At 40.0% G+C, this 72,089-nt stretch overlaps 3 protein-coding genes across 5 annotated transcripts; 2 read left to right on the top strand and 1 right to left on the bottom strand.

Annotated features, from left to right (window-relative positions):
* Positions 1 to 13,277: 13,277 nt before the first annotated feature.
* Positions 13,278 to 23,489, top strand: TMEM220 (transmembrane protein 220; the record flags this gene model as incomplete). Of its 3 annotated transcripts, XM_084236557.1 has the most annotated exons (6): positions 13,278 to 13,548; positions 14,243 to 14,272; positions 16,228 to 16,288; positions 17,999 to 18,122; positions 19,977 to 20,036; positions 23,354 to 23,489. In XM_084236557.1, exons 1-6 carry the CDS (start codon positions 13,456 to 13,458, stop codon positions 23,487 to 23,489), a joined length of 504 nt encoding a protein of 167 aa, XP_084092683.1. In that variant the 5' UTR covers positions 13,278 to 13,455. The 3 variants fall into 3 exon arrangements, with proteins under 3 accessions (XP_084092683.1, XP_084092684.1, XP_084092685.1); XM_084236558.1 differs by lacking the exon at positions 14,243 to 14,272; XM_084236559.1 differs by lacking the exons at positions 14,243 to 14,272; positions 19,977 to 20,036.
* A 3,483-nt stretch (positions 23,490 to 26,972) lies between these two features.
* Positions 26,973 to 31,745, bottom strand: ADPRM (ADP-ribose/CDP-alcohol diphosphatase, manganese dependent; the record flags this gene model as incomplete). The annotated part of the gene is made up of 3 exons (XM_084236556.1): positions 26,973 to 27,283; positions 30,304 to 30,420; positions 31,145 to 31,745. 3 exons carry the CDS (start codon positions 31,743 to 31,745, stop codon positions 26,973 to 26,975), a joined length of 1,029 nt encoding a protein of 342 aa, XP_084092682.1.
* Positions 31,746 to 36,578: 4,833 nt separating this feature from the next.
* On the top strand, positions 36,579 to 50,916 carry SCO1 (synthesis of cytochrome C oxidase 1; the record flags this gene model as incomplete). The annotated part of the gene is made up of 7 exons (XM_084237922.1): positions 36,579 to 36,735; positions 36,818 to 37,317; positions 38,157 to 38,247; positions 40,743 to 40,940; positions 41,600 to 41,692; positions 44,804 to 44,919; positions 50,782 to 50,916. 7 exons carry the CDS (start codon positions 36,579 to 36,581, stop codon positions 50,914 to 50,916), a joined length of 1,290 nt encoding a protein of 429 aa, XP_084094048.1.
* Positions 50,917 to 72,089: the final 21,173 nt, after the last annotated feature.

Raw genomic sequence — 72,089 nt, 5'->3', positions numbered from 1 at the left:
AGTCATAATGTAACCCTGATATCAATACTTTCAGCTAAATATTATTGTCTCTATTTTACAAATAAGGACACTGAAGGTAGGAGAGGTTCTGTGGTCCCGCAGGGCCACATCACCAGTGAGTGGCAGGGACAGGATCAGAACTTGATGTATCAGGTGTCATCCTACTTCTCATACTCCAGTCATTCAGGCTTCTCACTCCCTCGGCCCGTGAGTAAGACTTGAACTGACTGCCAAATGATTAATGTCAATATGCAGTTCTAGAAAACAGCTTGATCCAGTTCAAAATACAAGGTGGTGTTTCATTTTCATTGTAATTTCTCCAAAAACACATTAGGCTGCCTCTGAGCTTACTTCTTACGAAAAGTGTCATTGTTTCCAGGTGGACCGGAGATGAACAAGTTATGAGGGCTACCGCTGCCATTCAGACTGGGGAGAATCCCACCAGCTGTCTCTTCTTCCAGGTGCTGGCGAGATTCACCCCCACCTGGTTCACAACTTCCCCAGCCCTTGACTATATGCTCCTCACCTATCATGCCCTTGAAACTGATGTAAAATGAGTCATTTTTTATTCCTACATCTTTGGATTGGCATATGACTAAGATCAACATTACCTAGTTTCTATATACCTTTTCTCAGCTTACATTTTATTTTTTCAATATCTTACAATGACAAGTATCAAACATAGAGTCAAGCAGGAAGTATTGCACAGGGAACACCCCTACTCTATCAGCTAGAGTCTAGAGTTAACATTTTTTTCTACTTGCTTTATCTCGTGTCCATCCATCTATGCATCTCTCTCTCCATCCTCAACCCATCTTTTTTTTTGATACATTTTGAAGGAAGATGCAGACATGACTACGCTTCGCCACTGAACATTTCAGCATGTGTACCATTAACTAGACTTCAATATTTGCTTAAGCGTTTCCTCTTTTTGAGGTAAAGTTTGCAGACAGCAAAGTTTACAAAAAATAATCAAATCTCATACATATTCTAAGACAAATACACACACAACTGGGTCACGAAACCTCCATCAAGATACAGAATGTTGCCATCACCCCAGAGAGTCCCCTCATGCCCCTCCCCAGTCAGTTCCCACCTCCACCTCAGAAGCAATCATTCATTTAATGTTCATGCTTTCCATCTAGTCTAGAATTTCACATAAGTAGACTCCTACAGCACACGGTCCTCTGCATTTGTCTTGACTCCACATAATGGTTTTGCAATTCATCAATGCAATGATTCCTTTTTTTGATTCATTTCCATTTTATGATTATACCACAGATCATTTATTCATTCTTCTGTTGATTGCAATATTTTTTTAATAAAGGAAATTATTCTTTAATGAATTTCTACTTAGGATGCTTCTGCCTTTCTGTTAAGAATTCTCTCCCACCATTTAAGCAATCATGGCTGTTAAGAGTCTCATCTCTGAAATCAGGAAGCTCTGGATTCCTATTTCAGTACCAACTCTCCCTAACTGGGGGATCTCAGGCCAGTGATCTAGCCACAGTGCACCTTACTTTTCACATCTGTAAACTGGAAATAAGAATCTCTACAGGAGGTAAGATGCTCATCATAATGAGAGCTGTCTGTTGTTCCTCAGCTCACTCCTGTAACACTGGTTAACAGGAGCCTGCTATGCCCCCACCGTGCTGAGCCTTGGGAAAGCAATGGGAAACATAACCAGGCATAGACCTCCCGGGACTTTCAGTCTGCTGAGTGCCGCGGACCAGCGCAGCGGTAGACTTGCAGGACTGTCTCAGGATTTGAGAAACTGTGAGGATGGTCAAGGAATCGGCGCATAAATGACAGACAGACACACAAATGACAAACAGACACACTTCAAGAGTGAAGATCTGAATGTAATTTGTTCAAAATCATCATACACTTTTATACCATTTCAAACAATAGATGATTTCATACAATTTTAATTCTTTTCTCAGCATAAAATACTTTGTAAGGCATAAGACATTTACTTTATTATTCACGTGCATGTGATCGCTGTTCCATGACATGACACAGTAAACAATCTCCAGGTACTGAATCTACACAATCACTTTTGCCTACACTGAACAGCATTCTTTAAGCTAGCTTTTCTTGATTCGTATCCCAAAACCACAATGATCAAAAAGCATTAATATTTACCTACTGACACCTCCTACTTTTAGTGATCACGAGCAATATATTTTCTACATAAGCATTTTGATTTTTATGGTGTTGTCTCATGTGAGAAGTATTATGATTATTATAAAACTACCATTGCCACACACTATTTTCTTTATCATGCATTTCCTGAAACTGATTGTACACATATAAGGAAAAAGCAAAGTAAGTGAAAAAGTAGTATGATTATAGACAGGTTGCTAGGTTGCTACTTATTCTGAAACAATGGCTATTTGATTAATGGTAAAACTGCTTTGTAGGTAATTCCATCAGGCTTGTTTGCAGGTGACGTTCTTAGCAGCCTTGTTTCCATCAAAGGAGGGGTTAATTACTGCGGGCTTGTTGCCTAAATTAGGCTTATAGGCATGTGGACCTTGTTTGATCTGAACGCCAAAGTTTATCATAATAAAGCCCCTCGGGGACTGCGCCTGTCTTAGGTCGTCAGGAGTCACAGACATGAGGCTGGCCAGTGCCTTCTTTAGTCTGCCCCCGATCTTACCCGTCATTGACTGTCCAGTCCAGCGCACAGGGGAAGGGGGTCTTACTCACTCTGATGTGTCTGAGTGAAAGCCTCCCTCTTTCCAGTAAGTTCACTGGCGTTCAGCGGCAGAGGCTGCCGCAGTTCCCCCTTTATTTTTAAGTTTAAGCTGCATGGCGTACATGTCACGTTTTATTCCAAAAATCGTCTTCACCAAAAGGCGAGAAATGATAGGAAGACAGGCACAAAGAACAAGAACCATTAGGGCAAGAATGCCAAAAGAAATCAGAAAGTGAAGCCAGTGAGACGGAGTAAGAGATTGCAGGGACTCAGCAAACGATTGAGCAAAAGAAGAAGTCGAAGGTTCAGAGAGATGAGAATGACTGATAGCAGAAATCTCAGATTGCAAAGTGGAAATATCATGAGAAAGATCATTGTCCTGCCAAATGCCTAATAAATGATTTTTGGTAAGATTCCAATTAAGGGAAGAATTGTAGACCTTAGGGGTCACACAGATAAAACGAAACTGAGCATGGCAACGGGTAGACATCTGTCTCTTAATAAGTTGAATTTCCTCACCAAGAGTCAAGACCGTTTCTTCCAAGGCATTTAATTTTTGTTCTATTTTCTGATCCATATCCCGTTGAGTGGCCAAAGCCAGAGACACATTTCTAGTGAGATCATTAACATGATGGGCAGTATGAACTTCCTGAACCAAAGCTACTGAAGAAACAGTAAGAGAAGTTACAATTGCAATTAAAGCTAAAATACCTAGAAAAAGAGCAGCAACAAAACGTTTAGGACGGATCAAGGCATTGACTTCCTGAATAATTTGCAAAGCAGAATTGTCAAACCATGGGGTATCTTGTAAATCAACAGGTAACATAACATAAGAAGGTCTTTTTAACATAACCATAGTAGAAAAATTATGAACAATATCAGGAGTCAGACAATTAGACAATACACAATGAGAACAGGTAACAGAATAGGAATTCCCGTGACGGGAAATGTTCATTGTGTCAGCAGATCCAAAAAGCAATGCATAGGGGTACCCAACGCAGGCACGAAGATTGTCTTTCCATTCGGCATAGATATCTTGTCTGGTGCTAAAAAGCTCGATAGTGTTCACAGCAGCAAAAAGACGAAAAAGTTCAAGTAAGCACGAGTCCCATTGGAAGTGGTGAAGAAGTGGGTGATTTGTGACTTTTCAGGTTTCAGTCAGTGAAGAGGAGGAACCAAGGTGTTGGTTTAATTTATCAGGAACCGGATGGGTGAATTAGCGTTATTAAACAAGCATTAGACAAATTAATAAAAGGAAACAAAAAAATTAGAGCTTTGTACCTTTTTTACATACAGGTGACTTAATAAGAAAGACAAAAATACCTTTTATACCAGACTTTTGAAATAAACACATCTAAACAAAGCAAATTATTAATACTTAACATAATTTTAAGGCATATATGCTTTGAATTATAAAATTTGAACTAGTTTTTGTTTACCAAAAATGATTGTGATTATAAGATTTGTTTTTATGAAAATTTATATAGGCGCCATTTATAATTAGTTCTCTAGAGATAAAAAACAAAACAACACAAAACAAAACAAAACACAAAGACAAACAAACAGATACAGAGATCTCTTGATATACATTTAAAATTTTGGCCATATGTATATATTTTAAGAGAAAGAGTTATTTTATTAATTTTTGTGACGTCACTGAGGTTTTTTAATGAGTTAAAAACTGTGTAAAGAATAAGTATTTAATATTAATTATTATCAAAGACGTTGGGCTTAAGACCACAACCATCAGGCAGTTTTTACTAACTTTTTTAGATAAGAGAATATTTTTTGAGTTTATATTTTTAAGAAGTGATTTTTTTTTTTTTTTTTGGCTTTAGGTTGTCAATGCTTTATTATACTGAGAGCAAGTATATATTATAACAAAAAAGAACACTGTTATTTTGATAACAGGAGAAGAGGGAAATTTTTACAGTTTGCATGTTTTTAGGCTTTTATTAAAATTTGAGTTTTGAATTTAGCTCAAATATGTTTGTATTATTACTTTAAATTAATTTTAATAAGGAACTGAATTTTTTACAGGTCCAATAAGTAGATTTAAAAACTTTTATTTAACCAATAAGCATTTTGTATAGTTTGTTAGTAAATCCAAAATAACTTAGCAGTTTTTACCTTAGACAGTTTAGACTTTAAAATTCAGAAAAAACATAGGGAAATAAAACTTTTTTCCTAGAATGAACCAAAACAGTTCAGTCCTCCACAGCAGGAAGGCAGTAGAGACTTGCCAGTGATTCCCAACACTGGAGAAAAAGTCCAGGCAGCTGCTTGTTGAGACCAGGGGCAGCCCCCACCCATTTGCTGCAGTGGGTTTATAATATTTTTATAAAAACCTTTAGTTATATTATATAGTTATATTTAACCATTTTTATTACCTTAGTAATAGTAAATGAACTTTAAATATTATTATTTAGAAATAAATTATTTATTTATTTTAAAAGAATAAATGGCAAAACTTTGGAAGGGGAAACCATAAAAAGACTACATACTTAGAATCAGAAAACAAAGTTAAAGGCTGAGCAAAATGCTCAAGTGCCATAATGACTGTAATTATTTCAGCCTGCTGAGCAGAAACATTTTCAGTAATTTTTTGTAAAGGTTCATCTCCAGGACTGTAAACTGCGGAGACACCAGACGAAGAGCCATCAGTGAAAATAATCTTTGCATTGGGTACTGGTTCAAAACTAATAATTTTTGGAAAGATAAGTTCCGTTTCTTCTGCAAATTTTAATAATGGATGTTGAGGCAAATGAAATTTAATTTGTCCTGTAAAATTTAATAGAGCAATCCCCCAATCATCATCATTTTGTAGTAAATAATCAAACTGAGTCCTGTTATAAAGAATAACAATATTTGAAGGACTTTTGGCAAATAATTCTTTTGATCTACTGAGACCTTTCATTATAAGAAAAGCACACATGGTTGCATAAGCAGTAACCACGCAAGTCTGTGAATGTGCTAGATACACCCATTCAATTATGCCCTCTTGCCATAAGCAGGCTGTAGGAGTGTAGACAGTTTTGAGAATTAATAAATCCCATGGTAACTCATAATTCACTTGAACAACTTTAGCCTCCGATATTTTTTGCTCAACCCGATTTAATTTCAGCAATGCTTCAGGAGTTAAGCTTCTAGGAGATCGTGGGTTAGGATCTCCCTGTAAGACTTCAAATAAAGGATGTAAATCTCCAGTAGTAATTTTTAAATAAGGCCGAATCCAATTTATATTTCCCAACAAATTTTGGAAGTCATTTAAGGTTGTGAGTTTGTCTACTCGAATCTGAATATTCTGAGTCATGATAAAATCATCATGAATAATTTTACCCAAATAATTCAGAGGTTTGTTTCTTTGAATCTTATCTGGAGCTATAACAAGGCCAAAAGCCGTCAAATCTTGAATTAAATGTTGTAAAATTTGTTCAAGTAAGTCTTTAGACTTATGACTTAGTAAAATGTCATCCATATAATGAATAATATATGCCTCCGGAAACTGAGTTCTTGTAGCTTGCAAAGCCTGATCCACAAATTTTTGACACAAAGTGGGTGAATTTTTCATCCCTTGTGGTAAAACTTTCCATTGATATCTCTGCCAGGGTTTCTGAAAATTACTAGATGGGACGCTAAATGCAAATTTTGGGCAATCATTTGGATGCAATTTTATAGTAAAGAAACAGTCCTGTAAATCAATAATAATAATGTGATTTTCTCTAGGAACAGCCACAGGGGAAGGCAAGCCAGGTTGCAAAGCACCCATATCTTGCATAGTAGCATTTACTGCTCTTAAATTCTGAAGCAGTCTCCACTTTCCAGATTTTTTCTTTATAACAAAAACTGGAGTGTTCCATGGACTAGTGGACGATTCTAAATGTCCTTTTTGCATCTGTTCTTGTACTATAGTTTGTATAGCCTGGATCTTTTCCGTTGTCAGGGGCCACTGATCGATCCAGACAGGATCCTCTGTTTTCCAAGCAATTTTATCAGCATGTAAATGTTCTTCAATGGCCCCTATGAAAAAGCCTGTTCATCTATTGAATCAGGGGTAATCAACAGTACTTCCATTGATTCCATAATATCACGACCCCATAAAGAGAACGGCAGAGCAGCAATCACATATGGTTGAAAGCTGCCTGATTTATCGCCCATTTGCCAATTAAGCAGTTGAGAGCTCTGTGCCACATTGTTAGCCATACCCAAGCCAATCAATGTGGAAGAAGTTTTAGTAACGGGCCATGTTGAAGGCCAATCTTTTCCTGCAATGCAGGAGCGGTCAGCCCCAGTATCCAACAGGCCCATAATAGGGCGGCCATTTATAAAAATTTTTTGTAGAGGTCTATCTTTGGTAATTGATTGAGCCCATGCTATTACATTAGTGGAGCCAAATCCACCTTCACCTCGGTTGTTCTTTAGGACTGGATCGGGTAAATTTACATAATTTAGAACAAGAATTTGAGCAATACGCTGATCTTTGTGAATTTGAATTGTTTCTTTTAATGATCTAATCATAACTTTTACTTGACCCATTAAAGTCAGCATCAATTATTCCTGGTAACACTTCAAAATTTTTATTATAATTTGAAGTACGTCCAATTATCAGTCCGACAGTGCCTTGTGGTAAGGGTCCTTTTAAGTAGGTGTCCACTAATTGAACACCATCCATAGAAAAAAGTATTACATTTTTAGTAGCAGCCAAATCTAAGCCAGCACTACCAGGGGTAGTTCGAGGCAGGGCATGAGTATTCACTTGAAGCTCTAATTTTGTGTTTGTCTGTGTATTATTATTATTATTATTATTATTATTGATTACTAATGTCCCTCATTTTTTTTTTTTTTTTTTTTTTACGGGGCTGAGGGCTCGTCCCTGAATTTTAATTTACACTAATCACAGGGAAGGAAAAAGAAAAATCCCCATTCTTTCTGTCTTCATCTGCTGCTCCAAGGAAGCCCCCTGGAGGAAGAGGCCCTAATACTTTCTTAGGCTGTTGCTTAGGCTTTCTAGCAATGGGAAAAATTCCTTTACTAGGATGGTGATCCCAGAACTCATCTAACTGATATCTAGCTGCTTGTTCTTCTAAATCAGTCTGATCCTTTTGATCTAAAATTTCCTCATAATCTGAATTAGCAGAAAAATCCTTATCATTAAGAGGAGCACAATGAGGGGGGACCTCCGTGGGCCCCTGCTGGTCATAAAATTTTCTTATTTCTTTGCACACTTTTTTCCAATTTTCTAGAGATAAACTCCCTTCCTCTGGAAACCATGGACTAACTTTTAAAATAAACTCATATAGTTCCACAAGTGATTTTTTACTTACCTTCAATCCTCTCCCCTCAAGCATATGGCTTAAGATAGAGAGAAAGAGGTCTCTATTCTTTGTTTGAGATTGTCCCATGATTCTGGGAATAAATGCACTGGGCCACTCACTGGCGCTGTCCGACTCGCGTCCCTCGCGGGAACTTAGGGACGTCTTAGCTAAGGTCTGTCCGTATAAACCCCGGACCAGGCTGTTCCAAGGAACAGATGACCGTTATGCCGTACGACGCCCCGCGAGAATCCGGGTGCAGCTCACTCAGACTCCGTAGCTAAGGCCGTGGAGCCAACAATTACAAGCACTCACACATACACACGTACACACTTACATAAATATTATTTTCCTGGCCATTCTTTACTGATCACCCTTTATCAGTGAGCCCGCGGCGCTCCGGCGAGGATCCGATCCTTGATTTTTTAATAAGTAAATTGAAGGAAACAAAAAGGAGAGAGATAGCTTATCCAAACAGTTTCTTCTTTACTCACCTTCTCTCAGGCGCAATTTTCTCTTCTTAAATTTTCTTAAATTCTTAACTGAGCTCGAGCCCCACGTTTGGGCGCCACCTGCCGCGGACCAGCGCAGCGGTAGACTTGCAGGACTGTCTCAGGATTTGAGAAACTGTGAGGATGGTCAAGGAATCGGCGCATAAATGACAGACAGACACACAAATGACAAACAGACACACTTCAAGAGTGAAGATCTGAATGTAATTTGTTCAAAATCATCATACACTTTTATACCATTTCAAACAATAGATGATTTCATACAATTTTAATTCTTTTCTCAGCATAAAATACTTTGTAAGGCATAAGACATTTACTTTATTATTCACGTGCATGTGATCGCTGTTCCATGACATGACACAGTAAACAATCTCCAGGTACTGAATCTACACAATCACTTTTGCCTACACTGAACAGCATTCTTTAAGCTAGCTTTTCTTGATTCGTATCCCAAAACCACAATGATCAAAAAGCATTAATATTTACCTACTGACACCTCCTACTTTTAGTGATCACGAGCAATATATTTTCTACATAAGCATTTTGATTTTTATGGTGTTGTCTCATGTGAGAAGTATTATGATTATTATAAAACTACCATTGCCACACACTATTTTCTTTATCATGCATTTCCTGAAACTGATTGTACACATATAAGGAAAAAGCAAAGTAAGTGAAAAAGTAGTATGATTATAGACAGGTTGCTAGGTTGCTACTTATTCTGAAACAATGGCTATTTGATTAATGGTAAAACTGCTTTGTAGGTAATTCCATCAGGCTTGTTTGCAGGTGACGTTCTTAGCAGCCTTGTTTCCATCAAAGGAGGGGTTAATTACTGCGGGCTTGTTGCCTAAATTAGGCTTATAGGCATGTGGACCTTGTTTGATCTGAACGCCAAAGTTTATCATAATAAAGCCCCTCGGGGACTGCGCCTGTCTTAGGTCGTCAGGAGTCACAGACATGAGGCTGGCCAGTGCCTTCTTTAGTCTGCCCCCGATCTTACCCGTCATTGACTGTCCAGTCCAGCGCACAGGGGAAGGGGGTCTTACTCACTCTGATGTGTCTGAGTGAAAGCCTCCCTCTTTCCAGTAAGTTCACTGGCGTTCAGCGGCAGAGGCTGCCGCAGCTGAGCTACACGGACACCGAGTAACAAATTGCATGATTCATTGTTGAATTGCCATTGTTATCAGTGCTGCCAGGGAGACTTGTCAGCTGCTGGGAGCATGGAGCCAGGTTGCTCGAGGAAGCTGAGCATGGAAAGATGAGCCAGGCAGGCAAAGGGGGAGTCTGTAAAGCCAAAGGGCCAAGGTGCTCCAGGCTTTTTACAAGGACAGAGAGCCATGTTTTGGGAGAAGGAAGAAGGCTATATAACTGCAGGTGCAGGTGCTGTGGATAGGAAGAGGTGGGGAAGGAAGGTGAGCAGGGAATAAGTGGAATGGGCTTTATGAAGAGGGGGGAGGAAGCAAGAGGTGTCAAGGACACACAGGTTTCTACAGTGAGTATAGTGGGTTTAATGGTGGCTCCTGAAAAAAAAAAAATTCATCATGCTAGCCACTAAAACCTAAATGTGACTTTATTTAAGAAAAAAGTCTTTGCAGATATTATTAAGTGGAGGATCTTGAAACGGTATCATCTGGATTATCCAGACAGGCAGTGGGTTCAATAACAAAGAGAAGACACATACACAATAGAGATGATGAGATGATGTGAATGGACAGATGGGATTGGAGTGATGTGGCCCCAAAGAGCCAGCAAAAATTGGAACAGGCAAGGATTCTCCCCAGAGCCTTTGGAAGGAAGTATGTCCATTCTGACAACTTGATTTTGGATATCTGGTCTCCAGAACTGTCAAATAAATTTCTGTTGCTTTAAGTAACCAATTTTGTGATAATTTACTAAAGCAGCCCTTGGCTACTAATCCAAAGAGTACTTGAAAAGATGATGTTGCCCCTTGTGGAGGAAGAGGACTTCTGGGGGGGGAGGAGAAAAGAGAGGGGGTTACCCCAAGTCTTGTGTGATGGGAATAGTATGTTTAGATTCAGATATGTAGAATATGTGCTGACTTAAAGATATCAATGAAGTGAATGGATAACAGCTGGACTCATGGCAAATATTCAATTATTGATAGCTATTATCATAATTATTTAATTTGGAACACTCCTGTATTGTTTTGGATTGCCCTTCTCATGCACATCTGATTTTCCTGGACTCTTGGGACCACACCCAGAATGGCATCCTGCTGGTATCACAGCAAAATTCAATTCTTTTCACACAACACCCATATGGATGCAAATATTTCCGGGTACGAAGTTCTGTTTGTACCCCTTGCCTTCAGGCTGAGACCAACTGTGCAACCACCCAGAAATTTTACCTTACAACCATCCGGACTCAGCCAAGGAAAATCCCCTTTCCTTCCCTCTCCTTTTCCCTTCCACTGAGCCTCTGAGCCGCCCGGTTCCTTCGGTAGAGAAGTCCGCCATCTTGTGGTCATCCACAATTCTGACAGCCTTGTCCTAAATCCGAGGGGATTAGAGAGATGACTTGAAAGTCACTTAACATACCTTCCTAACGCTACATAGGACTTCATTTAATTAGGCTCTAAAGCCAGAGCTTAGAAAATCCTCTGGTCTTTAAAATAGCTAAGAGGTAAACGCTGAAGGAAAGTCTGTTCAGACTCTGTCTACATTTGACCTCAGAAACCTTCTCCAGTACCAGGAGCTATTTAGTGAAATAGATCCTCACAGGACAGGGAAATAAGGGAAATCCAACCGAGGCCTGTAAACTACCCGCAAGCCCTGACTCAGAGAGCCTATATGGAGCAAAGAGAACACGAGGAAGAGATCACAACATGGGTAACTGCCAAGTTCGCCCACCTCCTGTGGCCAGTCTTTAGTCATGCAGGCCCAAATGCTCACAATTCATCAACACATGGAGAGTAGATTCATCCATTATTCTGTGCACACAACCCTGCCAATTCTATCTGCTCAGTGTTGCTCAATGGCTCACCTTTCTTGCCATGGCCACTACTATCCCCTAATTCTGGTCAGCACCATGCCTATCCCCCCTCTACTACAAGCCTCTCAAAGCCAATCCCTGCTTCTTCTCTGGCTCTCCCAGAGGTAGCTCAAGCACACCTCCCATCTTTCCCCTAAGCACAGTGCTCCGGGGCTCTTTGTTGTACTGGGGATAAAACAAAACTCCTGACCTGCATGTTTCCAGTTTTATCATTCCCTGCTCACACCCTGCCCTGGGAGCTTCAGGAATTCAGGGTTTTCTCTATGCCTTAGCCACTGGCCCAGGCTTCTTCACCCACATGTACCCTTCATCTTTTGGAGCACACCCAAAAGTTACCTGTTCAGGAAGTTTCTCCAAGGCCTGTGGCAGAGCTCTGATTTCCTTTGTTTTGTACATCCCCCCAGCTGTCCTCACTTTCCCTCACAGCACCAGCAGCAATTACTGTTGTGATCATCTGCCTGTTTGTGTGGGACTTTAAGCTCCACAGCAAAAGCCAGTCTCTTCCGTTCAGTCAGATCCTGGCCTGTAGCTGGCACAGCCCTTTCCCTGACCACAGTGATTAGGTCTCCAGTGTTTCAGGACACAAACGGTCTAGATTCATACACTCTGTGAGGACCCAAATACAGTCACATTCTGAGGTGCTGGGCATTAAGGCTTCAACATATGAATTAGAGGCACGGGAGATACAATTCAGTACATAGTGGTCTCCATTATTTTTGCTTGTTTCAGATAAGGAGGACAGTGCAGTTGGTCGAGACTTGTCCCCAATCCCAGGGCTGGGACTTGGTAAGGGACCTTGTCCATTTCCAAGTAGTGGCAGCCTCTGCTGTGCCTGCCCAACCTCTGCACAACTCCACCCTCTTGTGCAGCCACTTTATATGCTGCTCACCTGCAAGCGCCCTTCCTGGAGAACACACAGCAACTCCCCCTTGGCGGTCCCTGTGCCAACCTCAGGGCCAGGCATCCAAGCAGAGGGTGTTCTTGAAATAAGCATTTCTTGAAAGGAATGAAATTCAGCAAACAAACAAACAAACAAAACCAACAACAACACACACACCCTGAAGAGTTTTAGGAGATTTAGCTAGAAGGGAAGAAGGACAGGCACACATGCTCCTGATTTGAAGTGATAAAGACTCTTCAGAAGTGGGAAAATGATGAGGCCTATGGATGTGTAAATGAGTCTGGGGAAGAACTAATCAGAAGGGTAAATTACAAACAGAAAAAGACTGTAAAACAAGGGAGGGGAGAACAGAGCATATCTCAGTGTCTTCATAAGAAATTCATGAGCAACGTGTTTGGAAAGTTTGTTGGTTTTGGTGGCGGGAATGAATTGTAAATATGTATAATATGTAAATACCTTTGATAATAAAAGCCCATGAAGATAAATGAGCCTGTCTGCAGAAAAGCTGTGCGCTGTATAGGATGCTAATATAACTGTCCTCACTCTAAGAAATTAGCATAATGCTTACAGGCTTTGAAAGTTCTGAGCTTTGGAAAGAGACGCAGAACTACTAAGAGGTGCGCGCGCGCACACACACCCCCCACATAAATACTAAGAACACACACACACGCACACACACGTACACACAGAGCTTTCCCTTCCTATTTTCCTCTCCTTCCCCTTTGCTTTTCTTTGTTGTGCAATCTGGTCGAGATTCAGACTCACTTTCCCCATCTGCGAAACGGGGACACCGATACCTACACCTTGCCACGTTTAGGGCACGATCTACTGGAGCAGTAAGGCTCAGGCGGGCTTCTTCCCGTCCCGGTGCGCTGGCCAGAGGCCACTGGATGACCTAGGATCTATGACCGAGGCTCGGACCGACTCAGGGGTTGGCTGGGGCGGGGCGTGTCGGGTCGGGCGGCAGCGGAAGGAAGGGCCGGTTGGGGGTGGACTCGCGCTCCGCCCGAGCCGATGGCGCCTATGGCCGGGCGCGGGGCGGCAGCCCTCTGGAGGGGCTGCAACTTGCTCATGGCCGCCTTCTTCGCGCTGGCCGCGGTGGTGCAGGTCAGGCCCTGGGCGCGGATGCGGTGGGCGGGGAGAGGGCCCAGAAGTTCTGCCGGGTGACGGCTCCCAGCTCCGCCCCCAGGCTCGGCGTGCTGTGCAGCCCGGCTAGCCAGCAGGGTCTTAAAGCGGGCAGTTAACGCGCACGGCCAGATTCGCTTCGGGAACCCCTACACATTTCCTGACCTAAGACACGGTTCACATGTCCACATCAACCCCTCTCTTTTGCTCAGATTGTGGACGGAGCTGATGCAGGGCCTACCACTTTGAGAGGGACCTGAGCAGAAGCACCCTGTCACCTTTCTTATATAATTCAGCCAGCGAAAGAGTAATTTAGGGCTTCACAATTGAGGGCTTCACAAGACAGCCCCCTTGACAGCACACTCATGCTTTGGGAACACCCGCAAATAGCTTTCCTCATTACGGGCCCTTAAAATAGCCATTCAGCGTTTGGCCCACACTTTCAGAGTTCCTGTGTAGTTCTTTACAAATAGGGATTGTATGTTCAATTCACCTGTTGCGTTCAGCCAGAAACCTCAATCATCGCGATCTGCTGGACTCTGCCTTATTCCTTTAGACTTCGTCTCCTGGGTGCTTTGCAGCACCTGGCCCTTAACAAATGAACGAAATGAAGGGCAGACCAAATACAGGAATGGAACATGACAGTTTGCTAATCACTTGATGTTTGGTACTGCAGGTAAATGATCCAGATGCAGAACTGTGGATGGTGAGTAGGAGCTGCTTTTCTCCATTTTAGAGAAACGTGAAGCTGTCCGAAACACAGTTTATTCTATTTGCCCCTCCTCCTTGCTAATGCACTTGAAAACTTAGAAATCAAATCCTCAGTAAGTTTTTTCCCCACTTCTCCTCCTAGTCACCCATTTCTACAGTCAACAGAATCATTATCTGAATCTCTTGCTGAAAACCTGTCATCTCTAACATCTCTTGGCTCCTTACCTTTGAGAGCTCCCTAAAAACAAACAAACAAAAAGAATCCATCCTCCCACCCCCCAATCCTAATCTGGGACTCATTGTTTTAAATTCCTGTACATTTTACCTTTTACTTCATGTTTAGATGGCATGATATGAATAATAAACATCATGTCCCCACAGACATCCTCCCTCATTCCCAGCAGTCCTCCTGGTTTCCCCCAAAGGGACCCTAATAATAGTGTCCTCCCTCTTCTAGCTCCCTCTGATCTCTGTGGCACCAGGAACACTTCCTATATATTGTTTCCTGTTTGCAAAATGTGTCATTTCCCAAGATCTCTAAATTGAAAGTCCCCAACTTGGCATTCAGAGCTCACCACAATATGGCATTCCTAGCTTGGTTTGGAAGCTACCTTCCTAGGTTGATCCTGGATACTCTATTAGTTACTGTGCTTTGCCCCTCGAAATTCCTGTGCCTTCCTAATCTACTTAATCAACCTTTCCCAGTCACCATGGGAAACCATTATTTAGTATTGTTTTGTTCATATATTTACAATACATTGAAATATGATTTTAGATTCCTTAATCTGTCAATGACAGACATTGGATATATATGAGTGCACATTTTAAAAATCTCTGCCAATTTTTATAGAGATAATTAAATACTATGTTCTTTCTCTGTTTAACCACCTCCCCAACCTGAGTAAGTCATGTCATTTTTCACTAGAGGAAAAAAAAAACCCTTACTACTCTAAGTATGTTCCTTAGAACTAAGCACCCCCTGTGAGTTTACTGAAAAAGCACAAATTTCAGACCTCTAGAATCAGATCTGCATTTTAACAATAACTCCAAGTGATTCACATGCCCTAAAATGTGGGAAATGTGGTATAACCCCCAGTGGCATGACTGCCCACCTGGGAGAGGTGGCCAGATCTACCAATGTCAATATTGGCCCAATGCAGTAATCACTAGGGATGGAAGGGGAAAATAACAGAGGTGGTCATCCAGACACTCTCTCTTCTCAGGGCCAGGACATGTTTTACAGTGAGAACAAATCACTTAAGCTGTAAGGCTTGGATAGCTTCCAAGTAAACTTAAGGTTTCTGACTAGTCAGGGCAACTGATGTGGCTAAAGTCTGTGCTTATTATAACATTGGTCCCCTACTTGCCCTCTGCCCATAACACACATGCAATAGCAAGTTTGGCCAGAGGCCACTTGCTATGGAGGAAGGTGACAAATAGAACTTTTTCAGGACCAGACTTCTAAACTCCAAACCATTTATCAACAATTCCCAAAATGAAGAGGCTGGCCTTATTGGGCGCATGTGATCTATACATATTAGCAAACTTTTCTATGGTCTCACTTGGAGAGGTGGAATATTGGGATGGATGGTCCATGAGGCCATGCCCAGCAGGGCCTGCTAGCTAGTCATGGCTCCCCTTGCACTACTTTTCAAAGACCATTTTCTTTCATGAAAGTAGGGAGAGGCCATTTGGCCATGGATGTTGCTTGAGACTCAGAGGTTAGTGTGTCTAGAGCTTCCTGGAATAGCCTACAGTCTAGGAGGAAGGCAGCAAAAATCACAGTCTGCCATGGTAAGTGCCATAAAATTAGAGATTATCACCTCCTCAATTGTTATTGAAGTCTAGAGGTAAATCATGGAGTGTGACAGCCACTGAGTTATCTTCCTTCCTTCCTAGATGCACTGGGTATACTGCTGCACTCACATTAACTATCTCTCTTGCTAACAGGCAGTATATACCATACCTGCAGTGATGACCTTGCTTGTTGGCCTTAACCCTCTTGTCACAGGTATGAATTTTGGATTCTAAAGGCAGATAAATCAGTTTTCCTTATAGTCTATCTACCCAACTATTAGGGAAAGAATTGGTCTCATCTCATATCTGATAAGAGAGCACTATTTCTAATGCAGATTATCCTCATCCATCTTCAGGAAAACTTCACAGGGACTTGCCACACTATGTCTGTCTTTGTCAACTTGGAATCCAAGATCTCTTATGCTGAGATGTAGAATAGTCATTATGCAGTTTACCCACAAGAGGATTTCAGTCATTGCATTGATCCCTTAAGTCAAAAGTTAATAGAAAACCAGCAGCAGCCAAAGTGCTAACCTTGTGTCCCCATCCTCAGTGGCAATCAATGTCTATTATATATTGACTCTTCACAAATTCTTTCTAGACCAATAGCATTCCCATTAATCATTTTACTTTGAATTCATTCTACATTTATGTATATGAACTGCTACTTATAGAAATTGTTTATGTCTGTAAAAAATTTTCAATTTTTCAATACATGCTGTTCTCTCTAATCTCCCTACTCTCTAATGTGCTACTACAGAACCCATGGCAGATTACTGCATGCTTTTATATATGCCTCCCCCAGGGCTGTAAGCCCTTTAAAAGCCCCTTAAAAGCAGGTGCAAAGCCCATCTTTGCACAAGCCTAGCTTAAATAAGGCAAGACATATAGTATGAGTAATACTTGGTGTATGAATGGGTGGCTGTAAATCACACGTGTTACCATGTATATGTTTTATAACCTGCTCCTTGGACTCCTTACATAAACATCGCAGGTGGGTAGATATGTCACAAGTTAACTTACAACAGTTGGTGTGTATTGCCCACAGGCTACCTACCTCAATGCTAAGCAAAATGTAGCTGCTCCACCTTTCGTGGCCCTAAAAATCCTCAACAAATCTTATATTGGACAGTTTTATATACACAACAGTGTCTTATAACAGAAAAAAAATATATTTTACATTGTTTACTCGCATTTTCTTTATCAATGGAGACTATTAGTCTTGACAGGTTACTCTTCATTTTCTTTGAAACAGTTTTACTAATGGAGCATGGAAGTTCTCAGACCTTAATGACTAATGCTTCCCACCCATGGGAGGGAACTTCGTGCCAAGATGCACAGGCTCCTCATCGAAGTTCCTAGAATTCTTTCTACATATTTAAGGTGTGGTTTCAAGCAAGAACAAATTCAACCCAAATAGAATAAAAGCTAAAAAGATGATGTACGGGAAGTTTATTGAGAAGGCAAGAGGCAGTGCTGGCTTCGGCTCTGGTGGAAGCTCAAAACTGAGACTTAACTTACCATCTACTCCCCTGACTTCAGCCCAGGGCTCCATGGAGTAGCCCTGCAGCTCGAAGTTCACATCCTCATGACACTAAGTCCAAAAGAACAGAGTGCCACCAAACTCTCAGGATTGTGTTGTTGGCCCTGACTTGTCATCTGTTCAGCCATATCACTGTTAAGTCCAGCTGTCTGGGACACCGGGACGAGGGGTGTAGGAAGGGTAGTTATCATAGAAAGAGGAGATGCTGAAGAACCAAAACAACAAATGTCCACTTGAGTTTAAAATTACTGTTTAACTTCTATATGATGTCCTTCAATAAGCTTTTTAAAAATACTTTTATTTGAAAACAGAATCAAAGAGATCAATTTCCCCCCTGGGATGTGGCTTCATGATTAACAGCATCTAAATATCTATTTTTAGGTAACTGTATCTGGAAGAGTGTCTCTGCAATACACATATTCTTTTGTGTCATCTGGGCTATCAGCTTGGCGTACCACCTCTTCCTTCACATACAACAGAACATCTTACATGAGGAAGAAGGCAGGTGAGCAGTGACTCTCGCTCTTTGGAGGGATGGGTAAGACTACAAAATCTGTCACCTTACAACATCATCTTAACTGTGCACAATGACTTAATACCCCCTCAGCTACACTGGGAAGATATTTCCTTTATAAGCTGCAGAAATGGAGGAAAATGATGGGGCAAGGACTCAAAGCCAGCCCTAACCCACTCCATGATGTCCACTATGGGCGGACATTACCATCAGGCTCTTGGACCTTGGCCCCTGTAGACTAAGCAAGGACACAGTAATACCCAGTACAGTCTAATGGGTGAAATTGTCAGCATTCTGATTCAGTTCAGGTTCAAGCCAAAATTTTATTTGCAAGTGTGATGGGCTACCTCAAAGGTCAGTATTTTATGCCAATGTGGTCATCTTTGCTCATATGTATCCCATTCCTGTTGTGACCATTTGTTCCTCTTTTAGTTCCTCTTCCTTTGCTTCTTCCCACCCTTCCTCCCTGACCTCACTAATAACCCCTTTCCTGTATTTTCTAAATCACTGCTAACATCTGCCAATACCAAGATTCAGAGACCTGTAAGTTAAGCAGCATTGATGAGGTGCTATATATTATAGGCCCTAATCCTTGGAAAACTGGGTCTGATTTGGTCAGTTGAAGGGAATGTAAACCAAGTGGATTGAATCTTTTCTACCAACTTGAAGCCCATAGCTATGGTGAACTCAAAGTGGGGTTTCCAGTGGTAGTAAAAAATATTTTTCCCCCAGTCTATGTACAAAATTATGTGCTTTTAACATGTATTTCTAGAAGCATAGCTCCATCACAAAATCATTAGTCTGACACACAGCACAAATCACTAGCATGTGACCAAATCTCCTGTACTATGGTGCTCAAATTATTTATTGATTAGAGTTCATATTTGAGTTCATTCTGCCTATCATTAAACCCTCTAAAACAATGTAAAAGAATTGCTTAAACCTGGGATCATTTTCTTGGTTGAACTGTTCCTCCTGGTGATGTGCAATGATTATCTGTGTTTCTATTTTGATTTGATCACTTACAAGTTGGGGGACAGCTGTGGAGCTCATGTCTGTTCCATAAGATGGACTTTTTTTTCCATAAAAGTTTTAAATATGGTGGGAGTGCAAACTGGTCCAACCACTATGGAGAGCTGTGTGGAGATTTCTGGACCTACTAAACATAGAGCTTCCACAGGATCCAGCAATTCCACTCCTAGGTATTTACCCAAAGAACACAGAAACATCAATTCCAAAGAGCACCTGCACCCCTATGTTTATAGCAGCACTATTTACAATAGCTAAGCTTTGGAAACAGCCCAAATGCCCAAAAATAGATGACTGGATCAAGAAGATGTGGTACATATATACCATGGAATATTACTCAGCATTCAAAAAAGATAAACACATGCAATTTGCAGCAACATGGATGGCGCTGGAAGGGATCATGCTCAGTGAAATAAGCCAAAAAGAAAAAGAAAAATACCGGATGGTCTCACTCATAGCAGGAATCTAGAATACTTAAATAAGGGACCAGGAAAATGAATAACTATAAGAAAGTGAAAATCAAAATCAACAAAAACTATGAACCAGAGACACTTTTTGGGGGGTGGGGGGGCGGGAGGGGAGGGATTGGGGTCAGAATGGGGGGATTGCCATTGTAAAAAAAAAAAAAAGTTTTAAATAGTTTGAAAACAGTAACTTGTCAATGTTGGCCAGACTTGGATGGCTGTATGTGTAGATGCTGTATATCTTGGGGGAAGTCATCCAACAATCAGCAGAATCAAATGTCATGGAGAGAAGGGGATGATAGGTATTTCCCTTGCAGCTACTTCAAAATATGAAATGTATGCTATTTTATAGGGAGCTGTGTGGTTTGGTGATTATCACAGTATGGATGAGCCTGTGCCACAGTTCATCAAAGTAAGTTTTCAATTCATTAAGTCAAATCAGATGTCTTCAAGGTTGGTCAGATCAAGGAGGTAAGGGAGAAAACTGACACACAGAGGAAAACAGGTATCTTCTGAAAGAATCCTTTCCTTTTCCTAAGGAAAACTAGTAATAGTTGACTCAAAGTTTCATGATCACTCATACTTAATGAACACCCTAGTTTCCTATGTGGCCCAGTGTAATCATGGGGACTTGCCAATCTCACGGGGACTCCTTGGGGAGAATGAAAATAGTCTCAGAAGGAAGCTGGGAGATTTAAGAAAGAATGAAAAGAGCAAAGACTCTATAAAACAATAATAATAAGGTTTGTGGGGTTTAAGCATAGAAAGAGTAAACACTAGTTACAACTGTAGTGTCTGTTTGTAGGGATCAATGATGGTAGTTTTCTAAGGTCTCTGAATTGTCTGTGAAGAGGTAATAAGAGTAACTACTTATATTAGACTTTGATAAGTTTATAATAAAACGGGAAATAAGAATAGGAGAGGAAAAAGAGAAGGGAGAAAAATAAAGAACAAATGGGAAACATAGGAAGCAGATGTTAAAATAGAAACTTAAATCCAAATTTATGAGAAATTACATTAAGTGTGACTGTTCCAATATTTCAATTAAAAGTGAAAGATTTTCAACATGGATAAGAAACCCAACTAAACACTGCTTACAAAAGACAACCTCTAACTATACAGATAAAGAGTGAAATTCAAAAGGTAGGAAAAGTACTATTCAAACACCAACAAAAGCCAGCATAGAACTTTAAGAAAGCAGAAGCAAAAGCCAACATTACAGAAAAAGGAAGACTGTTTCTTAGTGATTTGGGGGTTTTTCTTTTGTTCTATCAATAATTTATTTTGAAATATCCAAACATATAAATAAGCAGATACTAATATAATGAAAGTGATGTACCCACGACTAGCTTCAACAACGACCAATACATTCCTTTCTTGATTCACCTTTCTCACTGTCCTCTTCATACTTGTTATTTTAACATAAATCAAGACACATTGTTTTATCTGTAAATATTTCAGTATGTATCTTACTTACAGCTACTCTATCATCAGCACACACAAAAAATACAATACTTTCCCAGCACTGTAAGTCTTCCAGTCAATATTACATTCCCCCAAATGTCTTATAAATGCTTGTCCCTCAGTGCTCTATATTTCCTATAAATTGGTGGTTAGACGATGATGATGATTAGGCAAGACTATTTCATAGTTAGTGTTAAGTACGTCCATCATAATATACACCTAGCTGTTTCTCTATCATGTTGCTAGTCTTTGATGATCATTACTTAAATCCATTCACTCATTTCAGTTATCTAATGGCACTATTTTATCACTATTTATTTGACTTGTTTATTAACTGGAAAATTCTATAAAGAAAAACTCACTTATCAAGTCTTTGCCTACTCTGAGGTACAGAGGAAATTGAAAGGTCAAGAACTTGATTCTTTTAATTCACTACTTTTCAAAACAAGTTGAATTGTTTCTTGCCTGGGGATCTTTCAAAAGTAAGTTTTGTTTATTTGCTGTTTTAGTAGTACCATTAATCATAAAGTCATGGGTTTTATCGTATTTTATATTATTCAGTCATGGTAGTTAATACTTTTTTGATACTTAAACTTTCCCATTTAGACCAGTAATACTATGCAAGCTGGCTCTGAATTATTTTTGACATAGTCTTGGTAGTCTTTGATTGCTTCTTTATTTTCTGGTATAACAAGATGTTTCAAAGAAATAAGATGTTCTAAGCTAATGTGTATTTTATGCCTCAGACCTACAAATCAACCATTTTCCCAAAAAGTCCTGGTTACTTCTGGTAGGTAATGACATTTAGAGGTCACAATCTGGGCACAAGAGTGCTCGCTGCTGCTACAGGGTGGCTCATTGGCTCTTTTTAGTGGACAGAAAGAACTAAGAGTTCCATATATGTGCAAATATAAATATGCATTGATATAAACACTTATGTGTTTGTCTGTATACACAATTAAAGATAAAACACCATGAAGCCCTGGCAAGACTAAAAAGGGCAAACAGTAAAAGTGAGGAAGAGGGAAAAAACAAGAGCAAGAAAGAGGAGATACAACCAACTAATGGCAGGAATGAAAAAGAGAACATTACTATATAACCTGTAGATATTATAAAAATTGTAAGAGGATATTACAAAAAACTTTTTGCCATAAATTTGAAAATGTAGGTTAAAATGGACTATTTATCAAAATGACAGAAGAAATACTCAGCATAGGCTCGTAACTATTAAAGAAATTGCATCCATAATTTAAATTTTTCTAAAAGAACACTCCAGACCAAATGGCATAACAGGGTAATTCTACCTAATATTTAAGGAAGAAATATATAATTCTAGCCTTCAACAAGTTCTTCCAGAAAATAGAAAAAGAAGAAACCTTTTCCAGTTCTTTTTATAAGAGCAGAATGATCTTGATACCAAAACTTAACAAGAACATTATCAACAAAAAGGGAATTACAACAATCTCATTCAGCATTGATAGAAAATCATTCACAAAACATTGCCAGACAAAAATCCTACAATATATAAGCCAGCCACCAAGTTGGATTTATTCTAGCAATGGGTAGTTCAACATTTGAAAACTAATGTTTTCCACTACCTTAATAGAATAAAAAAAGTTAAACTTTTCTCAATCTATACAGAAAGTATTTGTAAATTTCCATTTATGATAAAAGCTCTTAGACAATAAATATATACTGGCCAAAGGATAAACAAATAAAACAAAGTAGAACCTAGAAACAGATACAGAGACCTTTGATTTATGGCAATGGTAGCACTCAAGATAGCAAAGAAAGGCAATCTTTACAAGCACTGGATCAATAGACTATACAGATGGAAAAAGTGAAAATGAAGACAACCCCTTCACCAATTTACTTTTGTAAAAATCAATCCAGGTAGATTACATATTTAACGTGAAAAGCAAACCAATAATGTAGCTTAATATCTTCAAGACTTCAGAAGGGGAGTTTTCTTAAACAGGACATAAAAATCACTAGAGAAAATTCAATTTTAACATAGCTTAATTGATCAGTAACTCTGTTCCTCAAAAGACATCATGGAGTAGGAACAACTATTTGAAACACATACAAACAAGGATTTGCATTAAGAATATATAAAGAACTGCAATTGAGTTATATTCCAGTTTAAAAATTAATAAAATCATAAAAAGTAATGTTTTACCAAATTCAATGTTTATACTTATTTTCAAAGCAATCTATAATTTTTATTTTATTTTTACTTATAATTTTTTGTGTGTGTCTTTATAGGAATCCAGTTGGTGGAAGAACTCAGTTGGTTATTGCCACTGCAATTGCTCTTTTCCCTCTTATCTCATGGGTCTACATATATGTAAACAAGGAGATGCGGTCTTCCTGGCCAACTCACTGCAAGACAGTCATTTAAATGAAGTCAAGAATCTTGTTCTTAAAATGAATATTTTCAATTTTTTCAGCATTCTTGTAGTCAGTCAGTTTCCAAGGTGTTTATGTCAGTAACTTGAGCTAATATTAGAGGTGATTTTTTTTTTTTAATTCTAAGAATTTTTTAAGGTCACCTACGACATAATGGGATGAGTAAAGATGGGGTCTGACATTTTATTCTACCATAGTATAGCAGAAATATGAATTCTAACTAAGCTTCATCCTTATCGATGAGACTTGGACAGATACATAAACCTCCTGGTGGGTATTCATCTAAAAAACAGGGTTAATTATAGATCACCTAATTACTTAAATAGTTGTAAGAATTAAACTAGATAGTATGAGAAAACTCTGAAAATATAAAGTGGTTACAAAGGCCGGCACAGGATTAAAACAGAGTGAAGCAGGGTTTGAGTAACATGATAGAAATAAAGGTCAAGAGGACATTATACCCATGCACTAACCTCATTACATCAACTGGTACACTGCTATGAACTGTACATTAAGACTCCGGAGGAATCAACTATATAAGCCATGTCTTGAAAAGAAAGTTGGATAGAAAAAAGAAAGTTGGGACCAAAAAGAAAACAAAAAAGGGGATAATATTTACATTCTAAATTTAAAATGAGGTTAAAAAAAAACTGTACTTTTTTAATGAATGTCAAGATAACCTTAAAACAATCGTTTTAGAGTTTTATTCTCAATTCTCCCACACAGTAGCCATAGCCAATGTCGCTATGAAATGTGGTGTGCTGACTGAGAAAGTAGTTTTAACTTTTAGAATTTCCACTTAATTTAAAAACTAATGGTCAATTCAGATATTAGAAAACTGGTATATTTGCAACAACTTGATATATTTGTAACAACTTGAGTATGTGACACTATTTCTTCAACTGCAAATTTTATGACAGTTAAGTACAGATCAGGTATTTCCAATGAAAACTTAATGTCCAAATGGGTGGACGGTTCAAGTATAAAATACACGATAGGTTTTATGACATAGTATAAAAATAATGTAAGAAAATATATTAATGTTGAAAAAATATTTTAGCATGTGTTAAAATATATTAAAATTAATTTAATGTTTCATTTGATCTTTCTACTTTATTTTTTTAACAGAGGTAATATTGCTGTATCACACTATATGATTCAGAGGTGTAGGATCACACATCTTAATGTATTTACTCTTCTAAATATGACTGGTAGCATATTTTACGTATGTGGCTCACATTATATTTCTGTTGGTCAGTGCTGTTTTAGAGCATATGCAAATTTTTAATTCACGCTAGCAGCAAAGTCCCTAGTCAAGACACTGTTTCATGAAACCTAAGAAAAAAATCCATTCAAAAAGAATTAGTAACTCCCATATGTCATCATATGAACTGTCCTACTGGACATTCATGGACAATGCTGCTGACTAATTGTTGCTTCTCTTACACACATTGTAACCCTGAAAAAAGACTGTCTCCTAAGACTCTACCCTGAGATCTGTGCCACCATAGATATGGTGGAATAAAAATTAAAAGGGGGGATTGTAACAGGGTCGTCCCCAGGAAAGAGGGAGGTTCCAGGTTCCCTGCCCCACCCAAGGGAGGGTGGAGCTGAGCAGGGAAAGAAGAATCTGCAGAGGAGACTGAGGAAGGAAGGAAGCAGGATGGAGAGCCAGGAGGAGACCTGGAGGAGGCACATGGAATGGAGAGACATGTGAAGAAACTGTGTTTGCCTATTGGTCGTGGACTGGGTGACACAGATGTGGGTGAGACCCGTGGGGAGGTGTCAATGGCAGCTTTTATCTTGATGTTGATTTTGCTCTTTTCCTTCCGGGCTTGTCTGGTTGTTTCTGACCCTTTTCTGTGGATCCCCCCTGGAAGATGCCGTACACTTGTGGCAGGCTTTGGGGCCTTGCTCTGGGCCAATCCCATTTGGATGGAGTTTTACCCACGAGGGGACGGGTAACTTTGGGTGCTTGATTTAGAAACTAGATTCTTTGCCTTTCCTGTATTGTTTCCTAGTTGTATTGAAGTTCCTTCCCATTAAAGTCTCATATGTTTTGTGTTGATGCAGTGGATGGCAGAACCCATTTAGAATAGGCAGGTTTGCAGGGTTTGGGCTGCCCCTCTCCCTGCCCTGTAACAAAATGAGTCTGGTAGTTTGTCTCTATATTTTCATAGTTTTTAAAAACAGTATTAAGTATTCTACAAATACTTCTGGACAGTCAGAAGTTTTCTATCAAGATTAGGACAAAGGAGAAAAAAACCTGGTTGCTACTGAAGCAACTATATATTATCAACACAAATATATAGATCAACATAAATGTATAGAAAGGATTTGAGTGTTCTAGTGTACATTTAGCTTATATGATACTTATGGCTTTTATACCCTCTTTTAGTATAACTATTAAAGTGACACACAAAGACTTATGTACAAATTCTACATAACACCTACCCGGTCTGTTCTATTTAAAAAAAAAAAAAAGAGAGAGAGAGTAAGATTCAATATACATTTTTACTCTATCTGCATCTCCCCCCATATAAGGTAATGAATGCTGTGAATACACATAGTTCCTTTTGTATCTCAATAAATATATAAAAAACACTACCTTTTGGGGCCTGCGTACTCAGCAGGCACACTTACATTGTGTAGTGGCATTGGATTTTTATCTCTTACTGTTTTCTAGGCCCTGAATCAAACTTTATCTACACTTGAACAATCCCATTTCCACCTAGGAAGCATTTCTACAAGTAAGCCTTAGCACATATGACAATGGAGTTAAGCATGTCCTATTTGTAAAGGGTAAATTCATTTACCTACTGTCATCTCACACAGACCAGGCGAGCAGACACAGTGGTTCTGGGAATCCTAAGAAGATCCTCTGACTTCTCTACAGGATCTTCTTACTTACATCCTCTCAAGGGAAGCCACACATTCACCTGTGTGATGGGAACACCATTCATTCACCTGTGAAATAACTATTCATGTTTCTGGTTTACAAAATAGAAATATATGCCTATAAAAGTACAAACTTGATGGATATTCTGAGAAAAATACGTCCACAAAGTTCATTCACACATTACGGTAAAAAGAGAAAATTCACCTGAGCTTATTTTTATTTCTTTCTTATGAATTTGAAGTACATAGTTAACATATGAATAGATTCTCCTTGTAAAAAGTAAAAATGTTCATATAAGGCTTTATAAACGCTGTTTTGAGGACTACATTTTTCCACCCTCAGTCTCTTCCTGGTTTATTTATGCCACTTGCATTCATTTTGTTTCTAATTTTCAGCATTGGATATATTATTCAAAAATGACAGAATATCGTATGCACTAATGCACATTGAAGCCATGAATAAATTTTCTTATTCAAATAGAATAAACAATGAGGCTGAGGATTTAGTGGGGAGAGGGGAACAAAAACACAAATGTAAGTCATTCTCTTTCTGTAACGGTAAACAAAAGAAATCAGATTAAAAATGGAGAGCTTTATCCTTCTTGTAATTCATAATTCTGTCTGGAACTCTGCCTCTCCCTTTCAACAACATTTTGTCAGGATAGACATAAACTGTGCCAAAAGCCTGACTGTCCGGAGCTGTTTCAATAACCCCTTCTAGGTTGACGTGGTGCACACCAGAAGGATCCTCACAGTAGCCACCGTCATGAGTGTGACCAGCCAAGAAACACACCACACACTTGTGAGCCCAAATGACTGCCAAGGCGTCATTAAAATTCCAAGCCAGGCACACACTGTCAGAAGCCTCTGGGTAAATGGGAAGATGGCCTGTTATTAAAAGAAAAGAAGAATTAGAAGCCAATTAAGAAATATCAATTTCCCAAAACAAATGGCTAAAACTAGTGTTCAGGAAAAAAAAAGTGTATTATGACCCTGTTATCCAAATGGACTGAAACCAGAAAGAATCCACATACCAGAAAAACGAGATAATCTACAGTCATGTCTGTGGAGCAAAGACAGAAGAGTAAGGCAAGGGAAGAGATCACTGGAGAGAGAAACCCTGAGATTTCTACAAAATGTGCAAACACCAAGGAGTTCAAGGGCTTCCTGTTCAGGAGCTCTGTGATGGTGGCCAGAAATCAGGCCAATACTGGCCCAGAATCTCATTGATTTCCTTAAATATGAGCATTACTTACACAAAAAGATGTACTCCTAATTAAAAACACATTTTAGGGATGGGCTGTGGGTTATATGTCATTTATATAAACACTCAATGCTTCGGAATTGATTTGTGCCACTTTAAACACTTCCATGAGATCAAGGTAGCTATAGTCATTTTACAGATTAAAAAACTGGTCAAAGAAGGGAACGTTTATGTGGAAGTAGAGCCAGGAGAATCTTGAATTCCTGATGCCACATCATGTATCAGGCCACAGTTTCACTCTGAAGTGCAGGTATAATACACTGGTCCTTGCTTCTTCCCATTAAATCATTTTCTTTTTTCCTCTCTAATGCTATTTATTTTTATCCTGATTTTGAACATGTTTCTCCTTATTATCTGCTAGTCTCAACACCAGCTTTTAAAGAAAGGAGGGGAGACTGTTAATTTATGTGTCTGTACACAAGAACATGCATGCGCGCGCACACACACACACACACACACACACACACACACACACTGATGACCACTTTTCAAGCTGTGATGAGGTGTATGAGTCCAAAGAGGCTGGGACTTTCCAGCTCTAGATACCATACTGGACTCATCTATCAAGTCCCTGTAGCAAATGATACAGTTAGTCATTCCGGTCTGCTTCAAACACTTGGCCTCTAGGATATCACTAATTTTTTTACTGGTGTCTCCTAGTTTTCCTCCGAACTCAATGGCCACTAATTCTCACTCTCCTTTGTGGTTCCTTATTTCCCACTGTCTTATTAGGAGTGCCTGGATGCTTGGTCCTTGAGTTTCACTTCTCTATTTGCACCAATTGGCTTGGCAACCTCTTAGTAATTTACATAGTTTTAAACATATCACATTATTTCAATTTCTATATCTATGTATCTAACTTAAACTTCTATTTTGAATTTCAGACTCACATGTCCATCCACCCTGATGTCTAACAGGTATCTGACATCTAACTTGATATTTCCAAACTTGAACTCCTGAACTCCCTTCTGCATTTTTCCATCTCAGCTAATTGCAATTCTATCCTTCCAGCTCCATGGCCAAAATTCAAGATGTAGCAAAATGACCTCTGAGTAGCCAAAATGAAAGTGGAAAAGCAAATAAAGATGAAAGAAAATGTCTATCAGTCACTTTTAAACTTTGCTAAAGAAATCTGAGGCACTCGGTTGTTAAAGGTTTACTCATTCAGTTTCTAAGCTTATAGCATGGAACAAATTTAAGAGATTGCTAATGTAGAGAGGTGCAATGACATAACTAAAAACAAATGGGAAACATGAAGAATACAGGATAGCATAGCATAGGAAAGGTGACAGGAATATAAAACATGGACTCAAGTCTGGATTCTGTCTGTAGCTGTATGATTTTAGCTATGGAGTTGAATCTTCCTGGATTCAGTTTCCTTGTCTTTAAAATGGAAAAATTTGACTATATGAATCTATAGATCCCTTTTAGCTCCAATCAAGAAAAACCCCAGTTTTTGAGACCACTTATTTTAATAGTGTCACATCATGCCCTGACCCATGAGGGGATTTTATATTTTCCAATGACACTTTGAATGACACTTGATATTCCAATGGGAGCAGATTTATTCCTCCTTCTGCATGTTTTTATCACATCAGTGGAAGATTAATAAGCAAAAACTACATTTGTAGATAATAATATAATTTTATATTTATACAATAGCCTATTATTTTGAAAGGGTTTTCATCTTTATAGCTTCATTTGATACAATAGTGAGCAACTGCAGTTTGTCAGTTGTACATTTGTTCAACACAGCTTATAGAAACAAGAGCTAGAACAGCATCCCATCCTTGTGACCTCAATCCAGTCCCCTCATGCATTATGCCGCATCAAACAGATCCCTAAAACATGGGCTCTCACCTCAGCCTCCCAACCAAGTACACCAATCACACTGCAAATCCAAATTCAGTTCTCTGCACATGTGCACTCATGTACACACACTAATCTAAGTGTAATTTAAGCACCTTCAGGTCCTATAAACTCAGCTAGCAGTAGGTCTGTCAAAAGTGATTCTAAATGAAAATAACATAAATTGGATTTCAGTATAACCACGTGGCAGGATACAGAACTGAAATGCTCACTGCCAATTTATTGGCCTCCATCACTTGGTCCCTGGCTTCATCTACACAGCAGAAGTCTCAGGTGGCTACTGCACTGACAAGTAGGCTCTGAAGGAGTAAGACCTGGACTGAATCTCTCACTTAAATATTGCTATATGAATTGATCCCATTTGGGTAAATTCTACTTTGAAACCTAAAAGGTCAACTTATAGGATCTAACATTTATCAAGATATATTTGTTATTTTATAATACTTTGCTTACTCAACCTTCGATATTAATCTTATACTCAGCTTGTTTCTCAATAAAAAATTTTTATCATTCATTATGTCTATGTGGACAGCATATACACATATGTATAAAACACCTAATGCTAGAATCCTCTTTTATAATTTGATATGATTTACAAAAACAGGACAGCAAAATAACTTAGGTCACTAATGCTGTATAAAAATAAAACAATTAAAAAAATTTAAACTCATCCTATAGAAAGAGCATAGCATAATACATTGTTAGTAGTCTTTCAAAAATCTAATTGTTGTCATCCTCTAAAATGCTGAAACAACCAAATCATACAAATACTTACTGACAATTACCACCTTTTCTTGGTTTGTGTCAGAGAATGTAAGAATTTTATTCAACCAGTTCAGCTGCTCTTGGCTAAATCCACCATTAAACTGGACAAACTGGGGCTCAGAAAGTCCTGAAATGAATTCAGTGAGTTAGACCCATCAAGTGTTATTTTTTCCTTGATTTTAAACAGGAAACCACAAGAATTTAGAGCAACATACAAGTCACACTGTATCTTACTCTTAACATTCCTCTACTTATTACACTAGATTCCCTTTACATTAGAAATAAAATACAGATATTTGAATATGTTCACCAAGCCATTATAAAATCGTCCTGTCCCACTGGCTCTTTTCTGCACTCAAGACTGGCAAAATCTTACTTTCCTTAGCCCCTCTCAGCTGTATCCCCTCTGTCTTGAATACTGTCCCTGTGCCTTCCCAAGGGCATTTAGGTTTCGGTGTAAATATTTTTTCTCCTTGGAGAGGCTATCGCCTACCACCTAAAATAAAACAGTCCCCCATTCCTGTTCTGTATTATTATTCTGTATTTTCTTGGTAACATTATGACTGTGAATATAATCTTGTTTCTTAGATTAGTTGACCTGATTTTTGTCAGTATTGCCTACAGCTTCTGCATAGGTAGTCAAGGTCTAGAATAGGCATTTAGGTATCTGTTAACTTCTCAATCAACAGCAGCCAATCAATCTACTTGCCATGAGGCTTGTGAGAAATCCTGACCCTGAACAACAATGACAGCATAGTTTTACCTTAATCGTTCATCTTTCAGCTGAACAAAAGGTAGCTGAAGTATTTAAAGACTATGTATTAGGTTTTCAGCTCAAAGGAATAATTCACCTTGAGGACTATTCAATTCTGTATTTGGATTATGCTCCATTAGTATCTTCAGACACTCCTGGTATTTTGGAGAAGATTGATCCAAGCCCAAGACACTCAAGTCATAAGCATCCAGCAAAATGAACCGGAATTTAGGAAATGGTGTGAAATGGTAAGCATAGTAGTTCTCGGAAGGCATGGTCTCAGGATGTTGTACAATCTGGTCTTCTAGAAACTTTGTGTTGAGTTTAGAGTTTGTTAAATAATCTCTGCTAAAATTATAGAATTCATGATTTCCCCAAGTATGATGAACAGGGATTTTGAGTGTTTGGAATGTGTTCATAACAACTTCCAGTGACTTTTCTGATGTATTATGCTGTGCATTAAATCCATCAATGATATCTCCAAGCTGAAGCACACAACAAGGTGGGCTGCTTTCTTGATTCCAGTCTTCAATAGCACCCTGCAAATGAAGAAGACTATGTCTGTAGTATCTCCGTCTGGTTCCTTGGAAATTGTATCCATCTTCTAAATCAGCGTATTGAATATCTGCTATGACTCCAAAGGAGAAAAGAAGGTCTGAGTTCTCATTTTTGATTCCAGGATTGGTTTTATCATCCATAACCTCCAAATTGGTTTCCAGATAAACTGAAATTAAAAGACAACTAAGTTATAAACAAGTTAGTTATCATTATGAACTGAAAAGAAAACATAAAATGAAGGTTAAGCTTAAAAGTTAATTTCCGAGGTCGTGTGGTATAAAGAAAAGTACATGGGCTTAAGTGTCTGATGGTCTTAGATCAGAATTACTGAATTCTCTGAAGACTTCAGTTTTTGCACCAGAAAAATAGATGACAATTCCTATCTTTCAGAAGAGCAACAACTTACAAAAGGATATCATCCTGTGAATGAACAGGCATTCTAAATTTAGTAAACTCGAATTTGAATCTGGTAAAACTTTTAAATTTAAGAAACAAGCAGTAGTTTTAAACATACACATACACGCACTTTCTTCCATAAACATCAAAATAATTTTATCAAAACTTCAGAAACTTTTTTTGACAGTTGTATGCTACATTCATCCATTGCACCTTATATACTAAGATTCCCATTATGCCTTATTTTGTATCAGGGTGGATTATTTCTCATTGTTGGTGAGTAGATTACTTGTGATAAAGTTTCTCATACATTACATCTGGAATAAGAAGGGAAAATGGTAAAGATAAGAGGATAACTTTAAACAAACAAACAAAAATCCACCACAAAAACTGTCAATATTTTCTTTTCTCTGAGTAGTAGTGACTGTCTTCAATAGTTGCATTTGAATTTAAACCAGCATTTTTTACACTTTTAAAGATTTTTTTATATTCCCCATATAACTGCACCCCCCTTATTTTGACCCCAATCCCTCCTCTCCCTACCGCCCCCCACATAGTGTGTCTCTGGTTTATAGTTGCTTGTTGATTTTGATTTTTTCTTTATTATAGTTATTCTTGAATCAGCATTTTTAAACCTACAACCAAAATAGAAAATATGTAATCTTTTCTTCTTACACATGATCTGTGCCCTGCTATTCTTTAGGGAAGTAACAATTTACAAAAGGGTAATTTATCCCATGAATGAACAAGCATTAAGTGGCCAAGAAGAGCAACTACTATTTTACTAGATTGTTTACAATCTAAATTTATAAATCTTTTCATTCATTTGGAATTGCTAAAATTACTTTCAGACTACTGGTCTTCAATCATTGTCTAATAAACCTACAGATTTCTTTTCAAGCCCCTGCAGATACATGAAATCCCGTCAAGGCACTCCCATCAGAGGTGGAGGTGCCAAGTCCATAACTAGCAGTAAGGATGAGACTTCAGTTTGACTTTATGAGAATTAGGAGCCTCTTTTCATTCTAAAACTTGGCTCTAATATCAGACCTTCTGTCTGATCCCCACAGTTATGAGCTTCAGCTACTTTCTTTTCTCCCTTAATCTGGATACAATTAGCCCTAAAACAGATAAAACAGTAGCAAGAAGAGGTAGAAATCCTGAAAAAAGCTTGGTGTTCTTATACTTTTCCTTTTCCTTTTCATTTCTTCATTTCTTCCTGTAGTCCCCATCTGAAAATCCCCCTAGATATCAATCAAGGCTGTTGATGTGAATGAGGGGTGGTACAGAAAAGATAATCTGATTTGAAAGGTGAAGAACTCAGACACAATAAATGCAAAATTCACCTAAATCAGCTGAAACTCTCTAATTTTAATAGGCTTCTAATATTTGCAATTACAGTATTTAACTTCATATTTAATAAGAGAATCAAACCAGGAGCTTCTGTTTGGGGAATGCTTTTATCTCCTGCCAATCAAGCTTTTATCTTTAAACTCAGAGCCTGTACAGTGATAATAAGTACTGTGGATAAAATGCACTAAAATAGGTCCCAATTAATTTGATCCTGTCTAGTAGACAGCTATTATTTTTGCTTACTCAATATTCATTTCATGTTCGTCTGGAAACAGCGCCCCAAAGTCTTTTCAGGCAAGTCCCCAATTTCTCATTACCAGTTCCTGTGATTTATCCTTCACTCCCTGGCTGGGGAAGGGGAGAGTCAGTCACAAGATCCACGCCTGGCCTATAACACCCCAATTTCCCTCTGAAGGGTAGGCATGTAACCCAAGATCAGTCAAAAAGCATCCATCCTGGGACATTTGCTGGAATTACTCACAATGCTGAAACTATTTCCACTGAGCTGATAATTGAGACTGGAGTTGTTAGTGAAATGTTAACTGAGAAGAAACCCAACCCAGAAATATGCTATCTGAATAATGGAAAAAAGTCCTAGAAACTCTGGATCCCCCTCTCCCTCCTAAAACTAGTCCTGGCCATTTAGTTATATCGGCCAATAAATTCTCCTTTGAGTTTAAAGCCAAACTGAACTGGCTTTAAGATTTCTGTCACATGATACCAGTGAGCAGGGAATGACTCTCTTGACTAACTCAGAGGCTTTTTTTTTTATGGCTCAGGGAGATGCCAAGGAGTTTATACAGAACAATCTCCATGGACACAGATCAAAAACTAAAGACACCTCAAGTGGGGATATTTAGAATTAACAAGCATGTTAATGTTGCATGACTTTTTCAAAATAATCCCCCAAATAAATACATACAAAAAAATGAGTAGATGATAATAATTGTTGAAGGTAATAATGGACTTATGAGGTTTACTTTCTGTTTTTCTGTTTTTAATGGCCTATTATACAGTTTTATAAAAAGCCTTCTAAAGTTTAGAGAAAATAAAGTTGGGCAGAATTAGGGAAATACTTTGTTTTTGAAAAGAAAGGAAACTAGCAAGTTTTTAGTAAAAATTTAGTGTTCTTAAAGTTGTACAATTTATTATATGCTAAGATATCTAACTTTTAGTTAAGAGGTATTATGATAAACTGATGAAAGCTATCAAATTTAGGATGGTTATGGCTTTGTCAATGGAAAGTACCTGTTCCATTTCTGCATAAGTTTTTCTTCCTTGATGGTCTTCTAACTCCACTTTTTAATTTGTTTCATGCTAGAGGACAACTTTACTGCGTTAGTCATACCAGCTCACAAACACCATTGGGCCATGGGTTTCTGCTTAGTTAGACCCAGTGATAAAATTCATGTAAAAACAGGATCTGAGGTTAAAGAAGAGATTTAGGTGACTTCTTCCTTTTTCTGCGTTGTGCAAACCCATCAAGGGAGAAAGGGTTGGGTGTAAAGTGTGCACACACAAGTTAATTTCATTTCACAAGGAATGAAAACTTGCAAATGCTGTCAGCCACATTAGGATGGGGTATTGGGGTATCATTTAAAAAGTTTAAAATCTAAGGCCCCACCCCTTGCACTGCAGGAAGGTTTGGGAGGCTTGGATAAAGGGAATTGATAAGGTTGCTATGGAAATTAGGCCTTAAGACTGACCACATTGCCCTAAAATAGGGAAGCAGGGCCAGAACACATTCGGTGTCAAAGGTCAAAGCACAAGATTAGACATCCCAGCACTAACTGTTCCAAACCAACTCTCCAATCACAAATAGTCTGTGGAAACAGGTTATAAAAGGGAGCACCAAACATAAGTGAACAGATGTTCTTTTGAATCAATGTTTTTGTGTCCTTTGGGTAGATCTCTAGGAGTGGAATTGCCAGGTCATATGGTAGCTCCATTTTTAGTAGACTGAAGAACCTTCAGCCAGCTCTCCATAGTGGTTGGACCAGTTTGCACTCCCACCAGCAATGTAGGAGAGTTCCTTTTTCACCACATCCTCTCCAACATTTGTTGTTGCTTTTTCTTTTTATATGTGCCATTCTTACCGGTGTAAGGTGGTATCTCAGTGTGGTTTTAATTTGCATTTCCCTGTTTATCAGGGATGTTGAACATTTTTTCATATGCCTGTTGACCATTTGCATTTCCTCTTTGGAGAAACGTCTTTTAAGTTCTTCTGCCCATTTTACTGCAGCACTATTTACAATAAGTAAAACCTGGCAACAATCCAAATGCCCAAAAATGGATGACTGGATCAAGAAGATGTGGCATATATACACAACGGAATATTATTCAGCAATCAAAAAAGATAAACTCATGCCATTTGCCGCAACGTGGATGGAACTAGAAGGAATTATGCTCAGGGAAATAAGCCAGAAGGAAGAAGAAAAATATCGGATGGTTATAAAATATCACTTATAGCAGGAATATAGGGGAACCAAATAAGACATCAGTGTAAAAAAAATAATAACAGTACAAAACACAACAAAGCAAAAACGGACAATTATAAATCAGAGACATCCTGCAAGGGAGCAGGAGGGAGAGGGGTGAGAGGGAGGGAGGGAGGAGCACAGGGGACTGTGATGGTGCACGGGTGCACTGGTGAATGAAACTCTATGGGGACTACACTTGAGGGGTGGAGGGAAGCAAAAATTGTTTAAAAACGAACAAGGATATAAACAATTTTTAAATTTTTTTAAAAAAGATGAAAAAAAAAGTCAAGCCACAAAGAAAAAAAAAAAAAAGGAGCACCAAACATTTCTTCCAGACAGACGTCTTGCTTCTCTTAGCAGTGTATTTCAATAAATCGCCCTTTTCTGTTGGGTGATTTCTTTCACCCCTGCACCTCCTGCCTCGCCCCAGTCTTCTCCCCGCAACATGGGGTTGTACTCAAACAAGACAGGCAGTCCCAGATGAGGAACGCCACATACTTTAAGCCACGAAACTGAAAAGGGCTGGTGCCCGTGTTAGGGGGAAATGATGTCCTGAGATAATCTCATTTCCCCCTAACACCCGGAGAGACAAGAGTTAAGGAAAGGAATTTGACTGGTTACACACCACTCCCAACAGTGCTGTCGTCTAACAGCAATGACACAAGAGCCGGGCACTTCAGTCACATTCACCCGCCCATTGCCCCCCTAGCCTTTCAACTGACCCCAAGTCAAGAGTCAAGTGCAATGTGTCCGTGTGGAGACGAAAGAGGCCGCCAACCGCGCAGCTCCCCGCGGCCGCCCTCCACACTGGGCCCACACTGGGCGCCGGTCTGGGGGCCGCGTTTCCCCTCCAGGGCCCTCGAGGGGGAGCGGCAGTCCCCCAAGCTGCGATCGGGGGGCGGTATGGGGGGGGCCTCAGCCATCAGGACCCCGGCCCAGACCCAGCGACGCACACCGAGCCCCGAGGCGGTTCCCTTCTCCAGAGCCTGCCGCCCATCCCCGCCAGAGCGGGCGGAACCCGCCTCCTACCGCGAGGACCCACCTACCGCGCGCCGGCTCCAGAGCTACCCGCTCCGGGACGACCAGCCCGGGGGCCGCGCACCATCGAGCGGAGCGAGCAGAGCGAGCAGAGCGGCTCCCCTACTTCCGGGGGTGCGGCCACGGCGCCGGAAGTCCGGGGGCGGGCCCAAGGAGGCGCGGTCCGCAGCTCATGGCGGGCCGGGTGCTGGGGCTCCCACCGGTCATGCGGCCTCCGGGCGTTCTGCTTTGGCGTCTCCTGCCTGGGGTCCCCGCGGGAGGAGCTGCGAGGGTCTGGCGGGGCCAGCTCTGCGCGCGGCCAGCGGAGGGGTGGCGGCCCTCGGCGCCCGCTGGCTGCTGCTGCCGGGGGAGGCGGCCGTTCAGCGCGGCGTGGCCGCCACCGCCGGGGCCGTCCGGCTCGGACCCGAAGGCCCGCAGAGACCCGACACGCCCCTCGAAGCCGGGGGTGAGTCCTTGGTGTGCTCGCTGCGGCGGTCAGACAGCCCCGAGCCCTGCCCACGCCAGTCGGGCATAACTTCAGAAGCCACGCGACTTAGCCTGAGGTTGTCCTCGGTCACAGCCTCAGCCCTGGGCCCCTCGTCTTGCCGGAAGGCCCGGCCTCCAAGACAGTGCCTGGAAGCCGCCCTCTCTCCGCGAGGTTTGCTTCTCGGGCTTGGATTTTAGCTCGCTTTTGCTCTTGCCTGAAAACTATGTTTTCTTGGAGGCCTCAACCTTAAGTTTATCTTAAGGCTGAGGAGTCAGCATTCTTAGATTTCGGTCACTTGACACCCCCGGTGGTCGACTTCTTATCGACTTATCTGCTTGGAATTTGAAAAAGACTACACAGAAATAACTTGATGCAGTTTTCACGAAACGACCCTTTTAGATGTCTCTTCTGCCGCCTTTGTTACTTGTCCAAGTCAGCGTTGGCTTTAGCGCTTGAATTGAATCGGTCTTACTTATATGCTGTATCAGCACAAGCAGGAAATGAACGTGTTTTTATCACCAGTTGGAGTCAGGGTAGAAACAGTCATGGCACTTGGCCTTTGGGTCGTTTTTCACATGAAAGGAAAATGACCTAAGGGACTTTGTCTTGAAAATGCCTTTGTGTTGTCTGTGTTAGGAACAGAGATTTAGCTGCATCCATTCAAATTACATTGAGGTTACCTCATAACATTAAACATTCTGCACGTTTAGAGCGTGGCCTGCCCATGGTTATGTGTATTAAAGGCTACTAATAATTTAGCATGTTTAAATGTTTGGGCCTTACCAGTATTTTTCTTTTTGAAATCTCTGCCCCAGTAGCCTGTTTCCTGGAAGTCTTTAGCATTCACATTTGCTGTTGGTGGAGCTTTGTTGGCTGGGATGAAGTACTTCAAGAAAGAAAAGACAGAGAGTAAGTAGATGTCATCTGGTCAGCTTTGAATAAAATTCTTTCTGGCTGAAGACTAGAACCTTTCAGTTTTAAATTTTGAAACAGTTTTAGATTTACCAAAGAGCTATAAAGATAACAGATAACATAGAGAATTCCCATTAACTTTCACTTAGTTCTCCCTAACATTCACATTTTATACAATCATGGTTCATTTATCAAAAATCAGAAATTAAAATAGGTACAATACTATTAACTAAACTACCAACTTTCTTTTAATTGCACCTGTTTCTGTGTCCATGTTTTTTATCTATTCCGGGATCCCATCCCAGATCCTACTGTCTAACAATGTTAATAAGAAATATATGACCTGATTCTCTCTTGATGCCATTATACAAAAGATAAATTTTGTCTATCTTTAAATCTAGGCATGAGAGTTCATAGGCTTTAGAACTTTAGCACTATAAGAAGATCCATATTGATATATAGACATTTTTATTATATAACAAGTAGTATTCATATATATTCTGATAAGCAGTTATGTTCTTTGAGTTTCGCAAAGAAAACTGAGAAGCTAGGAAAGCAGTGGTAGAAATAGCTCTGGAATATGCAAGCCTCTTTTGACTTAGTTTAGAAGTTCACTTGTAATAGCATTTGTTTTATAAAAATTATGAAACAATATTAAAAATGTTTCTAAAGCATTTGATAATATGCTTCATTATCTCCAAATACTTTATTGTATATTTCTTACAAAGAACTTTCTCCACTATAACCACAATTAATCAAGATCAGAAAATTAACAATGATATGCTACTACCATTCATTCTTCAGACCCCAGGCAAGGGGTCTGCAATTTGATGCCCTTTATAGCAGAAAGATCCAGTTCAGAACCACACCTCCTGCCGAGTTGTCTGTGTTCAGTTTGTAATAGCATCTCAGTCTTTATGTAACTTTATGACCTAGACAATTCTGAAGATTACAGGCAAGTATTTTGTAGAATGTCCCTTAGTTTAAGTTTGCCTCATATTAAGATTCAGGTTGTCCATTTTTGGCAGGAATAGTCCCCATGTGGTACTGTGTTCTCATAGCACATATAGATGCCACATGATTTCAGTTGGTTCGATTACTGATTATGTTTAGTTTGATCATTTGATTAAGATCATGTCTCTCAGGCTTCTGCGCTGAAAATGTAATATGTATTTTGTGATGTATATTTACACATGTAAATATTCTGTACAACTTATGCACAAAAACACTCTGCTCCCTATCAAACTCAATTTTATATTGAGATGGACTTGTGATTTCCTGTATAGTTGATGAGTTGTTATACAGTATCTTTATTTGTATACTCAAAGTATTCCAGGCTGGTCAGGGGGAGCCCATTGAAAAGGCTTGTTTCCACTGAATATGTCTCTAGTATTCTTTGAGTTGATTATCGCACAAAATGTTCCAAGCTCATCTGCTATTTCTGCCCCAACCCTGATATTACCATTTCTCTAAAAAGCCCTATTTCCTTGTAGTGGGGGATGATATTTATTTATTTTTAAAGATTTGTTTATTTACTCATAGAACAGGCCAGAGGTACAGGGGGTGAGAGGATTCACCAGAGACAGAGTGGGGAGCAGAATAGGCAGACCTACTGAAATACACTGCTGAGGGGAGCAGCAGGTGAGACAGGAGAGGTCTGCTGCGCCATATGTGGGTTAGCTCCCTGGCAGGGCATCAAACTCAGGCCATCATGGTGGGCCTTTGCAGTGGTAGTGCTGAGACTTCACCCCTAGCCCATCATGGAAGCCCAGGACAATATTTAGAAGTTAGGCTAGGAGCTCAGTGTTCCTGGGTCCTTTCAATGGACAGAGTTAGGAAATAGATGTATGTATTTATATTATTTCTGTATCTATATATATTGAAACCATAAGTTTATACTGCTATCTCCAGTTTCCAGTATCGCAGGATTCATTTAGTTTTCTCTTTCCATTGTTTTAGCTCCTTTTCTATGTATAACTCTTATCTAGAATGTCTCTACTTATTTGATCAAGCCCCCATGTGTTACTAAGTTACTGTCATTGCTTTTCCTCCCCATACAGCTGCCTTTTCAGCTGACTGACTCCCAAAACCTCCCTTCTCTCCCCCACCCACTTGGCTCAAAGCATCTGCTCTGCTGTGCCCTCTCCCAGTCCCATCACGGCCATACCTGATGGCTTAACATCAAATTGTGAAACAGGAGGAAATATTTTTACCACTTTTTTCTTACAGTCCTTACCTACACAGCATAGCATTTAATTCAATTTTGTTTTGTTGTTTTGTGCTGTTTTTCTTCCATGGATTTTTACACTTCTTAAAGGCTGAGACTGTTCTACATTTTGTACCCCACCCCTTCAGTCATTCACATAGTATTGATAGATCAGTTATTCGTGATATATTGGCATATATCAGGCATCTGAGTATTTGCGGTTAGATTGACTTTTTTTTTCTTTTTTCTTTTTTTTTTTTTTTGGGTGCGTGTTTGTATCTCTAAGAGCTAGAGAAGCAACGGCAGCGAAGCATTGGAAAGCCTTTACTTGGGGGCCCATTTTCCCTCACAACTCATGTTGGAGAGCCCAAAACGGATAAAGACTACCTGGGTCAATGGGTATTGATTTACTTTGGTTTCACTCATTGTCCTGATGTCTGTCCAGAAGAACTGGAAAAAATGATTCAAGTGGTGGATGAAATAGGTAAGAAAGCTAATTAGAAAAAGTTTGTTTACTTAATGTCACTATACTTTCACATTCTTGTATTACTGTTAGACTGTTTTGTTCCTTTGATTCTCTGACCATATTCACCAAAGGAAGCTTATTTTGATAATAAATATTAGATTGCTTAAAAGACATTAGTATGGTCTGGTCTCCCTTAACATTTTGACCCTTCCATCCCTCACACTGCTGTAACCTTTTCCTAGTGACTTTGATAGTTAGACTAGGAAATGTCTTTTCTAGTTTATGATACACATAATCTAGTCAATGTGTGGCATTTGTTAGTAGCAATGAGAGTGAATAGTTTACCTTGCCCATGGATTAGAGTGGACAAGAAGAGGGCAATAACAATTTCTGTATATATTAGATTGGACTACGAGGCAAAACCTCCACGTGATATGATCCAGGCAATGATACGTATGATCTGGAGCAGGTATTTGATAGGTTAGGTGACTTGATTCCTCCACAGATACATGGATCTGCTCCTCCCAGAAGCTGTCACTTCCCCTTCCCCATCATCTCACATCAATGTTAGATGTCCCTGTATGTTTCCTGAACACCTTTTCTATAGTTGTAATGGCTAGTTTTCTTTGTCTTGTCCCTTAAAGTGTGAATACTGACTAACTTAAACTTTCTTTCAGATAGTATTCCAACGCTGCCAAATTTAACCCCACTTTTCATCACTATTGACCCAGAGAGAGACACAAAAGAAGCCATCGCAAGTTATGTGAAAGGTGTGTTTGATTAATGCCTGTATCTGTTTAGCTCTTAGAGTCTTTGGAAGGTCATCTTATTTGAACCTTATAATACCCTATGAAACAAGAAAACAAAAAAGTCAAGCAAAAAGTAGGGCTCAGAGTTGTGACTGTGGCTAGTAAATAAATAAGAAACAGGTTTCTCAATTCCTGGTGCAGTGCACTTTTTCTTTTTGTCACAGAGGAATAATTGATATCAACAAAGTTAATAGAGCCTTGAATTGAGAGTAAGGATACATCGCTTCCAATTCCAACTCTGCCTCATTCTCTCTGTAAAATTAAGGTAAACACATATCATGGGAGTATGTACAGTGAGGGATTAAGATAAAAGTTAATGTAAGCACATTTTGAACTCAGCATGTATTTCATAAATCCAGAACATTTATTATAGAGACACATTTATAAGTATTAAATAATTTCAGTTCAAATGTCTCAATATGCAGGCTAAAAGCTATCCTAAGATACTGTAAACTTTGATAGAATTAAGGGTGAATACTTACTTTCTTATAAGTGTGCAAGTTGCTTAATTTTTTGGGGTTCAAGTTTCTTTGCCCTAAAAATGTGATGAAAATAAAAATCTGGTCAGGTGAGCTTTGTTGACTCTATGTTAGTGTCTGAAACACTGGTGTTTAAAAATCAGGAATTTGAAGTTTAATTATGGTGAGATTGATTTAAGCTACTGGTCAGAAAGACTAACTGATAGTTTTATATTTTCATTTTATAACAAAATGTAATGCATAGCCTCCAAAACTGAAATTCCTTAACAATGTATATTTTTTTGAATGTCTTCTTTCAGCATGAGTAGTTTGAGGTTCATATTGTGACATGATTCAGTAGTTCATTCATTTTTATTGCTGAATAGCATTCCATTGATGGGCATTCGAATTATTTCCAAAACACTGAGGTTGTGGCTATTACAAATAAAGCTGCTAAGAGCATTCATACAAGTCTTTATATGGACACATACTTTCATTTCTCCTGAATAAGTAGGTAGGAGTGGAGTGATTGGATCATATGGAAAAGTCTGTTTAACTTTTTAAGAAACTGACAGACTGTTTTCCAAAGTGGTTGTAGATTTTTACATTTGGACTAGAGTATTTTGGATTCTTCATATCCTCATCATACTTAATATGGTTAGCCCTTACATTTTAACTACTTAAATTAAATTTAGTGATTTCTCTTTGTGGTTTTGATATGCATTTCCCTAACAACTTAAGGTTAAGCATCTTTTTATTTTCTTATCTGCCATTTCTGTCTTTGGTGAAATATCTCTTTAATCCTTTGCCCATTTTTTATGGGGCTGTTTGTTTTATTTTTATTTGTTTATATTCCTGGTAACAAGTCTTTTATCAAGTGTACAGTTTGCAGATACTTTCTCCTAGTCTGTGGCTTGTCATTCCATGTCTTTTGAAGAACAATTTTGATGAAGTTTATTAATTCTTTTAGAGATAATGCTTTCATTTTCATATGTAAGGTATCTTTGCCTAACCCAAGATTACAAAGACTTATGCATTCTCCTTGAAGTTTTATTAGAGTTTTTATTATATATAAGTAGAATTTGTATCTACATTGCAGTTTGTCAGAAATTTGGACAATAGATTAATTCCTTCCTAAGGCAATAAAAGGTAGTTATAACTCATTGGGAGATAAGTCACCTCCTTTTAAGTGTGTTTTGCACTGGCAGTTATTTATAATCACATATTCACTAGACCATAAATACCCCCAAATGAGTGGACATCTGAGTTGCTATACCTAACTGAAATACCATCATCCTCTGGAATTTTCTTCAACAACACAAAGTGATTGATGTAATTGTTTTCATCTTTTAAGGAGATTTAAAAACAATTATGTTGATATTTAGGAATTTGTTGAAATTTTGACAAAGAAAAGGTTTGGATGTGCAACAAATACAGGTTTTATTTACCTTCTTGTTTACTTAGTGGAAAAGAAAGACAAGCCATCTTGCCTTTTCCATACCTGAAATATTTGTCAATTTCAAATGAATTATTAGTTGAAGGAATGAATATAGACTTTCTTTACCTTCAGAAGAAGATAATGATGTTAAAAGTTGTATTCTTGTCTTAGTAGTCTGATGAATCTAGATGTTTTGAGTGACTTCCACCAGCTTGCTTACATAAATTCCAAACCTTAATAGTAAATACAAGCAATGAGATTATTTACTGGAAAGTAATGAACTAATGACTTCCAAAACTAATGACCAAAAGTAATGACTAATGACTAATGAACTAATGACCAAGTGTGAACTAATTGTGAAACAAACTTCTTTTTTCTTATAATACAATGAAAGAGTGTAATATTTAATGTATGGCAATATTTTTAAACATCAGCAATATCTCTTAAGTATGTGAAAACAAATCACATTTTAAATTGTGGCTTAAATAATTAGAATATAAATCATCACTGGGTTGTCATAGAAGAATTTGTATTATATAGTAAAAAGAACCAAAATGTTTATTTCATTGATTTTTCTCTATTTCCTGTTTTCAGTTTCATTGGTTTCTGCTCTGATTTAGTTCTTCTGCTAACTTTGAATTTAATTTGCTCCTTTTTTAGTTTCTTATGATAGGAACTTAGATATTGATTTTAGATCTTCTTTCCTAATATATATAGCATTCAAAGCTATAAATTTTCCTCTAAGCTCTGCATTTTCTGCATCATAAATTTTAATAAGTCATTTATTTATGTTCAAAATGTTTTAAAATTTCTCTTGAGATTTCTTCTCTGACTTGTAATGTGTGGAAGTGTGTTTCTTCACATATTTCAGGATTTTCCAGATCTTTTTGTTACTGATTTTTAGTTTGACTCCATTGTAGTCTGAGAGCAGACATTATTTGATTTCTAGTCTTTTAAATTTCTCAAGGTTTGTTGTATGGCCCAGGTTTGTTGTTTGTAGTCTGTTTTGGTTACAAAGAGGGATTTTCATTTGTTCTATGTGAATCTCTTTTCCTTCATCATGAAAAAATGTTTAGGGACTCACAGGACTGCTTTACAGATGGTACTGTTTTTTGAATTAGGGTTGATTGTTTTGCTTCTCATTTTTCACTGTCATTCTCAAATTCATTTGTTTAGAATTTTCTCCCAAACTTGTTGGCTTGACTGGCACAAAAGAAGAGATTGATCAAGTGGCCAGAGCATACAGAGTATATTATAGCCCTGGCCCCAAGGATGAAGATGAGGACTATATAGTAAGTAAATGCTCAGGTCTCAACCTTCGGGGCAGCTCCCAGACTTTCATGTAACTTTGATTACTGGCTTTAGAGATGCCAGAAATTCTGACTTTGTTGCAAATTGGAAATATTTCAAAGGACAGCAGAAATAGGTGTTTGTAACGGGTGCTTATTTAACATATATTCACTCTTTTCATAAGTTAATTTCCTGTTTTTCTCTTCTAGTGACACATAAAATCAGTGGTATCTAAGATTAAATAAAATATGACATTGGATAACATGTTGAAAATAAAAGGAGCTATCATTTTGGGCCAAAGCCCATTTTATTTTTAAAATATTGTATCGTTTCTCTTTGTGTGCCTAATGAAGAGGTGTAAAATAAGCTTCTTTTGAGAAATAGTGGTATGTCACAGGGGACTACATTTTAGGATTGAATAGGAATTGTAAAGGCAAGAGAAAGGATGAAAGTTAGAAGAAAGTAGACTTTTCTAAGGTTTACTTTATCAGTACTATATGCTTTGCACAATTAGGTGTTTTGATTTTTTTTTTTTTTTTAAGAATTCTGTTAAGTTTTTCTTCAGCTTTTACATTAAAGAGCTGTTTCTATATCCATCAACACTGCCCAAACAGTCCTAGGCTAATGCCCTAGTTTCTGTGTTTCTTTTCTTATCAGCGGTTTCACATGAAGCACCAATGATGGGCATAGCATCACCCCTACCCACGCAGTTTTCTTCTCAATGTGGACATTTTTCCAATCACATTGAGTTGACATTAGTTCAGTACTATTTTACTTTTTCCCCTTTGTTGTCACATTTTGTTTTTTCTATGATGTTGGTTGACCATACTGTACTTTAGTTTGGACAGAGTGATTAGTCATGAGTCTTTGCAGCTACAAAGCCACTTTTACAAAAAGATAGCCAGAATCTAAGTATTTCCAGCTACCATGGTCAGTTCCCAAGAGCCATGTGCAAAAGGGACATCTCACTGCAGTGCTTTGTTTATGGCCCACTGTGGTCTCCATCACCTTTGAACTTGGAGCACGTTGTGTGCCCATATGGTCTGTGATATAAATTAAAAATAGATTTCTGAGCCCCTTTGCCTTAAACCCACATAGTAATCTTATTTCCAACTCCGATGCCTCATAAACTTAGGAGAAACTTGAATTTATGAGAGAAAAAGATTTAAAAAAGAAAACAAGCATTTTGCTGTAAGCCTTAAATTTAAGGAAAGTAGACCTTATTCTGGTTTCCTCCTCTTGTTGCATCAGCAACATGAGAAAATGAGAGAACAGAGGAGTGCCTGCCTGAGAGAGGAGGTCTTGGTATTCTTTCTTAGAAGAGAGTTAATTGGTTTTGAGCTTAAGTATGATTTAGCAGGAGCTGGTGAGTTAATTAGTCTGACTTATATACCATGGTAAACCATGTATCATTTCTTCGTCTTGTGTTTATAGCTCACAACTCGAAAGAAAGATTTTACGAATAAAGTCAAACAACCTATAAAACTCAATTAAAAATTCAGCTGATACGATAAGAGATACTTTGTGTAAGTTAAAGCAGTGCTCTCACCACGGGAGTGTGGTTTGGGTCATCTGCCACTAGATGCCCAACTATACTGTCAGCTGCCACTCGTGTTTTTTTGTTTGTTTGTTTGTTTTAATTTAAAGTACTTTGAGGTGTTAAATCTCTTGCTGCTACAGCCTGAGTTAGATCCCCACCAAGTAGTTTACCTACATATGGTGCAACACTCCCTCAGCAGTATATTTCAGTAGATCTGCCTGTTCTGCTCCCCACTCTATCTCTGGTGAATCCTCTCACCCCCCCAAACCTCTGGCCTCCACTCCAGTTCTTGTATGCATAAATAAATAAAAATAAATCAATCTTTAAAGTACTTTGAAACCTTTGATGTGTAGTCTATCTTGACTGGTTGGTCTTGACTTAGCAAGAATGAATTATTTTCCTCTTGTCTGCCTATACCTAGTAGTGTATAGTTATGTACCAGCAAGATCATAAACATCAGTCAAACAGGTTTGGTCACTGAGATTTGTCCTCAGTTATAAAAGAGTCATATGGAAAATTCAGAATATGGACACTTCTTTTTTTAAATCTCAAAAATTAAAATGCAAATATTTTAGTCCTATGAAGACCTTTTAGACCCTTGGAATACATCCTATACTCTATTTTGAGAAATACTGATCTTGCTGCCATAAGAATTTGACCTTTTGGTGTGAGTTCTTTGGTATACATGAGCTAAATTAACCAATAGGGGGAGACACTCTCCAGCTTTTTAGGTTTTTTCATTAGTATGACTTCTGTCCCTTGAGGTCACAGATTTTCATTCACAAGATGGTATGGGAAACTTCTATTAAAATTTAAGGACCTGCAAAGAATGAGGAAGTGCCTCAAAGGTTGAGATGTAATGGAGTGAGGTTTCTTAATCTCAGGCAACAACAATTAAAGATAAGTTTTTTGACTTTAAATACTGGAGCAATTTTCAGACTGATACAGTATGTGTGAAGTGGGTGTGCCAGACATGTGAGTTGTTTCCTTTGAAAGCTAAATGTGCACATCATTGTATTTTTATGTATATACTTAAAAATATACATATGCATATATATATACACTATTACATTGTTACATAAATATTAATTAGAAAATACTTTTGAAAAAGAATACAAGTAAATGGCTTTCAAACCTAAAAAAATTCCCAGTTTATTTATAGTGAGAGATGTAAATTATATAATATGCCATTTTTCACCTTTTAGATCACAAAGGTAAAAATTTGAAATGTATTGTCAAAATAGATAATAATTTGGGAAAACGGGAAATGCACTGTTGGAGTGAGTTGTAACATAAGGTACTTTCGTGCATTGTTGATAGGAATTAAACTGATACACCCTCTACTGAGGGCAGTTTGTCAGTACCTATCGACATGTGAAGTGGAATACTTTTTAGGTTACAGATTCTAATTCTTGAAATTCATCCTACAATATTGTTTGTAAAGAAAAAAGACTGAAGTCCAAGCAATCAATTTTTAGCAGGCTGCTATATATATACTGATAAGAGAACAGTGTCCAATATATTGTTAAAGAAGAAGTAGATGCATGTGTATACATACATACCCCCCACACACAAATAAATGCAGAGATTTTCTCTGGAAGAATACAGAAGAAACTAGTGGCTCCCTCTGAGGAGGCGAACTGAGGGATTCTCAGAATCTGGAAGGAGGAAGGGAACACTTTCAGTGCATAAGTTTATTCTGTATTTTGTTTGTTTTATGTTTATATGTTGCTTTTTCAAAAAGTAGTGTATATGTACATACAAAACTTATACATTAGGAACAAACTTATTTGCTCCCCTCCAGTAGAGTTCCAGTCAGGATTGTGGCAACATGGTGATATGAAAAGATAGGAAATTAACAGATCTATCTTCCCAGCTTTGGTCTGACTATTAGTAATTATATGATTTACCATCTCAGGCCTGTTTTATTATTTGTAGAATACTCGATATCTGTCTCCTGGGTTAAGATGACACATGAAGGAAAGTCAATAAATGTTTGGCCTCTTCTATATTAGCAACTACTGGAACTTTAAAGTACTGTATATTAGAAATAGTTGGCAGTTTGCATATGAGACTTGACCACTGACAGGTTTGACAGATAAAGATAGAACAATATTTTCATTATATACTAGAAAGTAATTTATATTAAGAATATGCTATAAAATAAATCCAACATACCAAAATTCTTTTTTTAAGGGATATAATAGAAAAGAAGAAAAAACAGGGAGGAAGTGGAGTATAAGCTACTTGAGTAAGACTTGAAGAGCAGGGCCTCCCCCGTGGCGCAGCGGTTGAGCAGCGGTTGAGCGCTGGGTTGCAAAGCCGCCTGTGGCCTCTGCGGCGCTGGTTCAATCCCCGGCTGCTCCCCGACCACAGGAGGAGGGTCCCACATGGCACGCAGACCTCTCCTGCCGCCCGCTGCTCCCCTCAGCAGTGTACTTCGGTCCTTCTGCCTGCTCTGCTCCCCGCTCTGGCTCTGGTGAATTCTCTCACCCTCCCGCGCTTCTGACTGTACCCAGTGCATGTATAAACAAGACAAACAAATAAATAAATAAAACATGCCTCTATTTTAAAAAAAAAAAAAGACTTGAAGAGCAGACTGGAGACCTAATTCTGACTTAAATCTCAAATGTATGGAGAAACATGGATTTCCTGTCCTACTCCTACACTAAATTGTTCTGAGACACATGAAATCACCAGCTGTTCTAGCTCTCTGCACATTCTTTCCCCGTGTGAGAAGGCAAATGGATCTTTCCATTTGCTCTTTATAACTGCATTTGAAAAATAACCTCACAAACATGTAATGTGTGTTTGAGTATATTTGTGGGGTGTCTCCAGTTTGGTATGTGTGATCACATTCCTGTCTTTCTTTTTGTCTTGCCAAAGAGTAATCAGATCTGCTATAAATTTCTAGGACTCAAGTGCCAAGCCTTTTGTTCATTTAGAATTGGGGTTTGTGGAAGCATATAACTAAAAATTGTTGACTGATCTAAAGTTAGAACTAGGAACATTTTAAGAACTTTGTCAGGTAAATGGATAATGGATTTAAGATGACTCATTGGAGATGTAGCATTTATGGCTCCTAAAGAGCTTCCGGATGACTTGCTTCAGATGGGAATTGTTCAGTGCAGAATATAAAAATTTCTTATGGGATAAAAATACTTACTTTCACGCTTCCATTTGAGTCACTAATGTCAGGACTAAATATTATGTTAGAATTTATAAGTTAAAGATTTGTAATTCATTTTCTGGTTTCTTTTCCTAAAACATAGTGAGCAACATTTAGGTAATAATGAATGAAAAACGGTTCTTCCTAAAACAGAGAAATACACCCAAAAGTTTATTAAATAATTTCTCACCAAAACTTTAAATTCCCTGTGATAACACTTTACAATATGGTTAAGGGGTCAGAAAGAATATTTTACTCATAATTGGAAGCTCTTTTAAGAAACATTGCTAGTCTGCAATGTTCATGTGGGGTGCAGCAGCCCTTTCTCACATGCTGCGGACCAGGACCAGCACAGCAGTAGACGATGAGGCCACCTCAGGGTTGAGAGAAGCGTGCAGGGTGGTCAGGGCGTCAGTGAAAGAAATGACAAACAGACACACTTCAAGAGTGAAAATCTGAGTGTAATTTTCTTTGAGTTTGTGGCCAGTATATATGTTTTCCAAAAGCACAGGAACAATGAATATCAATGAAATCAACTTGCTCTTGGGCTCAGCCTATCACCATCAGGGAGGTGATCTACATAACAAGCAATGACTTTTATAGAAGAAAGAAGGAAGTTTAGAAAGACAAATAAGGGGTTAAAGTTTGTAGTTCTTATAAGATTTTTAGCATTCTTGTAGTGGTTCCTGGTGGTCGTTATCTTTTGATAAGCTTCTGTCTTTTCAGGGAACTTCCACTGTACTTCCTCTGCTTCAGGGTGTTATGCTGTTCTCCCCCTGCTGTTCTCCCCCTGCGGGGACCTAGGGACGGTTAGCCCTAAAGGTCACTGCAGGGGAAGGTGCAGCACTCACAAGCAGATTCTTTCTCATTGCTATGTTGATGTGTATGTTAGCGATTGAACCAAAAGAATTAAAAGTTCTAGCTAGTGTTTCAAGCAGTAGTTGGTGCAAATTTCAGGAACCCACGCGATTTTAGATCATTTATGACTGAGTTTACTATAATAGATTCAGGTCATTCCAAAAATAATAGATGCTGCAGAGGTTATTAAACCATTCATGTGAAGTTCTTTCATCTTGTAGCATTTGTTCTGTAAAATTAGCAGCTAATTTTAGTAATCTTTTTTGTCATCTCCCCTCCCCCCCTTTTTCCCTGCAGGTGGATCATACAATAATAATGTACTTGATTGGACCAGATGGTGAGTTTCTGGATTATTTTGGCCAAAACAAGAGAAATGCAGAAATAGCTGGTTCGATTGCTGCACACATGAGGGAACACAGGAAAAAGAGCTAGCCAAGCAGTGTTGATGCTGCAGTGTTCTCTTGCTAAAGAGGAAGGAAGCTTTGTCTCCCATAGGAGCCAACATATATGTATGTGCAGACTACTTTCATACCACTGGAACATCTATATTTAGAACGGGGCACATTGACCTTGGGTCAGCTAAGATAGTCTTGGAACTATAAAGATTACAACCAAATAGCCGCCATGAGACTGGAGGACCAAATTGATGTGGAGCCCACAGAGACGGCCTGAAGGAAGGACACTGGGGGAGAGGCCAGGCCATGCACATCCCCACATGAACGGCCCCTCTGGTCAGCACTGCTGCCTCTCTGGTGTCTTGGACGCTTGCTCACACTGGCGTGGGCTGAATTTCTATGAAGAGTAATTTCCATGTATTCTTGCTTTGCATTTTGACTTTTTGGTGGCTGATTGCAGTCAAATTAGGCACTTTGCCATTCAAATATCAATTTTTATACTTGAAAGCAGAAGTGCTGTCTACCATGGTAATGACTTACTCAGGTTTGAGTTGTGTTCCCCTGTCAGCAGGCACTGATTTACCCAATAAAGAAGAAATCTATTGTTTTGGGGGAACAATTAGATCATTTTCTCTAGGGATCTTTTGTGTGATTTTTAACTAAATAATGTGCCAGGTATTCAGTGATGTACCAAATGGAAAGAAGAGGGTACTGATCATGACTGTGATGGAGTAATTTCCTGCCTATGCTGGATTGCATTGTGTGAAATAAAAGTGTATTCAGTTCTGCAGCTTTCACAAGCATGACCTTTCTCACCGTGAGGAGTGCCTAGATAGAGGCTCTCAGGGCAGTAACCACAGCCCACAGAGGTGGGTAGGTAAGAGCTTGTTAAAATGTAGGTTCTCAGGCCTGGGTGGATTTTTCTGAGTCTAGGTTAGGGCTTGGAGAGCTGCATTCAGAACAGACTTCCCAAGTGCCTCGGGTGCTGGGCACCATGCCCTGAGAAGCTTGGATGGAGAAGCAAGGTGTGATCTGGGTGAGTGAAAACAACCCAACTGTGATGTATTAGTTCACAAAGTCCTGTGCACACAGCCATTTGGGAAAGTGATGTGGGAAATGAATCTTGACTTTTGTTTCTGAATTTAACTTACTTGGGTGCCATCTTTACTGTCATCTTTTTCTCTTTCTTGAAGCTGCTGCCTAAGGCAAAGTTCTCAACACATCAGTAAATGCTAATGCAACAAGATAATGCCTAGTCAGATAGCAGATTCTCTTTGCAGCTGTGTTTTACAGTACACATAATGCAGGCCTATCTTTTGGTTTTTAAATTAGTTTTAATACTCAGGTTAAATCTTCTATAGATAAGTCAAAGTATGTGGAAAAGAAAAATCATGACCTCTGTAGTTGTTAGAGACTGATTGCACTTCCCTCCCCCAGTCCACATGTTGAAGTTCTAACTACCAGCACCTCAGGATGTGACTGTATTTGGAGACAAAGCCTTTAAAGCGGTAATTAAGTTAAAATGAGGCTGTTGGTGTAGGCCATGGTCTAAAATGACTAGCATTTGTTTAAGAAGAGGAAATTAGATAAACTGAAGACCCAGAGAGAGGCCTCCAGAAGAAGCCAACTCTGCCAACAGTTTGATATTGAACTGAATGTCCAGAGCTGTAAGAAAATAAATGTCCATGGTACTTAGTTACAACAGTCCTTGCACACTAATACAATGGTCATTCTCCTTTCTCAGTGAGTTCCTTAATAAATGATGATGATTTAGTTCCTGTGAGCAAACACAGGTGCAGCTGGTTTGTAATGACTTCCTAGGAACCTTGTCAAGCAGGTGAGGGACTTAATAAAAGACTAGACTCTTGTTACAAAAAAAAGTCCAGACACTTTAAAAAGGTGGTCTGTGTTAATCTAGAAAACTGGATCACTTTGAATTAAGCTTGTTCTAGCTAAAATGGAGGCTTTGTCCTCAGCTGTTGCAGCAAGTTAGAGCTTGTATGTTGATCCAGACAGGGAACAGCAGCTTTTGAAGAAACTTTCATTTACTCTTCATTCCAGTGTAAATGTAAAGGCTTAGTATAAGCAGGATGCGAACAGAAGCTGGGAAGGGGTCTCAAAGATGATGAATAAATTTCTTAAATGCTTGAGGAGAAAATCCCAGAGATTAAAGTGTTGTCCTTCTGAGCCTAGATTTAAGTTTGGATCCCACTTTCTTATCAGTTCCCTTTTTCATTTGCTGTGGGGTATCATGATGACCATGTGAATCCAACTAAAAGGTGAGGAAGGGGGCCTCCCGGGTGGCGCAGCGGTTGAGCGCTGGGTTGCAAAGCTGCCCGCAGCCTCTGCAGCACGGGTTCAATCCCCGGCTGCTCCCCCGCCACTGGAGGCGGGTCCCACATGGCGTGCAGACCTCTCCTGCTGCCCGCTGCTCCCCTCAGCAGTGTACTTCGGTCCTTCTGCCTGCTCTGCTCCCCGCTCTGGCTCTGGTGAATTCTCTCACCCTCCCGCACTTCTGACTGTACCCAGTGCTTGTATAAATAAATAAATAAATGTTTAAAAATAAATAAATAAATAAATAAATAAAAGGTGAGGAAGGGAGAGCATGGCTCTGCTGGTCTCAGAACAGCAACCTTCACTTGCAGATGTCTCCCTGGGTGGGTTAAGGGATTTTTGCTGTACTCTTTAAAGGAATTAATATTTCAAGAATGCTTTTTTTGTTTATTTGAAAATTGTAAGAATCCAGTACATGCAGTAGGCTCAGAAGTTCTTCAAGCATCTGGCTGTCCATCAGACAGCTAATACTGTCAGTGTAAGAGCCAAGATTCACTAAAACCAGTAAAATGTCCATGGAGTTGGGAAGCTCATGTGAGCTCGCTAAATGATGTGAAATTATATGAACTATTTTTAAGTGTCTCAATGTTTATAAATGAAAGGTTAAAAAAAAATTTTTCAAATCACCCATAGTTCTCCAAATAAATTCTTTTTCTGCATGTTGCACAACTTAAATCTGGTTTGTGTGTGTGAGAGCTTCAAGAAGAAACATCTATGCAAGCATTTTTCATCCATTTAAGTTACATTTTTACTCATGGTTATGAGTTACATTACTCTGTAATGAAGTGGTTATTCTTATTAATGAGTTGCAACTAATGACCTCATTAGCCGTGTGTTCCTTAACACTTTTAGTTCTTAAGAGGTAACTATTTTCTCATCATTTTAGAAAATGCATTTTAAAGAAGTTCATTGATTCCCCCATAATTGTACCATAGCCTCAGATCATACACCAAAATATTGAAGAAATTTTAATATTACGATTGTTACACTACCAGGAAACAATATTTGGACAATTTCTTTTGCAACTTCAACACTTAAAGGTCTTGTATTTTACCAGAAGTCCATAGATGTATTCCTTTCAAAAAAATTAGACATCACAGGGCCTCCCTGGTGGTATAAGGGGTTGAGTCTCAGCACTCCGAAGCTATCCGCAGCCTCTACAGCAGAAATTCAATCCCTGGCCAGGGAGCTAACCCACATGGTGCAGCAGACCTCTCCTGACTCGCCCCCTGCTCCCCTCAGCCCATTCTGTTCCCCACTCTGTCTGGTGAATCCTCTCACCCCCCACACCTCTGACCTGTACTCCAGTTCTTGTATGCATAAATAAATCTTTAAAAAAAAAATTTAGACATGACAAATGAAGCTCAAGTCTGCCCACCACCTCCCCCACCCTTCTTACAGGCAGCTACTGTTCAGTGTTGGGTGGAGTGGATGTCTTTCCAGAATATTAAGGATCCATGTAGACTGTATTCCCAAACTCAAGTTATGTTAATAAACTCAATACTATGTTAAAAGTGTCACTAGTAGGACTAGTACAGATATTGCTCAGTTTTACGTACATCACATGGCTGCTGATGTTTCATCTATTCCTCTACCTGCTCCCACCCCATCCTGAATGTGTATCAATAAGAGACAGATAAAAACAAACACAGTCCCATTATCACATCCAAAAAGGGCTTTTTTGTTTTTGCTTAATATCAAATAGAAGGTTAGTTTGTGATTGGGCCTTTTGCTTCTAAGAAGTCACAACACTGCTCAGTGTAGGAAGGTGCTCTTCCCATGTCACCCATGGGACCTTGTGACTGCCCAAGTTCAAGGAAGACAGGTCTAGAGTAAAAATCCCTGAAGGCTCCCTACCACCTCTCGCTTAAAGGTGGCAGTATTTGGGTTGGGCCAGATTAAAAAGGCCAACACACTTGCCTTAGTTTTTTTTTTTTTTGGTTGTTTTTTTTTTTTTTTTTTCCCTATGTAAACAGGAGTAACGGGACAAAAGGGGATGCTGTGAGGACAGAAAACGAGGCTGTGAGGCTTACTGGTGGCAGGAGTTGGGATGGTTCATTGAAAAGGGGCAGGAGCAAGGAGAAATTTGGGTTCATGGAAACACTGTACAGCTTGATGTGGGTGATGACACATAAAATATATTTATGCATTTTATTAAATATAATCTATAACTAAAAAAAATGGAGGAAGGCAAGCAGTGTCCTACGAACGGCTTGGAAAGACGGATGTGGTGAAGGCATCAAGCAACTCGCTCTAGCTGGGACAAGCTAGTAACTGACATCGGATTGTCCAGGAAAGAGAAGAACTGGAGACTGCACGGAAGGTGAAAGTCCCCAAGCCTCAGCACAAACAGGGGAGTCACAAAATAAGGCTGGGGCCTGATGTGACTCCAGCAGGACTGGACTGGGCCAGGTACACCATGCTTCTCATCCCACTCAGAGTTGCAGGAAATAAGCAGCCCCAGTAACCCCCAAGCTGGAAGACGGGGACCTAAATCTGACACAGCTTTGCAATGGAGAGATTTGCTCAGGGGCTTTGGGAGGCTTTCTGGGACCCAGGACACTGAGGGCCGAACAAAGTAAAGGAGCAAGCACGTCACTCAGCTTCAGGGAGCAGCAGCTGCCCCTTGCCAGTCAAGCTGCAGGGCTGCTCTGCTGACTGGTGCCCGATTGAGTCCCTTTTTATGGAATAAGCCAGGGGCTCTGCCCTGAGACTCAAGCCATCTCAAGTATTCTTGGGTGGGTCTGCAGTTGCTGATACTTTATCCATCTTCCATCCAAGGTAAGTGTCCCCCTGAAGTTTGTAGACGTGTGAGAGCCTCCCAGAAGCAAGAGTTCTTACTAAGAGGCCTGGGCTCTGCATCTGCTGTGCACTGTGCTCTGACAATCTGGAGGTGGTTTTGCCATCACAGTATCAGAGATGGCAGAGACCATCCAGCATGTCCTTCTCCTTGGATAGGAGAGGAAGGCCCAGTGGGGACTTATCTGCAAGTCTGTTACAAAGATAATGCTAGAACTCCTCCCCAGCATGCTCCCTGGACCAGCAGATTTGTTGCTGGGGGCTGGCAGAGATGCAGAGTCTCAGGAGCCACTGCAGGTCTCCTGAATCAGAACCTGCATGTTAACAGGATCCCCGAGTGCTGCGTTTTTAAAATATATATATACTTATTTTTATATATTTAAAAAAATATATATTTTATACAAGAACTGGGGTGCAGGCAGAGGTGCGGGGCTGAGCGGAGGGGGCGGTAAGTGGATTCACCAGAGACAGAGTGGGGAGTAGAATAGGCAGACTGACTGAAATACACTGCTGAGGGGAGCAGCGGGCAAGACAGGAGAGGTCTGCTGTGCCATGTGGGTCAGCTCCCTGGCCAGCAGGGGATCCAACTCAGACCATGCTGCAGTGGCTGCAGATAGCTTCATAGTGCTGCGACCTAACCCCTTGTGCCACCAGGGAGGCCCCCCAAGTGTTGCTTATGTCCATTTGAGAGCTCATGTGAGAACCACTGCTCTAAGCAACCTGATCTTTTTCCCTCCTTGTGCCACAGAGTCTACCGATTTTTCTCCAATAGGGAAGGGAAAACTAAGGTAATTAATCTTCCCCTGACCAGGAAGCTATTTAATTAATTTTGCTTCCATTGAACATAATTTAAAAGAATCTCTCAAGTAAACATATTCCATTTCCTGATAGCTATTTGAACGCTCCACTTAAAAATTTTTAATCAAAGACATATATCATTGCCTGTCAGAATTGTGTTCAGCGTAGGATACCAAGTTTCTCCTCTGAGTTCATATAGTTCCAGCAAGAAGGAACGAAATATACTGTTAGCCTGTGAGGCCTTATCAGGACTAAATGCAGTATGTCCATTTGGGCGTTTTGAAATAATTGAATTGAAGCCAAATTGAGGACCATGTGATCGCCAGTTGGCCCTAAGATCATCAGGCTGATGAGAGGGATGATGTAATTAGTGGAACTGGGGTTACATCTGCCCGGCTCCTGGTGAGCTCAGGCTCTGGTGAGGCTTAGTTACAGTAGACAGCCCGCAAGGCCCAGCTTCCATTCTCAGCAAGGACAGGCAAGTATCCAGTGTCTAAAGCAGGAAAGTCTTTGGATGGATTGCCTGCTGGTCCAGGTCCCCTGACTCCTGTGTCCCTGACCCAGCAAGTACAGAAGGCACCTATGCCCATCAACACAGAAAGCCCAGCCTGAAAGGCAGGAACCCAGAACTTGAGCATTGAGTGATTCACTCATTAATTCAGCATTTTTCAAAATATCTATGTGAAGCTAAGTCTCAGGGATATATAGACTCAGTCACTGGAGAGCGCCTCTGAGGGGCCAATCATTACATGGAAATAAACAAAGATAGGTTAGTTTTTTGGTTTTTTTTTTAAATTTATTTATTTATACACACACTGGGTACAGGCAGAAGTGCGGGAGGGTGAGAGAATTCACCAGAGCCAGAGTGGGAAACAGAACAGGCAGACTGACGAAGTACACTGCTGAGGGGAGCAGCGGGTGGCAGGAGAGGTCCGCGTGCCATGTGGGACCCTCGCCCGGCGGCCGGGGATTGAACCGGTGCTGTAGAGGCTGCGGGCAGCTTTGCAACCCAGCGCTCAACCGCTGCGCCACCGGGGAGGCCCAAAGATAGGTTAGTTTTTAAATCATTCTGCCTTAACCAGTTTGCCAATCGGTACACCTAAAATTATACCCTCTTTTGAGTGTTTCATGTATCAAATCAGTGTCCAATTAGAAACATAAAAATCAATAAATGTACTATATGTCATAACAACCAGAAAGGAAATATGATGGAAAGATTATTAAATTCACAATAACCATACAATGAATATTAGGATAAATGTAATAACGATTCAGGATCCAGAGGAAAATTATAAAATTTTTGACAAAAATTTCACGATATTAATGGATAACAAGCAGTTTGTTGCTCGATGAGTAGACTCAATGATGTCAATATGCTAATTTTTTCCTCAAATGTTCAACACAGTTTAGATAATATCGAGATGGCAAATGGCTGCTAGGGCACAGGGGGATTTTGGGGGATGAGGGAAATGATCAATGTCTTATTGTAGTTGTGGTTACACAGTTGGATATGTTTATCAAAACTCATTGAACACTTTAAAATATATATACATGAATAAATCTTATTTTTAAAAATGCAATGGCACTTTTGGGGAGCTCAACAAAAAGATTCTGAAATTAATCTGGAAAAATAAATGTGAAAAGTAGTTATAGGAAAGATTCAGGACCAATAAAGGAAGAGTTGAGAGAAGAGCCAGAAGAAAGAACTTGCCTTACCTACATTACAATATATCACAAGGCCTTAGTCATTTTTTAAAAGCACAGTGCGGCTTACACAGTGTCTATGTGTAAATATGCCAATATGGAAACAGATTCACATTTTATAAAATTTACCATGTATTGGTAAGACTGCTAAAAACTAGTATTGTTGAAACTTGTTGAACTTAAAGAAATTTTTTAAAAGTTGGATTCTTACTCTATAGCTTCCATACCAATAATCTTAGATGGATTAAGAATGTAAATATTAAAATAATAATAATAAAAGCACTACCAGGCAATGCCTGTGAACAGTGGCCCTGTTTGAGGTACCTTTACCAGAAGTGTCCTGGAGGACTTGCCCATGTGTCTAAAGGCAGCAGCCCCCTCACGTGCATTGCTGAAGGGCAATGACGACCTATGGTACCCCATCTTCTACCCTGACAGCCAAGAGCTGGCCAGTCCCTGTGCTGAACCAATCAGATCTCCTCTCTAGAATATGAATGAAGGTAGGCTGACCAGGGATCCGAGCTGAAGCAGCAAGGTCACGGTGAAGAGGGGCTAGAGCTGGACCAGAGCTGGCTGTCATGAACCATGTGGTTTGCGAAGGCAAACCAGTAAGCAAGAGAAGCCCGGGTCGAAAGGAGCAGATAGACAGAGGTGAGGAGGGACCCACAAAGAGAGGCACGTTCCAGCAGCCGCCAAACATTTTGATTTCAATTATATATATATATATATTTTTTTTTTCATTTGACATGCTCTTCCAACATAGGTGTCTTTACTAGCCAGGGATAGCATATGAAAAAAAAACCCAGAAATTTGAAAGGTTGAGATAGAAAATAAATGGTATTATTATTCTGGGTGATGGAGACATGAACATTTGTTTTATTCTAGAAACTGGACATACAGGGCCTCCCTGGTGGCACAAGGGGTTAAGTCTCAGCACTATCAGCTATCACCAGCCACTACCCCATGAGTTCAATCCCTGGCCAGGGAGCTACGCACATGGCGCAGCAGACCTGTCCTGTCTCGTGCGCTGCTCCCCTCAGATGTGTATTTCAGTAGATCTGCCTGTTCTGCTCCCCACTTTGTCTCTGGAGAATCCTCTCATCCCTCACCCCACACACACACCTCTGGCTGGTACCCTTGCTCTTGTATGTATAAATAAATAAATCTTTTTAAAAAAGAACATAACACAGGCAGATCAGAATAGAAGAATATCGAATAATTAATAATCATACAAAAAAGAAAGCATTACTAGTGGTCAAATAATGCAAGTTAAAAAAATGGAATTTTTTCCATTTGATAAAACCTTATAAAGAACAATGTTACCCACTGAGGAGGAGGGTATAGAGAGTGGACCTTCACAAAGAATTAGTGGAATATAAAGTGTGGCAGCCTTTCTGGCAATTTATCAATATCTACAAATCAATATCACCTTTGCATATTACCCGGGGAAAGAACCACCATTTACAAAGATTTGTTCTCTGCAACAGATTCATAATAGTGGACAACGGAACTAGTAGATAATTAAAAGCAACCTAACCTAGATGCTCAATTACAGGGGCTCTGTAAGATACTCAGATACAGGGGTATATTCATAAGTACAATACCAAGGGACCATTAAAATGAAGTTAATATTAAACAATATGGAATGATATCCAAAATATATTGTACTTCAAGTGAATAAATAAGCTACAAAAGTTGGATCCCATTTCTTGTATAAACACAAGAAAATATACCCCAGAATGTGATTAACAATGATGCTGTGTCTCTGGATGATTTTTATTTTCTTATTTTTGAGAATCTACTTTCTAAACCTGCCTAGGTGAGCATATATTAATTGTAGCATGTGAAATTCACTAGTATGAAAAACATACTATTACCAGGAAAACAAATAGTTAATCCCCATGTTGATCTTAATCATATAGTAGTCACATTCTACAATTGGGTGCCAAGAGGACTTATGGACCTATGGCTCAGAAGCTGGGGCTCTGATCTACCTGTGATGTCTGCAGGGGTTGTGAGTGGAGGTAGTGTGGAGGACCTGACCTAGAACTCAGTCATTACGCAGAAATGCTGGAGTCTGTCATTACTGCCTTGCTCATTTGATAGATTTCATTGGGGAGAGGAATGACTGGATCCCAGCTTCTGAGCCACAGTCTGGGGAACTCTAAGAAGGAGTCCCGCCTGGGAATTTGCATGCTTCATGGACATGCACTAGCACTTCATACATGCACATCCCTCATGTGCCTTAGAGGACACTCAGAGGACAGCTGAGTTAAAAAGGATAAAAGAATATTTGGTTTAACACTCATTTTTCATTTTCAGAGGAAACAGGCCCAAATATTTAAGTCATTTGATTTGTATGGGGAAACATCATTTCTCCCATACTCCTAACAGATGCTATCAGTGCCCTGTGGGCACAGGTGGGACAGCTTGGGGCACCATATTCAGAGCAAAGAAACAACCTCCCCGTGGCCTCCTACCAAGGGCAAACATTTCCCTCTGAGTCAGAGTTTCCACATCAATAAGTGGGGATAATAGCACCTGCTCTGCCTATTCCCTGGGATTGCTGGGAGGCTCAAACAAGAAAGGAACACATGGGGAAAACATTTGCAATACACACAAGAGATTACTAAAATCTTTGATATGTGAACATTCTTAAAATAGCCAATATTAACATCTCAAAAGAAAGCAGACAAAGAATATGAAGACTATTCCCAGAAGGACAAAGGACCCACCACATATCAAAGGAGGTAACCTCACTCATAATAGAAGAAAAGCAAATGAAAACATCAGTGAATTGTCTTAATCTATGAAGCTGGCAAAAATTTGAGTGATGATGCCCAGAGTTGGTAAAGATGTAGGGAAATAAACCCTTACGCAGTAACTGTGGGAGGTTTGAGAAAGATGGGGAATTGTAAATGGACATAATCCTTCAAGAGATTATTGTTGGTTATGTGTTCAAAAGCATTAAGTTCTGTAATCCTACTTTTAGGGATTTATCATAAGGAAATAATTGGATAAATGCTCAGAGAGGAGGATGTTCATCCCTGTGATAGTTAAACAAGAGCAAGGTGCTTAATCTCCTGTGACAAAAAGTATACGTCACGAGGCAAAAGAAACCATCCTTAAAATAAAAAGGCAGCCTAGTGCATGGGAGAAGATGTTTGCAAACCACATATAAGACAAAAGATCAATATCCAAAGTATATAAACAACTCATACAACCCAACAGCAACAAAATACAACTTCATGAAAAAACAGGCAGAGGAGCTACATAGGCATTTCACAAAAGAAGACATATATAGATGGCTAACAGACACATAAAAAGATGTTCAACATCTCTTATCATTAGGGAAATGTAAACCAAAGCCACAGTAAGATTTCATCTCGTACTGTAACAGGGTGGTCCCCGGGAAAGGGGGAGGTTCTCTGCCCCACCCAAGGGAGGGTGGAGCTGAGCAGGAAGAGAAGAAGCTGGAGAAGAGACTGAGGAAGGAAGAAAGCAAAATGGAGCCAGGAGACCTGGAGGAGGCGCATGGAGCCTAGAGACACGTGAAGAAACTGCGCTTGTCTTTTGGTCATGGACTGGGTGACACAGATGTGGGTGAGACCCGTGGGGAGGTGACCATGGCAGCTTTTATCTTGATGTTGATTTTGCTCTTTTCCTTCCGGGCTTGTCTGGTTGTTTCTGGCCCTTTTCTGTGGGTCCCCACTGGAAGATGCTTTAGACTTGTGGCAGGCTTTGGGGCCTTGCTCTGGGCCAGTCCCATTTGGATGGACTTTTACCCACGAGGGGACGGGTAACTTTGGGTGCTTCATTTAGAAACTAGACTCTTTGCCTTACCTGTATTGTTTCCTAGTTTTATTAAAGTTCCTTCCCATTAAAGTCTCATATGTTTTGTGTTGATGCGGCGGATGGCGGAACCCATTTAGAATAGGCAATAGGCAGGTTTGCGGGGTTTGGGCTGCCCCTCTCCCTGTCCTATAACAATACCAGTTAGAATGGTTATTATAAAAAAGTTGAGAAATGATGTGTTGGAGAGGATGTGGAGAAAAAAAGAACACTGTTGTGAATATAAATCTGTACAACCACTTTGGAAAAGAGAATGGAGGTTCCTCAAAAAATTAAATAGATCTCATCTAATCCAGTAATCCCACTTCAAGTTTTTTACCCAAAGAATATGAAAACACTAACATAAAAAGATATGTGCATCCTATGTTCACTGCAGCACAGCTTACCACAGCTAAGATATGACAGTAGCCCCTGCACTCAACAACAGATGACTGGATTAAAGAGACATAGTATGTGTGTGCAATGGAATGCTACTCAGTCATAAAAAAGATGAAATCTAGCTATTAATGTCAACATAGGTAGAATTTGAGGGGATTATGCCAAGTGAAATAAATGAGGGGAAAAAAGACAAGTACTGTATGATTTCACTCATTTGTGGAACATAAAGAAAAAAGTAATCACAGAAACAAAACATTAAAAAATCCTTAAAAAAAATGACAAAATGGTAGTCCAAAAGGGGAGTGAGAGAGGAGGTATTAACTTCATGGTGGATGGTGACTGGACGTTTGGTGGTATGGATGGTATGAAATACAGAATTGCTGAGATATTGTAACCTAATGTTATTGAAATAAAAAGGAAACAATTAACATGGATTTTTTTCTTACCTTCTTTTATACTTGATTCTTTTATTCTCTTAGAGTGAAATCTTGGTTTCTCACTCTATGAATATGTTTAATTATCACTATTGTGAAAAATAGATAAATTGTTTCAAATTATAATCCAGCTTTACATTCACAGCAAACCTTCTAAGAAAAGTTCCCAACTTGTTGCATTTCTATTTATGATTTGCATACATTTCCCTAAAAATGTTCAGAATAATTTTCAAAATTGAAAGGAATTAAGTCCTTCTAAATGTGGTTATGTTATTAATTTGAAACTAGATTTATGTGCTCTATTTGTATTCAATTTCTTTTTAAATTTATCTTTGAATATATAAACATGGTTCAAAGGTCTAAACTGTACAAGAAAGCACAGCTCTACTAGTTCCCATTTACCCTCTTGATGTAGTCATTTTTATTTGTTTTGCCTCATCCTTCCAATGTGTACATTCTTATGTCTCCTTTCTTACACAAAAGGGAGCCCACACAAACTGTTCTAGACCTTTCCTTTTTTCACATATGATATATCCTGTAAATTGCTTGTCTCAGTTCATAGTGATCTTTTTTTATTACTTTATAGTCATAGATCCACATATTCTATTTTTTTAAATGTTTTATTTATTTTTGCATAGAACTGAGGTGTAGGCCAGAGGTGTGGGGGGTGGTGGGAGGATTCAACAGAGACAGAGTGGGGAACAGAACAGGCAGATTGACTGAAATACACCACTGAGGAGAGCAGTGGGCAAGACAAGGAGAGGTCTGCTGCACCATGTGGGTAGCTCTCTGACCAGAAGATCCAACTCAGGCCACAGCAGTGATACCATGATAGTGCTGAGAATTAACCCTAGGCCACCAGGGAGGCCCAAGATCCCCATTTCTATTAGGATGACATAATTTAATTTATTCAATAAATTTCCTATTGATAAATACTTGGGCTACTTTCAATCTTTTACTATTATAATAATAGCAACACAGTAAATAACCTGGATTGAGTTTTAGTATTAGTGGAGTAGATTCCTAGAAATGGTTTTCCTGGGTCAAAGGGAAATTGCATCTACAAGTTTTTTTCTAAAGGTCCCTCCACTGCAGTTGCACAGTTTTTCACCCACCAGAAAAGTATGAGAGTGTGTGTTTCATCACAGCTTGCCAACGGAACGTGCTGCCCAGGGTTTAGTTATTTCCATTCTAGTTGATGAGAAAGTGTGGTTTTAATATGCAATTTTCTTGAAATATGGATGAGCATTTTTTCATGTGTTTAAACACCATCTGCACATTTTTTATGTGAGTTTTCTGCTTGTTTGTTGCCATTTGTTTCTGAGGTTTTGTTTTTTTCTTTTTCTCCTCAGCTTTTAGGAATTGCATATATTAAGAATATTGGTTCTGGGCCTCCCTGGTGACACAAGGGGTTAAGACACAACCTATGAAGCTATCCACAGCCACTGCAGCACGAGTTTGATCCCCGGCCAGGGAGCAACCCACATGGCGCAGCAGATCTCTCCTGACTCACCCGTTGCTCCCCTCAGCAGTGTATTTCCGTTGATCTGCTTGTTATGTTCCCCACTCTGTTTCTGGTGAATCCTCTCACCCACCACATCCGAGTTCTTGTATGCATAAATAAATAAACCTTAAAAAAAAGAATATTAGGGCCTCCCCTGGTGGCGCAGCGGTTGAGCGCTGGGCTGCAAGGCTGCCCGTGGCCTCTGCAGTGCTGGTTCGTTCCCCAGCTGCCGGCAAGGGTCCCACAAAAAAAAAAAAAAAAAAAAAAAGAATATTGGTCCTATGTGATGTAAGTAGCAAATATTTTCTCTAATGTGTCTTGTCTCTTGATCTACTTATTTTGCCATATGTTTTTAATTGCTATGATATTGAGGGCCTCCCTGGTAGTGCAAGGGGTTAAGTCTCAGTACTATCAAGCTATTGCCAGCCACTGAGGCATGAGTTCAATCCCCGGCCAGCGAGCTAACACACATGGTGCAGCAGATCTCTCCTGTCTCGTGTGCGGCTCCCCTCAGCAGTGTATTTCAGACAATCTGCCTGTTCTGCTCCCCACTCTGTCCCCGGTGAATCCTCTCACCACCCCACAACTCTGGCTTATACCCCAGCTCTTGTATGCATACATAAATTAATTTTTTTAAAAATTGTTATGATATTGAATATATCCATTTTTAATTTGCTTTCAGAGGAAAGAGGATTATTAAAAAGACTCCAGAATCACATCATAATAAATGATGAAAATTAAATAGCCAGGGCTTGATCAGGGTTCACCTTTTGTGTTTTTTCTATTTACCTTATATTTCTCTTTCACCCCCCTTTGCTTCTCTTATTTTTCCCACCTTCCTTGCCTGTGGTGGTTACATGGAACTTTCTTCCACCCTCCCACTCATCAGTAGTTTAGAAAGTTGTCTCCAATACATGCCAGGATGGCTACTGTGAAATTGTTTAACTGTGAAATTGTTTAACTTTACAGACATCTAGCTAACATCTGTCACTTTCTTTTCCCCCTCATCCCCAAATACCCTGCTAATTGTCCATTTTCCAGGGTAGAGGTATGCCATTTTATTTTCCAGTTTTCCTTGTTGAATTTTGGGGTATGTATATGTGAACTGTCACCCTGGACTACTAAAGTGCAATATATCCACCAATAATTCCTTCAAAGAGGATATGCAAAAAATTAAATAAACATCCTGAATTTTTCAATATCCAAAAATTTCTTTTTTTAACCCTCAAACTTAAATGCCAATTTGGCTGTAGACTTCTAGGTCTAAAGCCTTTTTCCTACAGAACATTTAAGAATAAATATATCAGGTTTTAAAATTTTTTGCTCTGAATCTTGAGTCATAATCAAGCTTTCCCTACCCCCAGACTATAAAAAATTCACCCATGTTTCCTTTTAGTAAGTGCTTCATTCTTTACATCTGGATCTGATACGTTTGTCATTTAATGTGGTGTGGGGTATGAGATATGGACCCAAATATATCTTGTTTCAAATGGCCAACCAGTAGTTCCTCCACCATATATTAAAAAGTCTGTCTCTGCTCCTGACACCTTCCTCCTAATTCAAATTTCCATTAGTATTAGGGCCTTTTCCCAAATTTTTATTATGTGCTTGGTCCTCTGTTTCTTCACATATGACACAACACTCTTCATTATGTAGACTATACACTTTCTATTTTACTATCTGGGAGGTTGGCCTTTAGGTATATGAAATCTAGTATTACCTATCTAGGTCCGGAAAAAAAAAGAACTTCTTGGTATTTTTCTTAGAATTGCTCTAAATTCATGCATTAACATGGGTAGAATTAACATCTTTATGATGCTGAATCATGCCATCCAACAGCGAGAAAATTTAAAAAGACACTTTTGTGTCTTTCAGCATTACTTTGCATTTGGCATAAGTGTATTCTTTAGTGTTTTATCTAATGTGTTGCTATGGAGTCTTCGTCCTTATGAAGCCATATCTTCCAATGGGCTGTGTAAAGTTTTTATTTTTTAACGGCATCTCTGGTGATGCTAAGGGATAGCCAAATTTGAAAATAACAACTTAAATAAAATTCAGTGTTATCCTTCAAATGAAAGGTTAAGGCATAAGTCAACCCCACTTCTGAAACTGGCCTTTCTTCCAGGTTCTCTACTGTCTATCATGGTGCCATTTGTTTTCTATTTCATCCAATCAGTAATTTACCTTCCACACACTACAGGCAGCTAATGGACCAGTTTGCTTCCTTCCCTCTCTAAGGGGTTGCTTAAATGCATACATAACTTTTCATTCCTAATCCAACCCCCTGGCAAGGCCCAAGGCAATACCTGCCTCTTTAAAAACTCTTCCCCTTGGGAACAATATCTCAGACAAAGGGTTAATAAAACCCAATGACTCAAGTAAGTCAGCAACAATAAAATATATAGACAATAAAACATACGGTCTGATGAAAACAAGGGCAGAGGCTCTTTCATCAAAGACATATATAGGATGGCGCTGCATGGCTCACCACTAGGGAAGTGCAGATCCAAACCACAATTTTACTTCATACCAGTTGGAATGGCTATTATCGAAAAGTCCAGAAATAATAATGACCCACTGAAAGCACTCTTCCCTGCTGCACTCCTGGGGCTCTGCTCCTCACCACAAGGCCCCATCAATCATCTGAGTAAAAGTACTGCTGAGAGTGGCCACCACGGGCCCTCCCTAGGTATGAAATTCATCTCCAAGCAGTAAGTGTCCCTCAAACCTTTGCTCACGCTCCTTTTTTGTCCTCTCCTTATGTTTTCAGTGTGTGGAATCATCTCTGTTCACCCACCCGCTCACCTTTAGTACATGCTCTCCCTTGCACTTAGAAGATGAGGTTTGATGTTTTCTAGAAATTGCTCTATTAAGGTCCCTGGCCCAACATGGTCATTCCCCAACCCTCTATTCCCGAATTCCTCTTCCACTGCGAGTGAGGGGGTTCATAGCACCGTTTTGACATCGAACCCAACTGCATCACAATCTTGGGTGCTTATTAACTGTGCTTTATGAATTTTAAATTGTTCATAATGCAAAGTCAGGACAGTGGGTTTTGTCAAGTTGAATTAAAAGAGAATCATGGCCTCTCTCTGCTTAAATGTCAGCAGTGGGCTTTGGCTCAGGACCCCCTCCTTTGCCCCAGTCCCATTAAGGTCTTGGCTCAGAATAACCAACTTCCAGAGACACCTAATCCTCCTCACAGCAGGACGTAAAGAAGGCACTTGATCCAGGCGGCATGTACTCAGGAGGCTGACTTCAGGTGCTGGACTCGTTGAGCGTGAGGACACTGCTCCTCCCAGGGCCCCGTGTCCACCAGGGTGGACATCAAAGAGCAGCAGAGGTCACAGCTCTGGGAGGGAGGGAGCAGCCGGCTGGCAGGAGCCACAGCCTTGCTCCACGTACTGCGTCCTAAGCTAGCAAGCATTCCTGAGACACAATACATTTTTTCCGGCTCATGCAGAAATAAATGTAGCTCTCAGCCCTGGCTATGGGATTAGCTCTAGCTGGGTGATGGCTGAAGGAACAAGGACTTCTCCTGTCTCCCCCCACCCCCCGCCCCAAATAACTAATAATATACTAAGTCACCTGTCGCTGCTGATCAGGGCAGGAATTCCAGAAGAGGGGTACCTAGTCAAATCCTGAATTCCTCTTGAAGCCTCTCGAAAGCTGTCCCATCTATGAAATTCTCTCTTTGAAGGGAAATCTTTTTTTAAAAGTATATGTCACTTCTCCCTCCTCACCTCGATAAAACAAATATTCAGTATGATCCACCCAGGGTCATCAAGAAGGCCAGTTGTACTGTGCTGTCACCTGGGAACCAGAGAGGAAAAGAAACTTAAAGATCCACATGGTGCCACAGAGCCAGCATGGCTGACACATCTGCTGTGGGAATGTCCTATTGAGAGCAAATAAGCAGTCTGGGAGGCAGCACTATCATCCCCATTTCACAGATGAGAAGACAGATGCTCAGAGCAGTTAGGCACTAGGTCTGCCACCACAGAAGCCTCAAGAGGGGCGTTTGGGTTTCCCATCATCCTGTCTGACTCCAAACCAGCTCTTTGTCCTACAACCTGCTGCTGCTACTGTTCCATGCAGTTCTTCCTTCTCCTAATGTGAATGTTCTAAACGGTCGTAACTTCTGATGCCTGATGTCTAGTTTTTCAATTGTGTTCTCTGTGGCAGTTGTTATCTCACTTAAGATTTCTTCTGGAGAGCTGGGCTCCAGCCCCTAGCTCTCAGGTTCTTTTTTGGAATTGCTTTGGGCAAACTTCCCACCTCTCTTGCCTTCCATATTCTCATAAGCAAAAGGAGGCCTTTTGGCAAATGATCTCTAAGATCTTTCAGTTAAACACTATGATTCCATGAGGAGGAGTTTGGTAGTGAGAAGGAAGAGAGGATGGGTAATTTGGGAAAAACTGGGGTGGGCGGGCCATCGCCATTCCAGAGCTTGTTTTGGGCTCCTTAATGTAATGGGGATGAAATTTCAGAAGAAACTCAGAGAAAGCCAGTGTGGAATATGGCCTTTCGGTTTCCGGGAAGGTGGGTGTAGACATGCTCTTACAGAAAGAGGGTCAACTGGAAACATCTTTCCTCACCCATGTGATGTTCCCCACAAAGTCTCAAACCCTCGCGGTGTTTGAGAAGCAGCTGCAAGTACCCACCCCCACCAGCAAGCTGCAAACTGCCAGAGATGGGGCTGAGGTACCCGCCTTGGCCTCATAAGGGCTTGAACAGGTGACATTCACCTGTCCCTTGACTGTCCTGACCAGGCCTCTCAAGGAGGTGACCAGCCAGTGGCACAAAGACTTGGATGGATGTATCACTGCCAGACAGGACAGAGCCCCGAAGAGACCCCTCTCTTTTATGACATGGGTGGCACTTTAATGGTGCTGGTGCTGGTGTGAGGAGGGGGCTCTAGGGTGAGGCATTTGGTTCCAATGAATAGGATGGGCTGTGCCCAGGCCCACAGCACACTGGCGTGAGGGTGGGCCCATGGGTGGGTAGCCCTTCCCAACGTTTTCCCTTGGTGGTCACTGACCTTGCTGGGCTTTCCCAGAACAGGCGCTTCATAAATGTATTACTTTGACAGAATTACCTAAATCTCAAAAACGATCTGCTCATGATTTTTGGATCAACTCTCCAGGGTAAAGGCAGTGAGTGATTCTGTATAGAGGCCAGCTCGGCGGTCTGTCACGCGGGCTCCTCCAGCGCGGAGCTGCAGCCGGGCTTCCCCTTCCCCATCACACCTCTTAAGCAGCCTCCATAGCAGGACTTGGTAGGGACAGGCTGGGTGGGAACAGTTCTAATTCTCAAGGGGGAGAATATTGCCCCACTGTTCTGTTCAGAATTAACAACCGCAGGTAGCCTACCCAGACAGCCTCCCCGAGAACGAAGGGGGACAAGTGAACAAAAAAAAGTAGGACTGGTGTGGACAACAGCTTCAAATATACCCTCGCCCTCCCCTGAGGCTTTATTTTTCCGATCTTGATTTAGAAACCAGCACATTTGGTGGCCCTCCCTTTCTCTGCAGCCCACCACTGCTCCCCAGGCCCCCCACCAAAGCCAGCAGCTGGCCCTTCCTAGTTGGTAATGTATCTTAATAACAACAGGCCCTTAAGCAGCTGTTGCTGTGAATACTGGCTGGCGAATAGCTCCCTGTCATTAATTTACTTGTTGGTCCTACTGGTGCTTAAGAACGGATTAAGTTAATAAAAATACTAATGAGACAGAAAGTTACACAGTAAACGGAGAAGAGGAGGAGAAATCCAAGCCCTATTGTTCCTGGCATCTTTCACAATCACACAGCCCTGCCTTAACCCTGTGTTGTGAGGAAAGTCTTGTTCAAAACTCCAAGAGGATGTTAACATTTTCTTCCTGGGTTTTGTTCATTTTCCCACGTGATGAGCTCTCTAAGCTAATTGCTGATTGATTGTGTTGGGGCCTTGTTGAAGGACTCATGCTGGTGTCCCTGAGGGGTGGCAGCCTGGGGAGCAGCAGCCCCACGTCCAGAGAAAGGCATCTCAAGCTCTCAACTTTCTACAGTTGGAAAAATGGTTATGGATCCTGCTCATTTCTATATATACCTTTCCCTTGGCAATGACAAAAAAACGTGAGGAAGGAGCTGGTCCTCAGCTTGTGGTGTCCGTCACTCGCTTTCCAAATATAGAGGAGGAATGAGCCAGGGGGTTAGCCTGGGACTATAAAAGCACAGGCGGCAACGGCCCCCATGTGGCGTTCTCTCGTGGGCAGAGGTAAGTCACAGCCCCCTCCTGCAGGGCTCTCTGCTGGGAGGACACTAACTCGGGGTGGCCCGGGTGATGGGCTGGGGCCCTACCTAGCTTTGGTAAGAATTCCTTAGATACTGAGCTCCATCTCCCTAAGCCCAAATGCCCATCCACCCTCTGCCTCCCACACCCACAGAAGCAGGGGTCCTTCTGGCCCTCTCCCCATTCTCCCCTTGACATCATCTTCGAGTGTCCTCTCAGGCAGAATCCCTCTGGACGCGCCATGAGCCTCAGATGTCCACCATGTCCGACGCTCTCCATGTACCTTTCTGAGCCATGCAGAGCAGCAGTTAGGTCTCAGGGCCTCTCCTTGCCCTCAACTTCCCCACTTGGCTGGGTGCCTGTTTGGTGTTCTCTCCTCTCAGAACCACCATGGCAGTGGCTGGAGAGTATCAACTAGCCAGTCTCTGAGATTTTCCTGATCCCAGCAGACAAGGAGACCAGGCTCTAGAATCACAAGCTTTTTAAGTAGAGTCCTATGTATATCCTCTATTCTAAATTGGAAGCATTGCAGACAAAAGGAGCACAGCAGGCTGGAGGGGCCAGGTTTAGGCAGATGGGGGCTTTTCCCACCCTGATGGTTCACTTGAGGGTCACATCCCACTGCTCCCCCCGCTTGCTCTGGAACAAGGCTCTTTATTTTTTTTTTTTAACTTATTGGTCTTTTATTTTATTTCATTAATTCATCAAACTGATTGAAAACTGAGCCAGGCTCTGCCAGGCATCCTGAGTTTTCTTCATGTGTTCTTATTGCAGGTCTGATTTTCTAGAGTTGCTCTGTCTCCTGCTGTCCCTCTGTGGTGTGATTCTCAGGTGAGGAGTCCAGCCACATTCTGGGCTGCTGGAAGTCCCCCTGTGCTCCAGTTACTGGCCCTCCCCACCTTGAAGTAGCCCCAGGGCACTGAGAGGGTAGAGCGCTCAGATAGGCTGAGATGGGCCTGGAGAGGCCTGGGAGGTGACTGTGATTTGGGGAAACTTAACAAATGGATGCTGATGTCAAATGCTGCTTCTATTCATAGGCAGCAAAAAGCTCGTTTCCTTGTGTGAGGAGGGAGCCACCTTGAATCAAAATGCTTCACAAATTCCTTAGTTACTTGCCAGTTAGCACTCTCTTTGAAGA

This window comes from Talpa europaea (assembly GCF_964194135.1).
Source record: "Talpa europaea genome assembly, chromosome: 7".
NCBI lineage: Eukaryota > Metazoa > Chordata > Mammalia > Eulipotyphla > Talpidae > Talpa > Talpa europaea.
Note: the sequence above shows the minus strand (reverse complement) of the source record. Positions and strands in the feature narration are given on the sequence as shown.